This window comes from Ursus maritimus, unplaced genomic scaffold (assembly GCF_017311325.1).
Source record: "Ursus maritimus isolate PB19 unplaced genomic scaffold, ASM1731132v1 scaffold_2, whole genome shotgun sequence".
Lineage (NCBI taxonomy): Eukaryota > Metazoa > Chordata > Mammalia > Carnivora > Ursidae > Ursus > Ursus maritimus.
In genome coordinates, this window is record NW_024424452.1 from 9,312,951 (window position 1) to 9,383,285 (window position 70,335).

Consider the following 70,335-nt stretch of genomic DNA (forward strand, 5'->3'; position numbering starts at 1 on the left):
CTGATACCTCTGTTTCCATTCCAACATCCTTGGGTTCATTCTCTCCTTCCCCCTTTCCATATTTTCAATGCCCTTCCCCAGTAGCAAGAAACCTAGCTCCCATTGTCCTTATTTGCAGAGACCTAGAATGCAAGAAGCCTGTTCTTTTTAAACCGTTGTCAGTCACTTATCTGTGGTGTGAATGCTTTTTTATTGCCTTTCTATAAAATACTAGGTTCACATAACAAGGGACAGAGGGAGTAAGGAGGTGCTGGGGACTGAGGAGGATCCTCAGGAAAGAGAAAAAGAGAGAGTGAGGGGGACCTAAAACTTCCATTCTATGAAGACAGCCATGGAACCCATGGAAGAAAGACTTCTCTTCTGCCTGCTTGCCAGGAAGTGTGTGCAGGGTAGGAGAAGGACTGGGGGAAAACCCACTGTCCCCACTTGCCTCTGCCCTCTCGGGTTCAATTTGGTAAGTCAGACTGTTGGATTAAAGTCAGCCCACGGGAGGGAGGCAGGTGAGGTCTCTGAGAGTGAGTGCGGCCTCAGGAAAGCCATGAGGCCCCCGCCATTTGAGCAAAAATTTGGAAGTTTCCTCAGCTTCTGCTACCTACGTTTTTCTTTAGTTCTTTATTGAGATAAAAATCTATATAACATAAAATTCATTGTTTTAATGCCTTCAACAATTTATTTATTTGTTTATTTACTTACTTATTTATTTATTTATTTATTTATTTATTTATTTATTTATTTATTTATGTGAGAGAGCAGGCAAGCAGGATGAGGAGAAGAGGGGAAGGGAGAGGAAGAAGGATTGAGAGAATCTCAAGCAGACTCCTAGCTGAGGGCGGAGCCCGATGCGGAGCTCGATCTTGCGACCCTGAGATCACGATGAAATCAAGAGTCGCACGCTTAACCGACTGAGCCACCCAGGTGCCCCAATGCCTTTAAAGTGTACAGTTGAGGGGCGCCTGGGTGGCGCAGTCATTAAGCATCTGCCTTCGGCTCAGGGCGTGATCCCCACGTTCCAGGATCGAGTCCCACATCGGGCTCCTCCGCTGGGAGCCTGCCTATTCCTCTCCCACTCCCCCTGCTGTGTTCCCTCTCTCTCTGGCTGTCTGTCTGTCACATAAATAAATAAAATCTTTAAAAAAAAGAGTGTACAGTTGAATGGCACAATTGATACAACCCTCTCCACTATTTAATTCTAGAACATTTCTATCACCCCAAAAAAGAAATCTCATCTCTCTCAACTCCCTCTTCCTAGCCCCCCAGCACCCACTAATCTCCTTTACATCTCTATGGAATTCTCACTCTAAGCACTTCTTGTAAATGGAACCCTACACTCTATGACCTTTTGAGTCTGACTTCTGTCACTTACAAAGAATGTAACCGTACACTTCATTCCTTTTTACAGCTGAATAAAATTCCACTGTATAGCTAGGCTGTTTTTGTTTATACGTTCATCATCTGATGAACATCAGACTGTTAACATTTTTTTGGCTACTACAGAAATTGCTGCTGCGAACGTTCGTTGGCAAGTTTTGGCGTGAACATGTTTGCAGCTCTCCAGAGTCTGTACCTTGGAGTTGAATTGTTGCATCATTTTGTAACCCTATGTTTGACTTTTTGAGGAACTGTCACACTTTTCCACAGTGGTTACACAATCTTACATTCCCAGGAACAATGTATGAGAGTTCCTATTTCTCTACCAACACTTATTTTGCTTTTTTTTTTTTTTCCCATAGCCATCCGTGTGAAGTTCTATCTCACTGTGCTTGTGATTTGAATTTCCCTAAAGACTAATGTCGAGTTATCTTTTCATGTACTTATTGGTCATCCATATATTTTCTTTGGAGAAATATCTAGTCAAATTCTTTGCTTATTCTAAAATTGGATTATTTGTCTTTTCACAAGTGAAGTTCTAAGAATTTTCTGCAGCATCTGTCTGGATACTGGAATTATCAGATGACTTCCAAATATTTTCTCATGCTACGTGAGTTGACTTTTCACCTTCTTGATAGTATCCTTTGATTCACAAAGTTTTTTTTTTTGTTGAAGATTTTATTTATTTATTTGAGAGAGAGAGAGAAAGCAACAGTGAGAGAGGGCACAAGCAGGGGAAAGGGCAGTGGGGAGCGGGAGAAGCAGGCTGCCTGCTCAGCAGGGAACCCGATGATATGGGATGTGGGGGCTGGATCCCAGGAACCCGAGATCATGACCTGAGCTGAGGGTAGACGCTTAACTGACTGAGCCACCCAGGCACCCCAATTCACAACGTTTTTAGTTTTAGTAAAGTCCAACTGTTTTTTTGTGTGTGTTTGCTTGTGCTCTTGGTATCGTATCAAAGAAACTGTTACTTAATCCAAGGTCATGAAGATTTATACTTATGTTTCCTTCTAAAAGTTCTATAGTTTTAACTCTTACATTTATGTTAATTTTCATATATGATGTGAGGGAGGGGATTCAGCTTCATTCTTTTGCATGTGGATATCCAGTTGTCCCAGCACCATTTGTTGAAAAGATTATCCTTTCCCATCGAATGCTGTCTTAACATCCTTATCAAAAATCAATTCACTGTAAAGGTGAGGGTTTATTTCTGGGCTCTAAACTCCATTGATCTGTATGTCTATCCTTATGCCCATACCCAAACCATCTTGATTTCTTTAGTTTGTAATAACCTGTGAAAGTGGGAAGTGTTAGCCCTATAACTTTATTCTTCTTTTTCAAAATTATTCTGACCATTCTGGGTTCCTCAAATTTCCGTATGAATTTTAGGATCAGCTTGCCCATCTTCCTTCTCTTTCTTAGCCTTTCACTCCCTCACTACTCTCATATTTTTTTAAAAGATTTTATTTATTTATTTGACAGAGATAGAGACAGCCAGCGAGAGAGGGAACACAAGCAGGGGGAGTGGGAGAGGAAGAAGCAGGCTCATAGCAGAAGAGCCTGATGTGGGGCTCGATCCCATAACGCTGGGATCACGCCCTGAGCCGAAGGCAGACGCTTAACCACTGTGCCACCCAGGCGCCCCACTACTCTCATATTTTTAACACCCTATATGGTAGCTCAGGTTTCACCTGAAAAGCAAAAGTGGAATCAATGGTTGTGTGACCATGAGCGAGTTCCTTCACCTCTCTGTACAATATTATAATACTTACAGTACAGGGTCATTAGTGTAAAGATTAGATTAAATGCAGTAATATATTAAAGCTCACGGAAGAGCCCGTGGATTATTTAGTCATCTCATTGGCTTGTGAACAAGTTGTTGTAATAAAAATAAGAATGGCCACCTTTTGGGGGGGGCACTTGATCTATGCTGGACTGGGAGCTAAGCACTTGACATGAATTATCATGTTCGGTCCTCATAAAAACCCATGAGATGAATATTGTTATTTCCCTTTTTATAGATAACGACATGAACAGTAAGGCACAGAGGAATTAAGTAACGTTCGCAATGCAGTTAAAGAGCTGAACAAAGATTTCCATCCTGGCAGGTGACACTCAAATCCAGAGGGTGGTCCTCCTGGGCCATGGCTACTGGGTTTAGGGAGAGGCTTAAAAGGGTGGGTTCTGGGCTAATGTCCAAGAAGTGGGTCTTAGGAAACCTGCAGGTGCTTGTCACCTACCACCTGGAATACAGCAGGGGCACCTCAGATTCTGCTACTTCCAGTAGATCAGGTGGAGTGGAGCCAAATTAACCTCTCCTGGCTCCTGCCCCAGTCCCTCATCATCCCTCCCTTGGACAGCTTCAATAACCCCCAGCCAGCCTCGCTGCCCCAGTCCCTTCCTACCACACCCACCAGTGGATCCAATCATGTCACTAGACCACAGATCTGACCTCTTTTAACTCTGCATGTCCCAAAGCATGGGTGGCCCTGCTGCCGCCAGGATCAAGGCTGAGCTCCCAAGTGAGACGCACTGCATGTTGAGTTCATGTTGAGTTCAGACAGATCACAGTTCAAAATGCCGGCCCTACCCTTATCTGACCACGAAGGCTCAGTTGCCTTGGGGATGAAGTGTGGATTTCCAAGAAGAGGGATCCGAAGCCCTTAGCAAGTTCATAGGCACACTGAGCTCTGCCCCTCCGCTGCCCTCCTGCCCGATCCAACCCACCCTACCCTCACAACTGTCTACTTTTGCACCATTTAGGGCCATTGAGGCCAACTGTCCCTTTCTGGGACATGTCTTCGAGTATTTGAAGTCATTTCTTGTCCAAGCTAACAGCCCACTTCTTCCAGTCGTTTCTCACTAGAATGTGTCTTGGAGTCCCCTCACCCCCTTGGCTACTGTCCATTGGCTGCTTTGGGTTTGGTGTGACATCATTGTTCTTGGGGCAACTCACCCAAGAGAGGCAACCAGGGCAGCCGCCCTTGCTGCCGTTCCGGGCAGGACCACTGCTCCCTGCTCACTCCCCTGTTCTACTCCTCCCAGCTGCCCACTTAGCCTCCAACCTCCTCCTCCCTCCTCAACTTATATCTTATATCACTCAATCTTATATCACTACCATAAATGTAAAACCCCTTATCATAGAGGGTCACCATAATAAGACATATTTAAATTAAAGTAAAATATGCCCGTTTCTGTATCACATGGTAATGTGGCTGCCACACTAGGGGAAACGCAGATCCGGCCACATCCCACTTCTCAGATGGAGAAACCATGGTGGGCAAGGGGCAGAGTCTGAGCTGGAGCCCGGGGTTCAGAGCACTTCACAGGGCCCCCCTTCTTTCTCCTTTTTCCTCTTCACCTCCTTCCCCCAAGTCTGCTCTGTCTGTCCTGCTGCTGTCTGGCCCTCCTCTTCCCGTCTCCCTCTCCCTCCCCCTTCTCCTCTCCTTTCTCCCTTCCTCTCCTCCCCCACCTCTTCTTTCTATTTGAATCCTCCCTTTCTATTCTGCTTCTCTTTTGCTTTCACCCAAGACTTGGCTTTTTTTTTTAAAGGGCTTTGGGGGGAAAAATGGGGCATCTGGGTAGCTCAGTCAGTTAAGTGTCCAACTCTTGATTTCAGCTGAGGTCATGATTTCAGGGTCATGGGATAGAGCCCTGCGTGGGCTCCAAGCTCAGCAGGAAGTTGGCTTGAGGTTCTCTCCTTCTCCCTCTGCGCCTCCACCACCCAGCATGCTCGTGCTCTCTGTGAAAGAAAGAAGAAAGAAAGAAAGAAAGAAAGAAAGAAAGAAAGAAAGAAGAAAAAAGAAAAGAAAAGAAAGAAGGGGCCTTGATCTCTAAAGGATGTTCCTAACCGGAGGGAAACACCCCACCCAAACCCTCCCACCCAATGACCTTCTGCCATGCCACTCACTTGGTTGCAACATGAGGACAGCACAGGCTTCCTCCCCTGTTCAGCCCTGTCCTTGTTCTTCTCCTGCATACTGCTTCTGCCTGATGTCTTCCTGCTCCTGCCGCACTCTGTCCCAGCACCCCCTGCGTCAAAAAGTCCCAACTGGATTGTTGAGAAGCACACCTTCAAACGGATGTCCTAAGATGGAATCACGGGAAGTCCCTGCGTGTAGAAAGGGCATCTCCTTTAATGTCCCCCATACTCTGCCAGGTGAGGGTGGTCACAGCTGGCTGCTGAGAGGAAGGTGCAAAGCTGGTGAAGAGTTGAGTGGGACACTTCAGTATTTTCCACTCCCTGAAGATGGGCAATGAAGAGAGCAGGTGCCGCTGGCCTCGCCCCCATCAGAGGACCTGCCTACTGCTCCCCTGTGTCCACGCCGATCCCAGTCATGCTGGGCAGAGATCACATGGGAGTCCTTGGTCCAGAGGAGAGCGACTCAGAGTTGGTCCATCATATATTCATTCTACAAATACTGGCCATGTGATAGGTGATCTGCTTGGGAACTGGTGGGCGTGGAAATGGGACATCGATCTGGGTGTTCACGGTCCCATGGGAGACACAGACACACAACTGGCTGTCATCTGGGTGACGTGTGACACTGTGCTCCTCCATGGGTGTGTTGCTGTGTGCCCTGGGTGGCCAGAGCAGGGAAGCCAGTGAAAGCCGAGGATTTATTTCCAAGAGAAGTGGAATGGAGAACATTGGAGGGAGGGGCTGGGAATGCAAGCAGCAATGACAAAGGTCCAAATATGGGGTCCCAGCCTGGGATCCTGGAATGGGGGGCAGAGTGAAGTGGGTGCCATATTCCTCTCTGTCTGTCAAGGTCACCTCAGTCCCTAAGAACAGCACTGCTCATTATGACCTACAAAGCCCTCCTGTGGCTACCAGTTTCCTGACTGTCCAAACCTCAGCACAGCCGTCAGCATCAAGTGCATCCCCCATTTTCCTGCCAGCAGAGCTGGCCAGTTCCTTCAATGTTCCCCCCTTCCCACCTACACCCCTTGTCTCGGGTTGGGAGCCTCAGAACTGACCCTGGAAGAAGGATTCACGGGCAAGTGCTTCATTAGGCAATGCTTCTAGGGGAAATCAACAGGGCAGAGAGGAAGCAGGATCCGAAGGGAAGGGGGTCAGTGGAGGGAAACTGGCTTGACCCGGTCGGGATCTCAGGAAGCAGTGTAGGTCATGCTGCATCTGGAGTCTGTGTCCCTCCAGCAGACCTATGCCAAGGGCTGCCCCGAGGATGTAGGTTTCTAGGTACTTCCCAACTTTCACAGAGCCTGCCGCGGCTAGGCGGCTCCGGCAGCTCGGGCCCTAGAAATGCAAGGCCACCAAAAGCCAGTGTGTGTGACCAAGGTGAAGGGGTGCAAGGGCATATGAACAAGGAGAGCATCTGTTCTGCTCCATGTCCACTCGGTCAGCACCTGTAATGGCTTATTACACACACTTGCTCGCCTATCTGTCTCCCCACCGGAAGCCTGGCACAGACCACAGAGCCTAATAAGAGCTGGTGAACGTCAACTCAGGGGAATGCACCTGGGGGGCTCGGTCCGCTGAGCATCCGGCTCTTGGTTTCGGCTCAGGTCATGATCTCAGCGTCTTGAGATCGAGCCCCGCATCGGGCTTCCCGCTGGGTGTGGAAGCTGCTTGAGATTCTCTCTTTCCCTCTCTCTCTGCCCACCCCCGAAAGACCTGGTGAATGAATGAATGAATGAATGAATGGAAGAACATAGGGTGACTTTACCCATTTTCAGCTGAAGAAACTAGAGCTCAGGTAAGGGAGTGACTTATCCAGGATCAAACAGGGAACGAACCGCACGCCAAGAATCCTCATCAGCCTTCTGACTGCATCCAAAGCTTCTGCACTTCAGTTGGGTGGGGCAGCCCTCTCCTCCCCCAGCCTTTGTTAGAATACACCACATAACCCCTGACTCAGCTAGGCAACAACTTCCCCTTGGCAGAATTCATAGGCCTCGAGGAGCTCAAGGCAGGCTGGAGGGGGTGGGGGGAGGCCCTATCAGAGCGTGTCTCCTCCCAACTGCCCTTATAAGAGGCAGAGGGAGGTTGGGGTGGTCTGAAAGGAACCTGGCCCTCTCCTCCTGCAACCCCAGCTCTAGGTCCTGAACTCCATCTCCAGGATATGGCAGGCCTTGCGACCCTTGGGGCTAGCCTCCTGCTCCTGACCCTGTGTGCCCACCACCTTGACCCTGCAGGTAAGACCTCCAACCTCAGCCCAGCACTCTCAGGCGGGACAGTCATGCCAAGAGCACTGCGGGGACGGCACAGCGGAGCGGGGAGGACTAACCAGGCTGGGTCTGGAGGGGAATCCTGAGGAGCAGCTGTGCAGGGACTGGGCTGGACATGTTAGTGTAGGGGACGTGCTCCATCCCCAAAGCCCAGGGTCTCGGGCAGGCTGGGAAAGAACACGGTTCTCCTCTCTCCCGTCTTTTAGGCTCTGTGTCCATCCCCTCTTCCTGCTGCATGTCCTTCATTTCCAAGACAGTTCCCGAGAAGCGAGTGGCTAGCTACCAGCTGTCCAGTGCGAGCGTCTGCCCTATGGCAGGAGTGATGTGAGTATCTCCCTCTCCCTGGACGCCTGGCAGGAAGGGGCAAGGACAGATGAGCCTCCAGGCTCATTACATATGCTAGGCACTGTTTGGGGACGTATAACATGATCTTAACTAACCCCCCAGACCATTGTGTGAGCGATAGGATTATTCCCATTTGACAGAGAACAACTGAGGCTCAAGGTCACTGGGACTCCAAATAACTTCATAGCTTCCTCTCCCACAAGGCAGCAAATGGGAGCTCACTCTGTAAGAGCGGCCTGCTGTAGAAATGTGACCTTGGTATCATGAGCTATTTTGCCTCCTGGCACTAGAGTCGGCTCCCTAGCCTGGCACCCCCTAGCTCAGAGCTGGCTTGGCAGAGGGCAGCCCACCGCCCCCTCCCTGCTGCGGCATCTATGTCACCTTTCCCTGCATGGCATGTCAACTGGAGGCATCTGCCTTTTTTCCTGGGGGGTTTCAGTGCATTTTCTCCTCTCCTCCCTGTGGGTAGAGATTGGGTCTCTCTGTTCAGATCCAGCATTACTAGAAGACAGGGCCGCCCCCCTCCCCCCAATCAGACAGGGAGGTTGCCGAGTATGCGCAGAGATGCAGACATGCGGGTGGAAGACCATGTGTCAGGACCTTGCTAGGAGGCCCCCAGGCAGCAGCTTGCAGGCCTCCACACCCACCTCCTCCTCTGGGGAAGTGGTCTGAGGTCCCTGCCACCTCTCAAGTGTGCCCTTGTCACCCTTCCCACAGCTTCACCACCAGGAAGGGCCAGAAGTTCTGTGGCGACCCCAAGCAGCCCTGGGTCCAGAAGATCACGAAGCTGGTGGATGCCAGGCAGAAGAAGGCATCCCCTACTGTCAGGGCAATGAGCACCAAAGCCCCTGTGCAGGGGAGCCCTGCCAACACCACCTCCATCTAACCACCGCCCAGCCCTCCACCTGGGGCCCGTGAACCAGCAGTGAGAGGGGGAGAGCGAATGTTCCCTGTTTCCTAACATCAGTCTATAAAACAAAACCCAAGGCAGGGGAGGCCTGCTCTGGGGGGCTGAGCAACTGCTCCAAGCGTCCTGGGTCCCTTACCTTCCCTGAGCTGGAGAAGAAGATTCTGGAAGGAAAGGGGTGGCAGCCATTTGTCCTCCTCCTGAACTGGCACTGGCCCTTCTCTGCTTCCCAGGCTCCATCAGAACCCAGGTGCATGAGGCCCAACCTCCAGACACACTCAGGTGGCACCGAAAAGCTTAGCCTATGGCTGGCTTCTGTGGGTCCTCTGGGCTTGCGGTGGGACCCTATGTGCTGTCTGCCTGTCTGTCTGGGTCTGGGCACCTGGCAACAGCTGCAGCTCGTCATCACATTGCCGATGCCCCCAGCTTGTCCCACTTCCAGAATCCCGGATGAATAAAAATCCGAGAAAATTCAGGGCTCCGTTGCCGCATGCTGCCAGATCCCGCCCTTCCTTGCCCGAATCTCATGGGCTCTGCTTAATGAAGTTTTTAGGGACTCATTGTTTTTGGTAATGAAATGGAGCTGGAGGATCAGGATGAGGGGCCAGCCTGGATAGTTTCATTCCTTTGGGAAGATAGGGTTTGGAGGAGGCGGTCCGCTTTGTGGCCGGGCCTGCTCCGGGCTGCTTTGGGGACGAAGACCTGTGCCTTTAAGACTGGTCTTTCCCTACATTTGGGAGATGGGAAGACAGAGTGGGGGCTGGGGGGAGGAAGAGGGATTCCAGGGTTTGTTTGTTTTTTCCCTATGTATGAGATACCAGTGATGTAGATGTCATGAGCGTGGAAACACTCTCTTCTCAAATAACAGTCCAAGTAAAATGTGATGTCCTTTTGAAGGTGATTGTGTCTTGCCTGTTCTCTTCCTGGAGAGACAGGGTTGGGGTGTGAGCAATGGAGTGTGTGGCCCAGAGAGCATCCCGAGTTACCCATCGAAGCGAATAAAGACAGCCTGAGCCCGGGGCAGCCTAGGAGAAGTCTTGGCCTGCTCTTGGGAGTCCTGTTGTGAACTTTGTAAAACATTCATGCACAGCTGGATTCAATCAAATTTTTAAAAAAATTTTCAACCAAGCGCATTATTGCACAAGGCCATGAAATGAAAAAGACGGCCTCTGGCTTCGAGAATTAGGGAGAAAAATAACACACACACACACACACACACACACACACACACACACACACACAAATCAAGAGCAGTTTAGTACCAATCCTAGCTTGTCAGCTGCATGACCTTGACATGTGTCACTTAAGTTCTCTGAGCCTCAGTTTCCCTCATCTGTAAAATGGGGACAATAAGCCCTTTCCACTTGGGGTTTTCCCTGGAAGCAGACCCCGAAACAAAGATTCGAGTGCCCAGATTATGTGCGGGAGGTACAGGGAGTAACCTCAAGAGAATGGGGAGGTGACGCAAGGCAAAGGAAGGTAGCCAGCAAGGGAGCATCATCAGTCAGAGAGCAATTAGAGCTGAACCCTCCGAAAGGTGATGTGAGACCCAGCTCTGTGGGTCACTGCCAGCTGTGGGGAGGGGGAGCAGAGCAGCTCTCCATGGCTCCAAACAAGCCTTCGGACTGCATGCAGAGCCCACCGAAGGCGTAGCCAGAGGCATTCACTGTATAGCTGCTCTCGAGGTTCTTATAACTCCACTTAGAAGCGGACCGGAGCAGCGCTCGCAGTTCAAAGGAGGGGACGTTCTGGTGTGTGTCGAGGGGCGCCTGCAGAAATCCTTAGCACAGAGTTGGCATCTGGAAGGTGACCAAGATTTCACTCTGGCGGGAAGAGCGTATCTGTAGGGATGGAAGAGAGCTGGAGCATTCAGGGACGAGAGACCGAAATGCAGATAGACAATGGCCAGACCGTGGATGACAACAGAACTCTGACCCACGGTCCTGGCAGCAAGCAGCCCAGAACCATCAAGACTTGGTTGGAGATGCCAGCTTCCTATTCCCCCCCCCTTTTCCAACTCAGGACCAACCAGAGAGCCAACTATATTCCCAAATCAAACACACAAGATGTTTGTTTCTCCGTGCCAACCATCTCCAACTGAAACATGCCTGTGCTTCCCCTTTCGTCCACTCTGGGGCTCCCCCAATCCCTGGCCTGTCTGTGAGTCTCTGCCAAACACAAGCGAGAGTGGCTGCCTCTCCTGCTGTAGCAAGCTCTGAAAGAAAAACGTGTCTGTCTTCCTCTCGGTGGTCTTTGTTTATTTCCACAAGGAACTTGTATAGTCTGGCCTCACTTTGCACATCTGTAAAATGGACACAAGAGAAGGGTTTTTCTCATGGTTGACTGTGAGGACTCAGTAAGGCATGGATACATGGGAACCACTTAGCTCAATGCCCGGCACATAGTAGAGGCTCAATAAATAAAGCCCAGCTGGGGGGCAGAGAGGATGACACTGGTCTTGCTGGGGTCAGGGCATCAGGCTGACACTTTTTATTTTTAATTGAAGTTTAAGTGACATTTAATACTCTGTTAGTTTCAGGTGTACATCAGAGTGATCTGATATGTTTATATATTATGGTATGGTCCCCACAGTAAGTCTAGTTACTGTCACCATACAAAGTCATTACAAGATTCCCACGCTGTACGTTACATCCTCAGGACTCATTTACTCGATGGCTGGAAGTTTGTACCTCTTAGTCCCCTTCACCTCTGGCTGACACTTCCATGGCCATTCCAGCAGGCCCTATGGCCCTGCTTCCCCCTGTCTCATTTGTCTGGTGGCCTTCTTTTTTTTTTTTTAAAGATTTTATTTATTTATTTGTCAGAGAGAGAGAGAGAGCACAGGGGAGTGGCAGACAGAGGGAGAAGCAGGCTCCCCACCAAGCAGGGAGCCCGATGTAGGACTCAATCCCAGGATCCTGGGATCATGACCTAAGCTGAAGGCAGATGCTTAACCAACTGAGCCACCCAGGTGTTCTTTGCTGTTGGCCTTTAAATGTGTCTGGAGAAAGAAGGCACTGGTCAAGATGATGGCCACTGGGCCACTTGAACTGCCCACCAGAAGTCTTGCCCTGCCTTTGTCTGGCCTTTCTCCAGAATGTGAACCATGAACATGGATGGCCAGTTTTTGTTTTTGTTTCTGTTTTTTTACGATTTATTTATTTATTTGAGAGGGGGAGTGGCAGAAGAACAGAATCTTCAAGCAGACTCCCTGCTGAGCTCAGAGCCCCACAAGGGGCTTGATCCCACGACCATGAGATCATGACCTGAGCCAAAATCAAGACAGGGTCACTCAACCAGCTGAGCCCCCCATGTGCTCTATTGATGGCCAGTCTTACGTGATGACATGATACCCTCCTGCCCTGCTTCTGCACAGGCCACCAGCACAATGACACCGAGTCACCCACACTCTTTCTCAAGCTCTCTTGGGAAGGAGACATTCCAGAGCTGGAGAGTGTGCTAGGAGCTGGTCAGGGAGGACCTGGGTTCAGTTTGTGGCCATGTTAGGGCAAAGTTGACCTGCGTTTGGGAGAGCACCCCACCTCCAGCAAAACCTGTCGTATGATTCATTAAAAGTGAGTGCAGGGGCACCTGGGTGGCTCAGTTGTTAAGCGTCTGCCTTCGGCTCAGGGCGTGATCCTAGGGTCCCGGGATCGAGCCCCACATTGGGCTTCCTGCTCTGCTGGGAGCCTGCTTCTTCCTCCCCCACTCCCCCTGCTTGTGTTCCCTCTCTCTCTGGCTGTCTCTCTCTCTGTCAAATAAATAAATAAAATCTTAAAAAAAAATAGTGAGTGCTAAGCTCTTTCCTCAGCACACAGCTGGTATGTCAAAAGGTTCTATCGTAACCCAAGAGCAGAACAGGAAGGGAGCACTTGAGTCCTTGAGGCCAAGGGGTGGGAGAGAGAACGAGATACCTAACAGCCGTTCTCCATCCTGACTGGGCTTCGAATCAGCTGCGAACCTTTAAATACAGATTCCTGGGCCCCACCCCACACCCAGTGACTCAGACTCTTGCTGGAATGCGGCCGGGAAATCTGCAGTCTTTTAAAAAGTTGCCCACATCGGTGCACCCACTGTGGAACACAGTATGGCAGCCCCTCAGAGAATTAAAAATAGAACTTCCATATGGTCCAGCAATTTCACCTCTGGGTACTCGTCCAAAGGAAAGGAAAACACTAACTTGAAAAGATATGCACGTCCCCATGTCCACTGCAGCCCTAATCACAAGGGCCAAGATATGGACGCCACTTAAGTGTCCACGGATGGATGGGTGGATAAAGAAAAGGTGATTCTATATATGCAATGGAACATACTACAGCCATAAAAAATCCCGCCGTTTGTGAAAATGTGAACGGACCTTGAGGGCCCTAGGCAAGGTGGAGCAAGTTAGGCAGGAAGAGACAAATACTGTATGATCTCCTTGATACGTGGAATCTTTTTATGTTCAATTAGGCAACACATAGTACATCATTAGATTTTGACGTAGTGTTCAACGACTCATTAGTTGTGTATAACACGCAGCGCCCATCACCACACAGGCACATGAAAAAATGTTCAGCATCACCAGCCATCAGGGAAATACAGATCAGAACCACAACGAGATACCACCTCACGCCAGTCAGAATGGCCAAAATTGACAAGACAGGAAACAAGTGTTGGTGAGGATGCGGAGAAAGGGGAGCCCTCCTACACTGCTGGTGGGAATGCAAGCTGGTGCAGCCGCTCTGCAAAACAGTCTGGAGGCTTCTCAAGACCTTAAAAATAGAGCTACCCTATGACCCAGCAATTGCGCTACCAGGTATTTACCCCAAAGATACAGACGTAGTGAAAAGAAGGGGCACCTGCACCCCAACGTTCACAGCAGCCATGTCCACAAGAGCCAAACTGTGGAATCTTTTGGGGGAAAAAATGAACTCACAGATACAAAGAATGGATGGGTGGCCACCAGAGGCAGGTGGGGCAGGCGCGGGAAATGAGTGTGGGTGATCAAAAGGTACAGACTTTCGGTTATAAGCCGAGTAAGTCCTGCGGATCCCATATACACCACGGGAACTGGAGTTAATGAGACCATATGGCATATTTGGAAGTCACTAAGGGAGTATAAAGTTCTTAGCACAAGGAAAGAATTGTAACTATGTGTCGGGACCGAGATTAACTTATTAGCGTGATCATTTCACAATATATACATAAATGTATATACACCTAAGACTAATATGACTTTATATGGTTTCAGTTGCTTCTGCTTTTCAGGTGTCGGCTGCAGTGGAAAAATAAAGGTGGGGATGTCATTATGTCTTATATTTGTTCAAAGCCTTTGAACTTTCTGAGCTTCACCCCTGCCCTCCATCCCCTCCCCTCCTACCACTCTTTCCTCTCTACCCCGCTGAGTTTTCTTCTCTCCCAACCAGCCAGCCTTCCTACTGGGCTCAGCAAGTCTCCATGCATCTGCTGAGAGGACAGTGCTTCTCGACGGTGATGACGGCAGTCCCTGCCCGGCTGTCCCTGCCTCCAGCAGATTGGTTCCTCCGAAAAGGCAGCTTCTCCGTCTTCTGTCTTCTTCCCTAACCCCACTTCCTTCTTAGAAAGAGGAGACTGGTTTGGCAGAGGGAGATGTTTTGCCGTCGGAAGTGCTGGAATCTGCTATTCGATCTTGCGAAGCTATTTGTTCCACAGAATTCTACGGCTTTGTTTCTCTGGGTTGAACCTCTCTATTGAGAGTTATCTAACGTCCCAGAATGACAGGTCTGTCTGTTTCCAGGAAACACCTTTGTTCTGACTCCAAGATTTCCTTCTCCTGTGGGGTGGGTTCACGGGCTCAGCACACACAGGACAGCGAGAGGACCCCCTGAATGCTCAGCCTTGCGCCCCCCCCCCCCCCGCCCTCCAGCTCCCCCTCCTCCTTAGCTCCCACCCAGTCCCATCTGCAGCTTTGCCGCTGCTGCTTTGCCATGGTCAGATCATGTCTTTTTGGCCTCTGTGTTTTCTGGTTCCAAGAAAAGATATCCTGTTACTGTTTTTCTCTAGAAATCACATCATTTTCCTGGCTTTCCAACTGCTGAGCAGTGAAAGCCCTACAGAATACACACGTCTGGGCAGACGCTGTGGTTATGGCCTGGTCACAAGAGCGCCCAGGAGAGGGTCACCAGGAGAAACTTCTCGTGGGCCTCAGAATGAGGAAGAGCTGCCTTCCCCAAGTAAAGCCACGTTTGCTTTGATGTTTTTAAGACACTGTGACTCATGGGACTGATTGCATTTCCCTTTTCATATCAGCTCTTTGAGAGCCGGCCGGCTCTGGCAGCCTGGACAGGTGTTGCACCTTACCTACCCAGCCATTATTTGCCCTTGGCTTTGATAGTTTCCCTTAATTGCAGGGTGGTTTTGGCTCCAGGACAGAGTCTGGAGCAAGCTAACCTTGAGTCCCTTTCTCGGGGGGGGGGGCAGGGGCCAGGACCCTAAGACGCTCCAAGGCAGAGGAGGGAACAGGCGTGAGACAGACCTGCCTTTGAAACGTGGCTCTCCCCCTTGCTAGGTGTGTGACCTTGAACAAATTACCTGCCCTCTTGGAATCTCAAGTCCCCTGGATGAAGAGCGTTGGCATAATAAAACCTCCCTCACGGGACTGCTCTGGGGTTAAATGGAGTAACTGATAAGACACCAACGGAAACAGGTTTGTCTTTTCCGATTCCGGGGACCGTGTTTGTCTTTGCTTGACTTCACTCTGCGTCTATCAAACCCAAACTAGGATGGTGCCTACAGCTGCCCAGCTCTGGGAAACCCCTCCACTCACCCTGGGCCCCCTTCTGGCCTCTCTCTGATGTCCAGGACCATCAACAGAGGGTGCATTTCCGTTTCACTCAACTTTGGTCTCGTTTGTCCACCATGTATCTGCGGAGCTGCGGGCAGTACCTGGGTGCCTGGTGTAAACCCAGCAAACGCTTGTTACATAAATGGATTACAGACTCTGTGCCAAAAGCTTGTGAAGACAAGCAAGAATCCTTCCGGGCTCCTTGATGATGAGTTGCAGGGGTGAGGTAGGGGTGCAAATGGAGAGTAACCCGCACGTTGTCCTTCAAGGCTAAGTGCAAAGGTCACTTTCTTTAAAGGAAGACCCTTCTGACCCCTTGGCTGCATTCAGATTCCCTCAATGTACACTCCTGAAGCTCCGAGCTATGCTTCTCCTTCGAAGTACACGCCCCAGGTATAAATCATAATTTATTGGGTAATTGTTTTCTGCTTGAGGTCTACTCCCTCCACTAAAACATACACAGCAGGGACCACATCTGTCTCGTCTGCCTCTGGATCTCAGCATCTAGGACAGTGCGGAGAACAAAAAAAATCGCCTGTCGGGACGCCTGGGTGGCTCAGTTGGTGAACCGCCTGCCTCCAGCTCAGGTCATGATCCCAGGGGCCTGGGATCGAGTCCCCGTCGGGCTCCCTGCTCAGCAGGGAACCTGCCTCTCCCTCTGCCCCTCCCCCCTGCTGTGCGCTTTCTCTCTCTCTCTCACACACACACACTCTCTCTCTCTCTCGCTCATAAAAAAATAAAATCTTTTAAAAAAAATCTGTTGAATGAATGAGTCAGTGAAGAAATGAATGGAGAGAACGCACCATCCAAGAAGGGAGGCAGCCAGGTAAGCTGATGGGTGTGGGAAGTGCCATCTGCTATTCAACTCTGCGCAATGTGGAGCCAGAGGAAGGAAGGGTGGAGGAAGGCTTCCCCGAATAGGTGACACGGATCAGAGACGCGGAGGGTGAAGTCTATGCAGACACAGCATGGGGCGTTCCGCCCCCAGCAAAAGAATATTCCGTTGCAACCCTAAGTCCACATGTAGTGGGTACTGGCAGTGCCCAGCCCACATCCCCTCGGCACCCACCCTTCTGTTCCCCCATCCCCTCCGTCCTCCATCCACATGTGCCTGGGTCCTGCACCTGAGGTCCAAGTACCCAAGGTCAGTGCCCCTGGGCCGTGGAGGGTGCATGTGCCAGCTCCCAAGCTCGGCCGCGGTGACTCGGCTCGCATCTACACGTCTCCAGCGGGATCGAGCCCTGATGCCGGCAGCGGGAACCCGCTCTATAAGGCGCCCTTTCTTCACTGGCTGCTTTCCCTTCTCTGCCTGAGTCCTCTGCACCTCTGCTGGCATTTCTTGTGATCTCCAAAATACCATGTTTGCGCTCAAATCCTTGCTCAGGATCTGCTTCTGGGAGAACCCAGTCAGCTCAGGCTGCCATAACGGAATACCACAGATAGGCGTTTTTAAACAACAGACATCTATTTCTTACAGTTCTGGAGGCTGCAAGGGCCAAGATCAAGGTATCAGCGGGGCTGGTTTCTCCCAAGGCTTCTTTTCTTGGTGTGCAGGTGGCCACCTCTTCGCTGTGCCTCCAAATGGCCTTTTTCTCTGTGTGCACACATCCCTGGCATCTCTCCCTCTTCTTATAAGGACCCCGATCCTATTGACTCAGGGCCCTACCCTTGACCTTAATTACCCCTTGAAAGGTCTTATCTCCAAATACAGTTACGTTGGGGATCAGGGGACACAATTCAGTCTATAATGAAGGGAACCAGGGAGAGCAACTCAGCTAAGGAAGATGGGCCTAGAGACACAAGCCAGAAGAGTGACAACAAAACAGCAGGCCTGATTCTGGAAGCGTGTCCAGAGTAGTTGGGAATGCAGATTACAGTCTACACCCTGGGAACCATGCGGAATTGACGGTTCTGAGAGAGCCATACACACATGGCCAGAGCCCAGCCACCAGGCTGGAGGGTAGGGGGCACGGACTTCAGCCATAGGGAAGAGGCTGGGGGGAACAGAGCAGGAACCAGGATTCACTAATTTATCCACCGTATCATTTCCTTCTCCTTCACTAATGTATTGAAATATCATATGCATAATCCAGAAAAGCACATAAATCCGTAGAGAACAGCTCAATGAACTGTCACGAGATGAAAAGGTACACCAGTGCCCTGACCAAGGAGCAGAGTGTATCAGCCCCCCACAGAGCTCCCCTTGGGCCTCTCTTCCCCTTGCTATTTCCCAAAGGTAACCACCATTCTGACTGCCATCATTACGGGTTTGCTCTGATGGTTGGGAACTTTATGCACATGGGATCCTGCAGTATTTTTCTTTCCTATCTGGCTTCTTCTTCTTCTTCTTCTTCTTTTTTTTTAAAGATTTTATTTATTTATTTGACAGAGATAGAGACGGCCAGAGAGAGAGGGAACACAAGCAGGGGGAGTGGGAGAGGAAGAAGCAGGCTCATAGCGGAGGAGCCTGATGTGGGGCTCGATCCCAGAACGCCGGGATCACGCCCTGAGCCGAAGGCAGACGCTTAACCTCTGTGCCACCCAGGCGCCCCTTCCTATCTGGCTTCTTTTCCTCAACATCATACATGTAATTATAGCCCATTCTCATTGTTATACGGTGGATGATGTTAATATGCCACAATTCATTTCCATTCTACCGTTGACAGATATTTGCGTAACTTCCAGTTTGGGGTTATTATGAACAATGTCTTTTGGCAAACACACGTACACATTTCTGATCAGTATATTTATATTCCTAGGAGTGGAAGTGCCTGATCACAGAGAATATGTACATTCGACGTTAGTAAATACCACCCATTGCTTGCCATTCCCACCGTGGTATGTTTCCGGGGGCCATGTCCTCACTGGCTCTTGGTATTTTCCATCTTCTTCACGTTAGCCATTCTGGTGGGTACGTGAGGACTACCATATTGTGGTTTAAATTTGCATTTCTCTAAGGTCTAATAGAATCAGGCCTCTCTCATTCATCATTTGGGTTTCCTCCTTCATAGAGTGTTCAAGTTTCAGGCTTTTTTTTGGAGGGGGGGGATGTATAGTTTCTTTTTATATTCTGAATTCTAGCCCCGGATACATGTTTTATTAGTTTCTTAGATCCTCCGTAACAAATTACCCCAAACTGGGTGGCTTAAAACAACGATGTTTGTCCTCTCGTGGTGCTAGAGGCTGGATGTCTGGAATCGAGGTGTCGGCAGGGCCGTGCTCCCTCCAAAGGCTCTAGGGAAGAATCCTTCCTCCCCTCTTCCTAGCGTGTGGTGGCTCCCGGCACTCCTTGGCGCTCCTGGCTAGTGTTTGTATCACACCAGTCTCTGCCTCTGTCCTTGCATGGCCTTCTCCCTCCCTGAGTGTCTCTGTGTCTCTTCACATGGCCTTCTTATAAGGACATCAGTCACTGGATTAAGAGCTGGAAGGGAAACAACTCTTCTGTTTTATGTCTACTCACTACAACACTCCACTCTCAAGGCTTCGCTTCCGACGCCCCATGTGGGTTTTCCTCACCCCCAGCAATTCTCGGACACCAGCTGGGCATCCTGCAATGTAACTCAATCCTGACGCTATCTACCGGGGGATTGCATCAGATCCCACAGGTGAGGGGCTCAGCCCTACCAGGCCGCCCCTCCCTGCTTCAGTGGCCAGTTCCAAGTCCAGGTCGGTCACCTGTGCTTCTGACCTGCCAGTGGTCGATTGGAGGTTCCCGTGATCCCCTCCTTAGGGTTGGTAATTTGCTGGAGCAGCTCACAGAACTCAGGAAAACTGGATTTATTCACTAGATTACCAATTTATCCTAAAGGATCAAACCCAGGAACAGCTTGATGGGAGAGATGCAGAGGGTAAGGTATGGGGAAGGGAGCTGAGCTTCCAAGCCCTCTGGGTGGGAGTGGGTGCCCCACTCTCCCAGCACCTCCCTGTGTTCACCAACCCAGAAGCCCTCTAAGCCCTGTCCTTTGGGGATTTTGGGGGGAGGCTTCATTATGTAGGCATAATTAATTAAGTCATTGGCCACTGGGGATTAATTCAACCTCCAGCCCCTCTCTCCTCCCCAGAGATTGGGGGGTGGGGCTGAAAGTTTCACTCCTCCAATCACCTGGCTGCTTCCCCTGGTAACGAGCTCCCTCCCTGTGGTTTTATCCTGGGGCTGTTCAAAAATGACCACGTTAACATCAACACAAGTGTGGTTGGAAGGGGCTGGTTATGTGTAAAAAGATGCTCCTTTCGTCTTTATTGCTCTGGAGCTATTTCAAGAACTGAGGACAAACGACCAAATATTAGAAACAAAAGATGCTCCCATTGCTCTCCCAGCTTAGAAAATTACACGGGTTTGGGGCACCTGGTGGCTCAATCGGCTGAGCAGCTGACTCTTGGTTTCAGCTTAGGTGGTGATCTCAGGGTGGTGGGATTGAATCCTGTGTCGGTCTCTGCACTCAGAGAGGAGTCTGCTTAAGACTCTCTCTCTCCCTCTGCCCCTCACTCTCTCTCTCTAAAATAATTTTTTAAAAAAGAAAGAAAATTACAAAGGTTTTAGGAGCTGTGTGCCAAGGGTTATAGACCAAATATGTATTTATTATAAACCACAATATCACAAGAGCCCATCCCTATCCAATATGACCTCCTCTTAACTAATTACACCTGCAAAGACCCTGTTTTCCAAAAAAGATCACATTCCAAAGTTCTGGGTTGACATGAATTTTGGGGACACACTCTTGAACCTAGTATAGACATATTGCAAAAATCTACCCAACCCCCCCACCTTTTCACTCTCTTATTGGTGCCTTGTAATGAATAAAAGTTCCAAATTCTAACTACAGTCCAATTGATCAACCCTTTATCTGCCCCTTGTGGTTAGTGTTTATTGTGTCCCATTTATGAAACCTTTGTGTCCCCCCAGCACACTGCAGCTGCGGAAGCAGGAACTGATGTGTGAAGATGGTCAGTAGGATGGTGTGGGGCAAATTGAAGGCATGGGTGAGGAGGCTTATCCTGAAAGAGAGAAGGTTCAAGGACAAACATAATAATGGTAGCAGGTGCCATTGGGGCTCCACTCATATCCCCTTATCACTCACTTCTGTGAGTTAAAGGCTGTAATTGAGGACACCTGCCCTGCCTGAAGGCTATACCCTGATAGCAGAGCGCTCTCAACCTGCTCCTAGAACAAGACAGAGATGTGGGATGCAGCCCTCAGCCAACGACATGAAGGGAGGCGGAGGGTTAATACCCCCACTTCCTCACCCCACAGTTGGGCCAACTCAGGTTAGTTCTGCACGGGTCCCCCGCGTCCCTCAGAGCTACCAAGCTTCAGCTGCCTGGGGCAGTAACCTGCTTGATCACCCACCCCCGTGTTGGTGCCCTCCCTTCCCCACCTCCTGCCCGCTCTCCCCAACTGGTGTCTTCTGGAATTAGCCCCTTCACAAATTGCTTATGCTGTGGTCCTTGTCTCAGCACCTGTTTTAGGGAAACCCAAACTAAAACAATGGTTTTCAAATCTGCCAAAACCTCCATTTGCTCACCTTCCAAAAGAAGAGAAGAGAAATCAGGCATTTTTGAACAGACTAGAAGCAATGGAAATATAGATTTCAGCTAAATTTTAAAAAGAACCTAGAAGAATTTTGTCAAAGTCAGAGCTGTCTTAGGTTGAGACAAGGTCAACAGTGAGTTCAGAACCATAGTCAGAATAGTCTGGATGACTGAGGCGTTGGGAGAGGGGGTCGGTAATGTTTTAAAGGGTCCCAGTTAGGGGCACCTGGGTGGCACAGCGGTTAAGCGTCTGCCTTCGGCTCAGGGCGTGATCCTGGCGTTCTGGGATCGAGCCCCACATCAGACTCCTCCGCTAGGAGCCTGCTTCTTCCTCTCCTGCTCCCCCTGCTTGTGTTCCCTCTCTCGCTGGCTGTCTCTGTCAAATAAATAAATAAAATCTTTAAAAAAAATAAAATTAAAGATAAAGGGTCCCAGTTAGCTCTGAAAAATGCTATGGTTCTAGATGGCTAGTGGAATTTTTATTTTTGCCTTAAACTCAAATTTTTAAAGCCCTGGGGGCATTATCAGGGGTTAAATACAGATCTGAAAGTCCCTCTCTACCCTTCCCTAAGACTCGGCGAAATTCACTGCCCCCCTCTAGACTACGCTTTCCCCATTTTAGTCATATCTGGCTAAAATACAGATTCCTGGGTGTCTATCCCAAAAAGCCTCACCCAGGAGGTACAAAGCTGGAACAGGAAATATCCTTGTGGTTTCTTTTCTTTTCTTTTTTTTTTTTTTCAGTCTCTAGGCAATTGTGATGTTCTGCCAGGTTTGGGACCCTCTAAACTAAGTGAGATAGCTCTAAGTGTCCCCAAACTGCTCTGGCACCAAGGGTCAAGTGATGTGTGGCACTGAGAAGATAGGATGGGTACATGCCACAGCATTGTTCTCGAACATTCATTGTCGAGACCAGGCTGCCCTATGCTCCTGTCCTGAAACTGCCCATGCCTCATCAAGAGATAAGCAGTGTTGGGGCACCTGGGTGGCTCGGTTGGTTGAGCATCTGACTTCAGCTCAGGTCACGATCCCAGAGTCCCAGGATTGAGCCCCAGGACTGAGCCCCTACTCACAGGGAGTCTGCTTCTCCCTCAAACCTCCCCCCCACCCTACCCCCTCTCGTGCTCTCTCTCTCACTCTCTCTCTCTCAAATAAATAAATAAAATCTTTAAAAGAGAGATAAGCAGTGTTTAAGAAGCAAAGAAAGCTTTGGTCAAGAGCCAGAAATAAATTGAGGACATCCATTGTGTTCTAAGGTATTTTAAGTCAGTTCTGGAGAACCATTATTCATTTCCTCTGCTATTGCTTTTCAAACAACAAAGCATTGGTTCGGACAAAAACACCCAGGCAGAAACTCCCAATGGTGTGCTGGCTCCTCCCCTTTCCTCAGATGACATTTCCTTTCTTTCCAATCTTCTTCCAAAGGTATCAGGTTGCGCCCCCACTATAGGGTCTAAAGAGCTGCCCTTGTTCTCAATCACAAATTTCTCTGGAATTCCCTCCAGGGACAACTTAGCCCTATTAAAGGGGGTCAGGTGGAGTCAGGAGGAATTTGGGAGAAAGCTGTGAAGGGCCCAGCTTGCAGCACCATGAAGAGCTTTCCTGTCGGCTTTCTTGTTCTCCTGATCTTCATCCTGAGTGTCCATCGTGGAATTGCCACACGTATGGAGGTGTCCCACTACCTTCCCCGGGGCGGGCTGGGAGTAGAAGCCAAGGGTCACCTCCCAGCTCCTTAATCTCCCTGTTTTTTAGGTGGCAGTGATGTGGCCAAGTTCTGCTGCTTCCAGTATAGCCGCAAGATCCTTCCCTGGAAGTGGGTGCGTTCCTATAAATTCACCAGGAACAGCTGCTCCCAGCAGGCCGTGATGTAAGTATTTCTTGTTTGGACTTTCAGGGTCCCCACCAGACATGTAAGTGCCTGGGCGCTGGCTAGACCCCCACAGCGCCAGGATGAGGCTCAGGATGGGACTCTGGTAATTTGGGTTGTCACCCTGCGTCTGCCACTAAGGAGTGTGACCCTGGAGCCTTCGTTTCCTAACTTTCATATACCATGTGCCAAACAATGTGCTAAGTGTTGGGTATAAAAGAGAGAACAGACAGCCCTTCTAGATCTTCTATCTTAGCATAAGAAAAGGCTGTTAAAGGCGTTTGCACAAAATCGATAATCACAACTGTAATGAAGAGAGAGAGGAGGAGGGAATCTGTCGTTGTGGGGGGGGGCAGAACTTTATCTCTGCCCTCTTAGGGGCTCCAGCTGAGCCTGAGAAGGAAATGGACATAAGACAGATTAACAGGGAAAAACAAAACAAAACAAAACAAGAAAAGGCACACAAATTTTTACACGTACATGGGAGCTCCCAGAGGAAAACGAAGACCAAAGAAGTGGCAAAACCCAAATGCTCTTATGCTAGCTTGAACAGAGAGGGTCGATTGTGGAAATGGGACTAAAATCTATGGGATAGGCTGTATGGGATAGTAAGACTCCCCTTAACAAGGTCTGTTGATAAAGAATTCTCTTGGCCTTGACTTCCTATCTCTGGCGACAGGAATATTTCTTTCCTCCTGGTACAGGAAGGATATCTTTCGCATGGGAAGTCTATCTCCTGCTTTCAGGAGAAAAAGAGGAGGTCAGAACCTTCTTGCACCCGCTGGTTTGTTTGTTTGTTTGTTTTAAGTGCTTTAGCTCAAAATAATCCTTTTGCCAAAGTGACATTTTGGGGTGGCATATTCTGCCTCCCTTCATCATAGTCACACAATGACCTAACTGGATGGGGGAGGGTCTCCCAGAGGACGAGACATGTACACTGAGACCCCCAAAGGATAAGTGGAATTGGCCTTGTTCCAAAGTGGTGAGCAGCAGGTGTGTGGGAGGAACATGTCGCTGACAAACAGACAGGTAGACAGGAGCCAAGTCATGCCGGGCTCTTCGGTAGTGAGAGAGAGAACACAGGGCTCCTGGCAGGACTAAATGAGAGGATCACATGCGAAGTCTTTGGCAATGTGTCTGCACACCGTGCAAGTTTGGCAAATGCAAATCTTTAATCTTTAAATGCAAATACACAGGGAAGGGCTGGTTGCTGCTCCCAAGGACACAGGGTTCCTGAACATCGGAGAATGGTGCAGAAGCGGGGAGAAGGGACTCCAGCGGCAGACCTGGATGTCATTGTTTTGAGACAGTTAGGAACAGGAAAGGGACACACAGGTGCCTAATTGTGGATGGGGCATACCCTGGGTCTTCTCCTTTGTGTCTTGATTTAAAGCTTTCTGGGGCTTCTAAGATGTCAACCTGTAGCACCTGGCAAAGAGCCCTGCGCTTGGCTCAAAGCGGAGGCTCTGTCACTTACAAGCTATGTGACCTTGGGCAAGTCAAGTTTCCTTATTTGTAAAGGGGAGGGGAGGGGCCAAATCAGTTATCAATCACTGCATGACAGACCACCCCAGAACTTAGTGGCTTAATACAACAACGATCACTTTCTGATCTCTGTGGGACGGGACTTTCAGCAGCGCTGGGCGGGGTGGTTCCGGCTTGGCGCCTCTCTTCGGGGCCTCTCTGTGTGGTGTCTCTGTTGGGCCAGTTTGGGCTTTTGCGCAGCGTGGTTACCTGGAGTGGTGGTCTCCCGTACAAGCTGATTCAAAGCTCCCGGATAAGTGGCCCGTGAACCAGGCCAAAGCTGCATAACCTCCTATGATCTAGCCTATGAGGTCACAGTGTCACCTCTGCCGCGATCTACTGGTCGACCAGTCCTTAAGGCTGGCCTTCATTCAAAGGGTGGGGACAGAAATCCCCATCTTTCAACGGGAGTGCTGTCAAAGAAATTTCAAAGGTTCACAGAACCCTGCCTCTCCCCCATTTTCCCATCCTTTTGGCTCTTCTCTCCAGCACGGGGCCAGCCTGAGAGCCCCGTGAATACTCTGTAGCCCTCCAGGCTAGAGCACCCCCCACCTAGGCTCTCATCACATCTGAGGCTGGAGGACACTCAGGATGTCAAACACGACCCCCCACTCCTCAGGAGTGCATAGTGTCATAAGGAATGCAAGAATCCTATATAACCAGCCGTGGCAAACAACCCATGATAATGTGGTTAAGAATCGAGCAGCGTGGGGCACCTGGGTGGTGCAGTCGTTAAGCGTCTGCCTTCGGCTCAGGGCATGAGTCCGGTGTTCTGGGATCAAGCCCCACATCGGGCTCCTCCTCTGGGAGCCTGCTTCTTCCTCTCCTGCTCCCCCTGCTTGTGTTCCCTCTCTCGCTGGCTGTCTGTCACATAAATAAAATAAAATCTTTAAAAAAAAAAAAAAGAATCGAGCAGCATGACGGACTGCGATCTCGCGTTTTTGCTTGAAGACCTGATGTGCTATGATTCCATGAATTAAAAATACTGAAGACTTCTGGGAGTCAGGCTAATGTTCTAAAATGGATGGTGGTGGTGTTTTCATTATGCGCGGATCTACTAAAAGCCATTAAATTATAATGATATACTTTAAAAGAGTGAATTGCATGGTATGTGAATTGTATGTCCACAAAGCTTCTATGTTAAAACAAAAGAATTAAGAGGCATGGTACAGGTTACATGCTTTGGACTAAAGGTGTTGGAAGTTATTTCCTGGGGGAGATGGGCCTGGCAGCATGGGCTCCAGTGGAAAACAGGGCAGAGGGGAAAGCAAGGACCAGAAGAGGGAGCAGAAACTGTAACAGGTGCAATAAGGCAAGAGAGAGTGAGTCAAGGGGCTGACTCCCCGCCCCCCTTTCTATCTCTACAGGAGGCAAAAGTTCTCAGTATTGACTGTCAGCTCCTCTTTTCCACAGATTCACTACCAAAAAAGGCCATAAAGTCTGTGCACATCCAAAGGAAAAATGGGTGCAAAGATACATTTCTTTACTCACAGAACAGCAGTAATCGTTAACTGTTGAATTCTAAGCCCAAGGACACCTGGACCCTGCTCTTGACCCTGCTGTCCTTGGTGGAACCTGGAGACTTTCTTCAGCAGAAGGCTCAGTGGGACTGAAGAGGAAGAGAGCTTTTAAGAAAGACGTCTCCATTAAGATTTGATTTGCTCCTAAACATTCTTATTCAGTAAAACCTGAGTCTTCTTCAAAGCAAAGAAGTGGAGTCAATATTTTTGGCTGGTTCCCTGCACTAACACTGGTGTGGAATTCTTCCTTATGTTCTTGTGCCAAAAAAAAAAAAAAAAAAGCAAGGGAGAGTTTAATATATTTTGGCAAAATGTCCATCAAATGTTTTCACATTATTTAGAGAGGTAAGTTTGTGACTTGGAAAATTAAATTCTGTGCAACCCCTCATGGCCTGTTGGTGTTGGGTGAATAAAATGCCTCTGTATCTGGAGGTGCGGTGTCTCTGTTTTCTCATAAGGTGTCAATCAATAAACATAAATACTGGGGCACCTGGGCGGCTCAGTCGGTTGAGCGTCTGACTCTTGATTTTGGCTCAGGTCATGGTCTCAGGGTCGTGAGATTGAGCCCCCCCTCCCCCGGGGCCAGGTTCCACGCTCAGTGGGGAGTCTGCTTGAGATTTTCTCTTTCCCTCTCCCTCTGCCCCGCCCCCCCAAAGATAAGATAAATAAAATCTTTGAAAAGTATATTATTTATCTACTGTCAAACTAAAAAATTAAACAACAAAGCTTAGGGAATAGCAATTGAAGTTATTTTGGAATAGCAGAGAAACTGCAAACTAGAGGGAACCATGGGCAGGTCGGGAGAACAAAGGAGAACATCCTTCTGCAGAACAAAGGAGGAAGTTGGGAAGGGTTGTTTGGAACAACCGTTCATTGGAGGAAAATGAGAGCTGGAAGTGGCTGTGGCTTCTCATTGGCTGTGATTGCCGGCGGAGAGGACATCGCCCTTCTTCCCGCTGGTCTATGTGAGTGGTGGTGCATGAGCCCCCTCCCCTCATGGCTTCCCCACTCCATTATTTTAAATTTAAGTAGGCTCTCTGCCCAATGTGGGGCTTGAACTCACAACCCTGAGATTAAGACTCACTGAGCCAGCCCCGTGTCCCAGTCCCTGCTCCATATTTGATGAATGAGGTTTCCTTTATTCATTTTCACATTCCCCCCTTTTGATCAAGGTCTTTTCTTGAAATCATCGCTGTTCAAGAGTCAGACTTTCTGTATTTAGTGGGTTTGTCCCTCAGGGCCAGGAAGGACCTTTCCCAATCGTCAAGTTGCATGTCAAAGGGAAAGTGCATAGCGAAGGGAAGCCATTTAAGACCACGTTGAGCAAGACCAGGTAAGAGAAAGAACTCTCTGGTATTTCCCATTTAAAGTCTCTTATCTTATCAAGGTTGTAAGTGCTAGAGGTCATCTTGAACCTTGAGCCAGCATCAGCCTTTGGGGTCGTCATTTCTACAAAGATTTGGTGGGCAGTGGGTACAAGGCTTAAAAATGATTGTACAAAAAAACAAAAAAAACAAGGAGCAGAAAAATAAACCCAGGGACAGCTGGGTGGCTCAGTCAGTTAAGCATCTGCCTTCTGCTCAGGTCATGATCTTGGGGTCCCGTGATTGAGCCCGGAGCTGGGCTCCCTGCTCAGCAGGGAGTCTGCTTCTTCCTCTCCCTCTGCGCCTCCCTCTGCTTGCACTCACTCACTCTCTCTCTCTCTCTCTCCCTCCCCCAAAAAGAAATAAAACCTTTAAAAAATAATAATAAACCCAGTTTATATAATGGTCCTAAATCAGGACCCGCAAACCTGCAGGTAACCAGCTAAATAGATCAAAAGACCATCGGTTAGTTAGGCCAGGTTTTCTCCTAGCCCGAAATAAAACACTGTTCGAAATTCCAGAGATTGGGGCACCTGGGTAGCTCAGTCGGTTAAGCATCTCTTGATTTCAGCTCAGGTCATGATCTCAGGATCTGAGATCAAGCCCCCTGTCTGCTGGGTGTGGTGCATAGAGCCAGCTTGGAGGATATGTTCTCTCTCTCTCTCTCTCCCTCCCCGCCCCCGAGTTATCCCCCTTAGCAATGGCCTGGGAGATACAGATGATGGTGTTATCTTTCCAGACCAATGCCAGAGTCAAAGAAAGAAAGGGAAGAAGAAAGGATTTCATGTTCAAAGTATCTTGGGCCGAAGTGTCCTACATCAATGTCAGCTGCTTCTCTTCCTAATCATTTGGTTCCAGCATTCATTCATGTAAGACCAGCTGTCAGGTGAGTTTTCTTTAGCTGTGAGATCTGTACCCAGGCTTCCGGTCCCTGCAGTGAGGAGGACCTCACATAGTCTTTTTCAAGGAAGTTTAAGGGCGGTCTTCGTTCCTAGGGATTCCAACTCAGAAGGGTGGAGTAAAATTGGAAATGTCATTTTGGACAGTCATGGCCAGATAGTTAAGGAAACTAGAAGAATTCAGGGTCCAGTCCAATTTACAGGCCTATCACAAAACCTCAGAGACCATTAACAGGATTCGAATCTAATATTGACAGAGGTACAAACATAATTTTTCTCTCTGCAATTATCCTCATGATTTTTCCCAGATAATCACAGTGAAATGGATTTGTTTGCACTCAGCTTGACCTGGTTATTTACATAAGTGTAGCAGGAATAACAATTGACCATATAAACGCTTACAAGACTGCTTTGCTGAAACTTTTAAAAAAAAGATTTTATTTATTTATGAGAGAGACAGAGAGACAACATGATCAGGGGGAGGGGTAGAGGGACAAGCAGACTCCCTGCTGAGCAGGAAGCCTGCTGCAAGGCTCAATCCCAGGACCCCGAGATCATGACCTGAGCCGAAGTCTGATGCTTAACCAACTGAGCCACCCAGGACCCCCTGCTGAAACTTTTTTTTTTTAAAGATTTTATTTATTTATTTGACAGAGAGAGACAGCCAGCAAGAGAGGGAACACAAGCAGGAGGAGTGGGAGAGGAAGAAGCAGGCTCCCAGTGGAGAAGCCTGATGTGGGGCTCGATCCCAGAACACCAGGATCACGCCCTGAGCCGAAGGCAGATGCCTAACGACTGCGCCACCCAGGCGCCCCTGAAACTTTTTTTTTTTTTAAAGATTTTATTTATTTATTTGACAGAGATAGAGACAGCCAGCAAGAGAGGGAACACAAGCAGGGGGAGTGGGAGAAGAAGAAGCAGGCTCATAGCAGAGGAGCCTGATGTGGGGCTTGATCCCATAACGCCAGGATCACGCCCTGAGCCGAAGGCAGACGCTTAACCGCTATGCCACCCAGGCACCCCCTGAAACTTTTTTATAAGGAATCTCAGATTGAACTTAAAAGCCTCAGAGGCCAGGAATTTATTGGCTCTATAGAAGTCCATTTTAATCCCTTAAAGCTGTCTGGTCATATTGGAATCTATGCACATCTCTCTTAAAAAAGACAATCCAGTTAAAGTCTTGGTAATAAAGCCAGTATTTTAAATTGTATTCTGTTTCAAGGAGAACAGATTATCATTGAACTTATGCAAATAACTAATTATATTGCCATGAGAAAACAAACTCAAGAGTTTCCAAATTCTGGGGGGATCAGGTAGGGAGAGAAAGACAAATGTTTCATCTCTGTTTACAAAGGCATATTTTAGGGGCGCCTGGGTGGCACAGCGGTTAAGCGTCTGCCTTCGGCTCAGGGCGTGATCCCGGCGTTATAGGATCGAGCCCCACATCAGGCTCTTCTGCTATGAGCCTGCTTCTTCCTCTCCCACTCCCCCTGCTTGTGTTCCCTCTCTCGCTGGCTGTCTCTCTCTCTGTCAAATAAATAAATAAAATCTTAAAAAAAAAAAACAAAGGCATATTTTACTAAATTGATATAAAACATAGCTAGCTTAAGAGGAAAGGTGTCCTTATATGTAGAAAACAAAGGTTAAAGAACCAGCAACATTTTAAAACAAAAAGACATAGAAATTCTAATCATTCTTGTCAGTTCATTTGGCCCCATGTTATTAATTTTTGCTGTTTGAATCCAGGTTTTCCATTAATTCTGGAAATTCTTACCCAATTTTATGACCTCAGTTATCAGAAATCTGTACTTTTGTTAGAGCTTTTTCCGAGAATCTCTTTGACAATGAATCACATTCGTGGGTATACTTATGCAAAAAGCATCAGAGTAAAAACTGGAAATGACCAAAGACTTAGAAATGTCCATTATTTTTTATAATCTCTTTAAGTTTTATTTAAGTAATCTCCACACCCAACATGGGGCTCAAACTCACAACTCTGAGATCAAGAGTCTGATGCTCTTTTGACTGAGCCGGCCAGGTGCCCCTAGAAATGTCCATTATTAAAGATCTGATGAGAGTTCATTACAAGGGAATTGACAAGGAAACGTGGTTATTTCTATAACATACAACTTTTTAAGATAATAACTGGAATTACGACTGGTAACATAATACCAAGACATACCAGATTTCCTGGAATTTCATGTAATTTCTAGAATATTTATATTAATAACATTCACCTATACAATTTAACCTGAGAAGGTTTATCATGACCTATTTGACAATGCTGCCCATGTAATTTAACATTATCAAGTAAGCCTGATTAGTTTAATATCTCCATTTTTAGGAGGAGTAAAACAAATCCTTTGAGATGTTCTGGAGGCACTCTAGAACATCTCAAAGTTAACTCAAGGTCGAAAAGACTATATTTAGGATTTGCTTTGGGACATTTGTCAAAAATCTCAAAAGGTTTTAAGACACTAGGTCAAATAGTATCATAGGTCACTATAAAACAATACTTAGTTATCCATTTAACCACAGTGGCAATAGATGTTAAGGGCAAATACAGAAAGTCACACAGTTCAGGGTTCCTGGGTGGCTCAGTTGGTTAAGTGTCAGACTCTTGATTTCAGCTCAGGTCATGATATCAGGGTCTTGAGAACAAGCCCCGCATTGGGCTCTGCACTGGGCATTGAGCCTGCTTAAGATTCTCTCCCTCTGCCCCTCCCCCTGCTTATGCGTGTTCTTTTTCTCTCTCTCTCCCCCCTCTCTCAAATAAATCAATAAAATAAATCTCTCTTTTTAAAAGATTTTATTTATTTGTTTGAGAGAGAGAGCGAGCGAGCAAGCAGGGGGAGCAGCAGGCAGAGGGCGAAGCAGAAGCAGGCTCCCTGCTGAGCAAGGAGCCTGATGTGGGACTTGATCAGATCACGACCTGAGCGGAAGGCAGATGATTAACCAAATGATCCACCCACACATCCTAAAGAAAATAAATCTTAAAAAAAAAAAAAGTCACGCAGTTCAGAGCAAAAACTTATCTTTGAATATCTAGAACACTCAGTTTACTTAAGTAATAAGAACCTGATAAAGACAGCAAACACAGGAAAATATTTTGATGAAACACAGTCTTTTTTTTTAAAGGCAGATTACTTCAAAAGGTAAAGAAAAGCTTTTTATAATATCTTATCAAAAGCAGACCAATAATCTGAGAAAAATTTGTCCTTTCTGATGATGAAAGAAAATTAAGGTTTACTTTTACATAAGTCCACTATTGATACTAAAACTTATTTTAGAAACCATTCTTATAAATGTATTTAATCTTATCTAGCTTGATCATACATCAAAGTCTTTTCCCAAGATTCCTTTTCCACAAACCTTCTACAACTTGCTATGTTTACTTTAGTTTGTCCCTTTTCTCCTTCCCTTAGAATAACCAGCTCTACTCTAAGACAGAATCACTTTTATTTCCCTCAACAAAAATGTATCTCCATACCTCATACCTCTTCTTTCTTGTTTTTAAAGATTTTATTTCTTTATATGAGAAAGAGAGAGAGAGCAGGAGTGGGGGGAGGAACAGAAGGAGCAGGACAAGCAGACTCCCTGCTGAGTAAGGAGCATGACTCAGGGCCCGATCCCAGGACCGGAGATCATGACCTGAGCCGAAACCAAGAGTTGGACACTTAACTGACTGAGCTACCCAGGCACCCCATACATTGTACCTTTTAAAGCAATAACAATAAAAATCCTGCTTTCCTGGCATACAGAGTCGTTTCCCTTATTATGTCTAGCAGTTTCATTACGTATGTTAATTAGTAACATAGTAGTTAATTCTTAACTCTTTGAAACCGAAATTTTTAGTGAAAACTAAATAAGTAATTGTGAACTATCCATTACACCGGTACTTTTTAGGTTGGCAATTTTATGAATACATTTCATAATATCTAGAGACATACATTTCTCATAGTACAAGTTTTTAATGTGGCATGAAACATATTTACCAATAGATCCAAGTATCTTTAGTTTCTCTGTAATAAGCAAGAAATGGGTAAAGCTGTGTACAATTATTTGTGTTTTTCATCATTTCATCTTATTTGGAAATTATCTGGATATTCAATGAATTTAACTTAACTCATCATTTCACTTAACTTACCAAAACTTTAAGGTTTCAAGTTACCAAAAAGATTTGGGAAAAATATTTTAAAAGTTTACCTAAAAACATTTTATCCTGTGTACATCTTTTTAAAAAATGATTTAAGTATAATGGACTTACACTGTTATATTAATTTCAGGCATACAACATAATGATTCAATAATTGTATACATGAGTCAGTGCTCACCACAACAAGAGAAGCTACCATCTGTCACCATACATTATGACAATATTATTGACTATATTCCGTATGCTGTAATTTTTTTTTAAGATTTAATTTATTTATTTGACAGAGAGAGAGACAGCCAGCGAGAGAGAGACCACAAGCAGGGAGAGTGGGAGAGGAAGAAGCTGGCTCGCAGCGGAGCAGGGAGCCCAATGCGGGGCTTGACCCCAGGACCCTGGGATCACGCCCTGAGCCAAAGGCAGATGCTTAACGACTGAGCCACCCAGGCGCCCCTATGCTGTAATTTTCATCCCCATGACTTATTTATTTTATAACTGGAAGTTTGTACCTCTTACTCCCCTTTACCTGTTTTGCCCATCTCCCCTCCCGCTGTTTTGTTCTCTGTGTTTATGAGTCTGTTTCTGGTTTTGTTGGCTGGTTGGTTGGTTTTATTTTTTAGATTCTACGTATAAGTAAAGTCATATAGTATTTGTCTTTCTCTTTATCTGACTTATTTCACTTAGCATTATACCCTCCAGGTCCATTCGTGTTGTGCAAATGGCGAGATTTCATTCTTTTTTATGGCTCGGTATCGTTCCATCATGTATATACACCACATCATTATCCATTCATCTATCAATGAACACTGACATTGCTTCCATATCTTAGCTATTGTAGATAATGCTGCAATAACCATAGGGATGCATATATCTTTTCCAATTAGTGTTTTTGTTTTCCTTGGGTAAGTACCCAGAAGTGGAATTACTGAAGCATATGGTACTTCTATTTTTAGTTTTTGGAGGAAACTCCATACTGACTTTTATAGAAGCAGCAAGAATTCACATTCCACCAAGAGTGCACAAGAGTTTTCTTTCCTCCATATCCTTGCCAACATTTATTATTTCTTGTCTTTTTGATACTGGCCATTCCGATTGGCGTGAGATGATATCTCACTGTGGTTTTGATTTGTATTTCCCTGATTAGTGATGTTGAGCATCTTTTCACGTGTCTGTTGGCCATCTGTATGTCTTGTTTGGAAGAATGTTTATTCAGGTCCTCTGCCCGTTTTTAAATCAGATCATTTGTTTTTTTGTGTTGAGTTGAGTTGCAGAAGTTCTTCTTTTTTTTTTAAGGTAGGCTCCACATCCAGCGTGGGGCTCAGACTCATGACCCTGATATCAAGAGTTGTATGCTCCACTGACTGAGCCAGCCAGGTGCCCCAAGTTGTATAAATTCTCTATACATTTTGATATTAACCCCTTATAGGATATATCATTTGCAAATATCTTCTTCCACTCAGTAGATAGCCTTCTCTTTTGTTTTTTATAATTTTTTTATTTTTTTAAGGATTTTTATTTATTTATTCGACAGAGATAGAGACAGCCAGCGAGAGAGGGAACACAAGCAGGGGGAGTGGGAGAGGAAGAAGCAGGCTCATAGCAGAGGAACCTGATGTGGGGCTCGATCCCAGAACGCCGGGATCATGCCCTGAGCCGAAGGCAGACGCTTAACCGCTGTGCCACCCAGGCGCCCCAGCCTTCTCTTTTGTTGATGGTTTCTTTTGTTAATGCAAAAGCTTTTAGTTGGATGTAGCCCTGATTGTTTATTTTTGCCTTTGTTGCCTTTACTTTGATGTCAAATCCAGACACTCATCACCAAGACTGATGTCAAGGAGCTTATTGCCTATGTTTTCTTCTAGGAGTGTTATAGTTTCAGGTCTTATGTTCAAGTCTTTAATTCATCGAGTTTATTTTTGTGTCTGGTGGGAGACAGTGATCCAGATTCATCCTTTTCCATGTGTCTGTCCAGTGTTCCCAACACCATTATTTATGGAAGAGATTGTCCTTTCTCCATTGTACAGTCTTTGCTCCTTTGTCATAAATTAATTGCCCATATAAGTGTGGCTTTATTTCTTGGCCCTCTGTTCTGTTTCATTGATCTAGGTGTATGTTTTTATGCCATTATCATACTGTTTTGATTACTATAACTTTGTAATATGGTTTGAAATCAGGAAGCGTGATGCCTCCAGCTTTGTTCTTCTTTCTTAAGACTCTTTTGACTAGGGGTGCCCCGGGGCACTCAGTCGTTAAGTATCTGCCTTCAGCTCAGGTCATGGTCCCAGGGTCCTGGGATCAAACTCCACGTTGGGCTCCCTGCTCAGTGGGGAGCCTGTTTCTCCCTCTCCCTCTGCCTGCTGCCTTCCCCCTGCTTGTGCTCTCTCTCTCTGTGTCAAATAAATAAACAAAGTATTAAAAAAAAAAAAGACTGCTTTGGCTGTTCAGGTCTTTTGCAATCCTATAGAAATTTTAGGATTGTTTGTTCTATTTCTGTGAAAAATGCCATTGAAATTTTGATAGGGATTGCATTGAACTATAGATTGCTTTGGGGAGTGTGGACATTTTAATGATATTAGTTCCTCCAGTTCATGAGCATAAGGTATCTTTCTATTTATTTATTTATTTATTTATTTATTTATTTATTTATTTATATCTTCTTTAGTTTCTTTTGATAATGCCTTATAGTTTTCAGGATAAAGGTCTTTCACCTCCTTGGTAAATTTATTTCCAGGTATTTTATTCTTTTAGATGCAATGGTAAATGGGATTGTTTTCTTAATTTCTCTTTCTGATCATTCATTTTTAGTGTATAGAGATGCAACTCATGTTTTTATATTGATTTTGAATCCTGTACCTTTAGAATTCATGTACTAGTTCCAACAGTTCTTTGGTGGAGACTTTAGGGTTTTCCACATATAATATCACATCATTTGCAAATTATGACAGTTTTATGTCTTCCTTTTCAGTTTGGATGTATTTATTTCTTTTTCTTGCCTAATTGCTCTGGCTGGGACTTCCACTACTACGTTGAATAAAAGTGGCAAAAGCGGGTATCCTTATCTTGTTCCCAATCTTAGAGGAAAAGCTGAGTATGATGTTAGTTATGGGCTTGTCATATATGGCTTTTATTATGTTGAGGACATTCTCTTTATATTCACTTTGTTGAGATTTTTTTTTCTGCTTTTTTTTGTGGTAAGAGCTTAGATTATTGATTTGCAACTTTTCGTTTTTTTCTAATGTAAGCATTTAATGCTGTAAATTTCCCTCTTGGCACTGCGATCTCTGTCTTGCACATTTTAAAACATTGTAATTTCATTTTCACTCAGCTGAGTGAGTTTCTTTTATTTCCCTTGAGATTTCCTCTTTGACCCATGGATTGTTTTAATTCTATTATTTAGTTACCAAGTGTTTGTCCCAAGTGTCTTTATCTTTCTGTTATTGATGTGTAGCTTTATTCCAGTGTGGTCAGAGAATGCAGTCTGGATGATTTCGCTTCTTTCAATTTTAGGTTTGTTTTATGGCCCCAAAATATAGTGTACCTTGGCATATGCTCCTTGTGCACTTGAAAAGAATGTGTACTTGGCTATTGTTGGGTGAAATGTTCTATAAACATGAATTAGATCCTATTGGTTGATAATGTTGTTGGGTTCTGCTATATCTTTGCTGATATTCCTTTTTTTTAAGATTTTATTTTTAAGTAATCTCTACACCCAATGTGGGGCTCGAACCTATAACCCTGAAATCAAGAGTCACACTCTACCAGCTGAGCCAGGCAGGGTTGTAGCAGTTGTTCTATCAGTTGTTGAAAGAGGGGTTTTGAGGTCTCTGAGTATAATTGTAGATTTGTCTATTTCTCCTTTCATTTCTTTCCATTTTTGCTTCACATATTTTGCAGCTCTGTTGCTTGGTACATGCATATTTAGGATTGCTATGTCTTCTTGGTGGATTGATTCCTTCATCATTATGTAATGTCTCTTTGTGTCCCTGGTAATTTTCTTTGCTCTGAAGTCTATTAGATATTAATATAGCCACTTATGCTTTCTTTTATTTTTAAGATTTTATTTATTTATTTGAGAGAGAAAGAGAACACAGGTAGGGAGGAGGGGCAGAGGGAGAGAAAGAAGCAGATCTCCCACTGAGCAGAGAGCCCAATGCTGGGCTCGATCCCAGGACCTTGATCACAACCCAAGCCCAAGGCAACACTTAATCAGCTGAGCCACCCAGGCATCCCTTTGCTTTCTTTTGATTAATATTTGCATGCTATATCTTTCTTCATCCTTCTACTTTTAACCTACTTATATTGTTATATTTGAAGTAAGCTTCCTTGGTCAACTAAATTTTGACAAAGCAGGAAAGAATATCCAATGGAAAAAAGACAGTCTCTTTACCAGATGCTGTTGGTTAAATTGGACAGCAACAGGCAGAAGAATGAAACTGGACCACTTTCTTATACCATACCCAAAAACAAATTCGAAGTGGATGAAAGACCTAAATATGAGACAGGAAACCATCAAAATTCTGGAGGAGAACACGGGCAACAACTTCTTTGACCTTGGCTGTAGCAACTATTTATTGGACATGTCCCCAGAAGCAACAGAAACAAAAGCAAAACTGAACAATTGGAACTTCATCAAGATAAAAACTTTCTGCACAGCAAAGGAAACAATCAACAAAACTAAAAGGCAGCCTGTGGAATGGGAGAAGATATTTACAAGTGATATATATGATAGAGGGTTAGTATCTAAAATCTGTAAAGAACTTATCAAATTCAACAGCCAAAAAACAAGTAATCCAGTTAAGAAATGGGCAGAAGACATGAACAGACATTTTTCCAAAGAAGACATCCAGATGGCCAACAGACACATGAAAAGATGATCAACATCACTCAGCATCAGGGAAATACAAATCAAAACCATAATGAGATACCACCTCACCTCTGTCAGAATAGCTAAAATGTGTTGTTACACAAGAAACAGTAGGTGTTGGGGAAGATGTGGAGAAAGGAGAACCCTCTTGCACTGTTGGTGGGAATGCAAACTGGTGCAGCCACTCTGGACAACGGTATGGAGACTCCTCAAGAAGTTAAAAATAGAACGACCCTATGGTCCAGCAATTGTACTACTAGGTATATACCCGAAGGATACAAAAATACAGATTCTAAGGAGTATATGCACCCCGATATTTATAGCAGCATTATCAACAATAGCCAAACTATGGAAGCAGCCCAAGTGTCCATCAACTGATGAATAAAGAAGATGTGGGGGGGTGTATATGTGTGTGTGTGAATATATATATATATATATATATATATATATATATAATATTACTCAGCCATCAAAAAGAATGAAATTTTGCCATTTGCAATGGCATGCTTAGAGCCAGAGTATACTATGCTAAGTGAAATTAGTCAGTCAGAGAAAAACAAATAGCATATGATTTCACTCATATGTGGTATTTAAAAAACAAAACAGGAGATGAACATAGGGGAAGGGGGAAAAACACAGAAACAAACCATAAGAGACTGAACAATAGAGAACAAATTGAGGGTTGATGGGGGGAGGTGGGGGGGATAGTTTAGATGGGTGAAGAGTTTTAAGGAAGGCACTGGTTATGATGAGCCCTGGGTGTCACATGTACGTGATGAATCACCGAATTCTCCTGGAACCAATACTGCACTATATGTTAACTAACTAGAATTTAAAATTTTGAAGAAAAAAAAACGAAGTGAGCTTTTTATAGATAGCATATGGTTGGATCATTTTTAAAACTCTGTTCTGCCAATCTTTGTCTGGTATATTTAATCCATTTAATTAATAGTGGAGAGATGCCTTATTACTTCTGGGTAGGGGTGAAAGTCTTGGCTTCCTACATTAAAAGGATGGCTAAAGGAAGTCCTTGAAACATAAAGGAAATTATAAAAGAAGGAAGCTTGGAAATTTGTGACCCACAGTAGAAGCAAAAAATAACAGGATTGCACTAGGATGGGGTAGATCTTCAAGCGAGGGCAGAGATTGGGATATGCGCATTCTTGGGTTACTGCACTGCAATATGTCCCCAGAGATTAAGACCTTCTGGGAGTTCCCTTCCAGCCGCAAAAGAGCACATGGGGAGGGTGGAAGTTTATAAGACACTATCCGTGCATAATGCCTATTATGATTTGGCCTTAAGGAAGCCCTTATTGCTTGAAGTCCAATCTTCTTAACTTCCATGATGTTTTAGATTGAGTTTCCCTAGAAACAGGACTTGAGATAAAAATGTTAGTTCATGTAATATATTTTGGTGGGGATGCCAGGAGACACCAGTAGGAAATAGGGAAGTGAGACAGGAAAGGGAAGGTGGCCAATAGGAGTGTGTTATCAGGCAAGTTGCCACTGTGGGCAACTGAGCTTCATCCTATCGGGGACCTCTGGGAAATGATGGTCAAACCCATGTCTCAGAGCTAACCTGACTCAAGGAGCAAGGGAGCAGGGGTATTGACACACCACCTCCAGTCAGTCATTGGCTGACGGTCCGGGGGAGTGATGCAGTGTCTACCGGCCGTGATTGAGGGCAGAGCAGCCACCAGAGAGAGCCTGCAAAGAGACCAGATGCTGGCAGGCTGGGATACGATGGTAAGGCCCAAGAGCATGAGTGGGGCACCAACAGCATCTGTTTCCCTGGTCGAGGCCCCAGCCTGCTTTTCCAGCTCATCACCCACCACTCACACAACCAAACACACTGGGCCACTCTGCTTTCCTGAATTGTATGAGACAACCCCTCACTCACTTCAGGCCCTCAAGTGGCCACTTCTTTCTATCTCCTAAATGTTCTTTCCTGCCCCGGAACATCCCCTCTCTATTCCCAGTCTCTCCCTGACAAAATTCTACTTGCCAAACGAGACCGCAAATGGCAAAATGCCTCTCCCATTTGATGAGAATGTTAAGGTCATATTTTTCGTGGGGTCTCGGTAATTTCCTCCATGCTCTCAACAGCAGCAGCCCTCTCCTGCCTCTGAAGGACTCCCACTGTGTTCCCGCGCGATGGTAGAGCTTGCATACAGTTATGATATAGTTGACAGTCTTGGCTCTACCAGATTGCAGGCTCCCAGAGGTCAGGGGTTAAGTCTAAATATCTTTGCACAAAGGAAGGACTCCGCAAATATGTGTGGGCTGTGTCGCCAAAGACAAAAGTTACTGGACACCCTTTGCGCAGGCTCACCTCTGAGTCAGAGTGGTGTAGGTAGAAGAAGAGCATGCAAGCCCCCAAGACCAAACCCAAGTTGATGGGTCGACCAGCAAGACAGACCTTGATCTGTAGTTCCACGGGCTTACCAGCAGATGGCAACTGTCTCCCACCGTCTTTTAAAGACTACCTCTCCCTGAGCCCTGGCGGATTTATAGAGAAGTTCCTTCTACCTGGGAGTCTCTCTACTGAGGATGTGTCTGAGTCCAGGGTCATGTGCAAATACTCCAGGAGGAGGGCAGGGGAAAGATATGAGAAAAGGAAGACTTAGCTCAATCTTCAGAGGGTACAGTTTAAGGGCTGGGGGTGCTAGAAGGGAGGAGGGGAGCAGTGAAATCCACACAAAGCCATTAAGATCCCCTGCAAGATAAGAGACCTGCCTGAGTTTGACAGGACCCCCCCCCCATGCTGGGGCCTCAGTTTCTTCGTTCATAAAACAAGGAAGTTGGAATAGACGTTCAAGTTTCCTTAAAACTCCCAAGTTCCGTCAAGGCACGAAAGCATGCTCAGAAGCAATCTGAAAGAGAGACCAGAGTACACAGATGAGGCTTCATGAGGGAGGCCAGGGGTGAGTCCAGAAAGATGGGCCGGGTTTGGGAAGGGATTACGGTGAGGTCTGTACAGTGCAACGGGACAACAGTTGTCAAAATGCCATTTATATATTGCCATCTCATTTGTCAAACACATCTAGAATATTCCTCAATCCTATGAGGTGAGTAAGACAGAATGATTCCCATTTTCAAGGAAACAGAAGTGGAGACATGAAGCAGTGGGTCGAAGGTCACGCTTCTGTGATTGGTGGACCGCGGGCTCTACCGGTCTTTCCCGCCCCACATCCTGTGGTTTTGCCCACTTCCTTGTGCCCACTTGTACAGCAGCATGACCCCACTGGACAGCTATGAAATGGCAAATCTTGGACCTCAGACCAAAACATCGGAAAAAATGCTTTACTAATTAGGAAACAAACAGATCTCTTGGTCCCTTGAGGACAATCCTGAGCTACTTGGGAAGCATATGCTCCCAAAGTGACTTCCGGGGGCTGGTGTCCCTGCTCTGTCCCTTGGTTACTGGCTCCCAAGGGTCTCTCAGACTGGTCCCGGATGATGAGAGTCTCATGAGACACTTGCCCCTCCCCACTGACTCACTGACATCAGCAGTGAATCATCATTCTGTGGTTCCATTTGCGTAAAAAAGGAGCATACACACGTAGGTCCCTGGAGATGCATGTGGTTGATTGCCCCCAAGGAAACTTCTGGAAGGGCCTCTCGGGGCCCCTTCAGCTCTGGACCTTCCAGTACCAAAATTTCAAGCTTTAGTCCTGGTTTGAGTTGAGGTGCTCCAACTTTGGGGGCCTTGGTTTCTTTCATTCCTAATAATCCCTCTCATTTTTACATACCCTTCAGTGACGAAGTGCTCCCACATCCCTTTGCTTTTTTTTCATTCCTTACAAATCCATTAGGAATTTTTTGTCTCCAGGTTAGAGATTAAACAAATCTATGGCTCCAAAAATGTAAAACTTGCTCAAGTCACAGAGCTCGATTTCAATAAATACGTGACTTGTTTATTCAGTAAGCATTTGTTATGAACCATTGGGTGGCGAGATGCGATTTGAGGTCTCAAGCCTTGTGGCACTCATGTTCTAGCAAGAAATATAGACCCAAGAATATATTATTTTTTTAAAGATTTATTTGTTTATTTGAGAGCGAGAGAGAGAGTATGTGTGCACGAGCAGGGGGAGATGCAGAAAGAGAGGGAAGATCTCAAGCAGACTCCGCACTGAGTGGGGAGCCTGAGAAGAGGCTGAAATCAAGACCTGAGCTGAAATCAGGAGTCTGACACTTAACCGACTGAGCCACCCAGACGCCCCCCCAGGAATACATTCTTATGATGCAAGGTAGTAAGTATTCCAGTGGAATGCTGGGAAAGGTAAAAACAGTGGTGGGGTGATATCTAAACATCAGACCCTGCATAATGAGCTTTTTGTCACAACTTCCTTTGCCATAAGTCAGGATAAGTTAAGTTATGCTGAGGGACAAACAAGCCCGAATCTCAGTTTATGTCCCACTCATTCTACACATCCAGCCTGGGTGGGGAGGAAGCTTTGCTCACGGGGTCACTCAGGGGTCCAGGCCAACAGAGATCCCATCCCAACCGTGCCCTCGGGATTGCAGCCCCAGGGAAAACAGAGCCCTGAACCAGCAGCAACATGCTTTGGGCCCCATAGTGACACCTGTCAATCCCACTCACAACTCATCGTACCACAAAGGGGACTGGAAGTTCAGTCTTTCTGAGGTGCAGAAAGAAAAGAAGAAATATATTGGTGGGGACTAAAGTCAAGCAGGGAAAGAGATGCATTATCTAATAGGCTAACATTCTGCTTCATCAGACTCTGATTCTGTGGGAACTATTTTGCAAAGCTGTAAGGTGTAGGTAACCGGTAGACATACGGTTTCTGTTCCATTCAGTAAAGGTTCAATTGAACGCACGCCCTTTCCTTGTGGAAAACCCAATTTGCCTCAATTTGCATATCATTTAAATATTTCTGATCTGTAAAGGTGTCTGCTTTCAGATTCTCTTTTGAACCAGTCAAACATCTGCCTGGTTCCTTCATTCTGAGTAGAATAAAATCTTTTTTTAAAGATTAACATTCTTTTTTTTAAAGATTTTATTTATTTATTAGAGAGAGAGAGAGCAAGCACAAGCAGGGGGAGTGGCAGGCAGAGGGAGAAGCAGGCTCCCCAAAAATCTTTAATGTATTCATTTTTACACCTGTATGAGAGCCATGATTTTGCCTTTTTCTGAAAACGTCTTTCAATGACATACTTCAGAGACGAGGAAAGAGATTCAGAGAGGTTAAGAAGATTGCCCAAAGTCACCCAGCTCCTGAGTGGTGGAGGTGGGAATTCTGATTCCTTCTGTGTGACCTCAGAGCCCATGCTCCTTTCACCACCAAGTTTGCAAATCCTGGGACGTGGCAGAGGGTAGGGTTCGTTCACTTTCGGGGTCCAAGCAGGCTGGGTGTTTAAGCCGGGTCTCGGAAAATAAGCCCAGCGTCTGTGTGCAGAGAAGAGCACAGAAGGGGGCCAGGAAGGGCAGGGCTGTGCCTGGGGAACACACAGCACAACAGGGGCAAAGTCGGAAGGGAGGGAAGGTGGGCAGGAAGCATGAAGACGCAAATGCCTGCACCAGGGCGTCAGGACGCCACCGTCTGAGCAACGGGGGCCCTTTGTGGATGGTAAGCAAGAAAGTAGGGGCACCTGGCTGGCTCAGTCAGTTAAGCGTCTGCCTTCAGCTCAGGTCATGATCCCGGGGTCCTGGGATGGAGCCCTGCAGTGGGCTCCCTGCTTGGCGGGGAGTCTGCTTCTCCCTCTCCTTCTGTGCTCTCTCCCTCTCTCTAATAAATAAAAATCTTAAAAAAAAAAAAAAGTCTAGTGAAAAATTTAAAAGGCAAGGAGACTGCTGCACCGTCCACGGGAGAAATGCCGAGAACCTCAAGCCGGAAGGACAGGAGAGATGGGGAGCCATGAACCCAGGGCTCAAATCCAGAGACTGCTGTGCCCACTGGGGTCCTCTCCGGGGCTCGTGTGCTTGGATTCTATTCTCAAATCCTCTGCTTCTATTATGCCCCCCCCAATGAATAATCTAATATGCCTTTGATACAGCCCATGTCTGATGCATGGTGAATTCTTAACACCAATATACTGGATAAAGGAAGGAAAGGATAAAGCCAGAACTCACAGCAGCGGCTCTCAGCGGACATGGAGAGGGGGTCACATCTGAGAATGCCTCCTCCCCTTTTCCTAAATAAACTTGCTCCTGCCCTTTGCCGAATCCTCGCCAACCCCCATGCCCAAATTCCAATATGCTCTGAGGTGGGATGGAAGCCGGGGGGCGGGCTGTCAGAGAACCCAGGTGAGGTTGTTTCCCAGCAGGCAAGGAACCCAGGCATATAGATGGATTTGGGGCTCAGCAGACACAGGACCCTGGAACAGAGAAGACGCTGTGGTTGAGGAGACAGGAGCAAAGGATTGGCCAGAACGGGGATGGAGCCTTAGAAACCAATCCTGATTTTTCTGTTCTCTAGCTCCCTGCTCTGCTTGTTAATGACCTTGTCTCCTCCATTATTAATCCACTGTTTCAGCTGAAGCTGAGACTCTGTGGGTCCATTAAGGCTCTCCCGGGGGAGCCAGGCTTCTACCGATGCATTAGAGCCAAGTGCATTAGAGCACAAGCAGAGAGGCACGGGGAGCTGGCTGGGCTCACTGGGGAGGAGCTAGGTTGCCGCCTTGTCCCAATCCCCCTCCTTCCTCCCAACCACCAACCCCAGCAAGATTCAAGGGGCTTGACTGAGGGCACCTCTGTGCCAAGCCGTCTCCTGGGCCTCAGTGGCCCACGCAGGCATTCCTCCCATGTGCGAAGCAGTTTTCTCCTGCGGACACCTTCTGCACACAGGATCCGCACACCCAGGCAGTGGCTGAGAGCAGGGACTCGGGCTGCCAGGGGCTTGGATCCTACAGGCACCACTCATCAATTTGGAGATCTGAGATAAGTTCCTGAACACAAACCCTCCGTTAACCCATTCCCTTTCTAGTAAAATGGACATTGTAGCACTACTGAGCTCACGACGTCGCTCTGAGGATGAAATTAGATCACACATAGAAAGCTGAGGGCCTGACCTACCATAAGCGAGTAACAAAGTAAGCTGCTGCTGCTGTTTCTCTTGTTTTGATTACCTGGGGGAGTGAGGAGGGGCAGAGGGAGAGGGAGAGAGAGAATCCCAAGCAGGCTGCATGCCCAGCGTAGAGCCCAGTGCAGGGCTCAGTCTCACAACCTGAGCTGAAGTCGAGGGGGATGCTTAACCCACTGAACCCAGTGCCCCTCGGGTTTTTATTATTGCAACAAGAAAGTTGGACAAGGTGCCTATATGTTGTTCATTCATTCAATAAATATTGAGCACTTATTATAGGCAAAGCGCTCTTCCAGATGCCAAGAATCCAGAGGTGAGTAAGAAAAATCCCTGTCCTCAGAGATCGAGTTTGAGCAGGAGAGATAGACGATAAGCAACAAACATAATAAATAACTAGATAGTGTGTTAGAAGGTAAGGACTCTGAAAGAAATAGAACAAGGTAAGGGGGCCAGGGGGTGGTTAGAGGTGATCAGGAGAAGCCTCATTGAGCAGGTGACATTCCAGCAAAGATTTGAAGGTGGTAAGGGGATGGGCCCTGCAGGTATCTGAGGGAAGAATGTTCCAGGCAACAGCAATAGCCAGTGCAAAGGGCCTGGGGTAGAAGTGTGGTTTTTGTTAGAGGAGACAGTGTAATGAAGGAAGGATGAGTGAGGTAAAGAGGGGTGGCGGGTGGCATCAGAGTTAATGAACTACAAAGCCTGGAGGACCTTGTGGCTTAGTGTCAGGACTTTGGCTCTGAGAGAGGAATGGGGGGGGGGCTGTGTGGGGTGGGGGGGGCAACGAAAAGGTGGTAGACTCAAAAGATTGCAGGCCCCAGTGAGCCAGAGGCAGGGTTCCAGAGGAGGAAGACAGAAAGACAGGAAGTGGTGGCCAGTGAGAGGCCAGCACAAAACTGGGTGATTGGTACCTATGAGGTCAAGGGTATGAGTTTGGGAATGGGTGGCTGGGATTAAGTGGAGAAGAGGGAACTGAGCCTGGGGTGTCGGGGGATCATTGATATGCCTATGGAAATCATCAGGAATCAAGACAGGAGTAGTGTTGGCCACACTGGCAGTGAGCCAGGAAGCTAACGCCGTCAGTGTTGGGAAATGTAAATTTTACTATTATTTAGGTAGAGAACAGCCAACGGGTCAGGGAAGGACGACTACTGAAAAGTTGGTTATATTCACAGATCCCACGAGAATCTGGGCCACATGGGGAAGCACTGGGGCTAGTCAGGCGGTAGAGGGAGAGGAGGAAACATGGGCTGGAACCTTTACTCTGGTTTCTGTGTAGAGGAACAGGTGAGGCAGGGCAGGCAGGCTTAGTTAGAACAATTTCAGTGGGTTCTGGGTCCTGCGGCTGCCCTTGGCCCTGGGATGATTAGGGCAGGTGGGTGGTGGTCCCAAGTGTGAGAGCCCCACAGAGGAGGTGGTTGGTTTGTATGTGGGAAAGATACAATTGTAGGTGAGTTGTTTGCTATCCCCAGGAATTAGCTAACCCGGGAAGGGGTAATCTCGCAGGGTCAGTGAGTTCCCAAGATGGAAAAACATCGGAGTGTAACAGGTGTGATTAATCTAGTCCGGAAGTAAAGGACGAGTGACAGTTACAGAGGGGGGAGGAGTGGTGAGGAGCAGTGAGGAGTGCTGGACAGTATAGCCAAAGCTTTGAAGGAAGGGGGCAGGAAGATAGTGGGGAAGCAACCCCAAGCAGCTGGGAGGACACCAGCTACAGAAGAGTTTCTAGAGCTGGGGAGAGGTAGGGCATGGGGACAAGATGGGCATGGGCGGAACTGGGTAGTGATTAGAGCTTTGGCAGGGATAAGTGTGAGCCGGGAGTCTGGACTTCTTCTCGGGGCTACTGACATAACAGAGGTAAGAGGCCCAGTGACATCAGTCCTGGTGTAGTCAAGGCAGATGGTGGAGCAAGGCCAGGGTCTTACCCAGAGCATAAGGGGACCTCTACTGACCCCTGGATGGTGGGTAAGAGCCCTGGAGGGGTGTGGGCTTGGTTCCTCTGAGTGAGTCTTACTCTTAACCTCTGCCAAGGGAGAGCGGATTTACTCCTCGTGGGCTCTTTTTGGGCCCCTCTTGATGAAAGCGGATCAGGGGAGTAGGGTTTACCCCTAGAGGGCAGGGCTCCCTCCTGGCTTCTGAGGGCACTGGGGAGGCCCCCCAGGAAAGCCAAGATGGACTCCAAGACCATGGGCTCCCTCTTGACCCCAGCTGATGGAGAGTAAGAAGCCTGGAGATGGAGGTCTCGCATTCCAGGATTGATTGAAGTTTGATTCAAACTGCAACAGGCGGGCTCCCAGGTGTGCTGGATCGGAGGTCCCCCAGGTGAGGGGCATTTGTGCCCTGTTTTTCAGGAGAGTTATCGAGCTGCTCTGAGGGATGCTGCTCCCTGCTCTCTGAAGGTCAGGGATGTTCCCCTTCGCATTGAAAAGCATGTGAAGCATTTTCAAAACCATTGTCTCGGTGGTTTTCAAATCTTTTTTTTTTTTTTTTAGACACTTGAATGACCTTTAATGTGCTTTAAACAAATCACTTTACAAACAGCATTAACACTATTTTTAGAACATAATTTTGGACACAGTATACAAATTAAAACAACTACTATAAAAAAACCACTATGGCATGGTCTAATCTTCCAAAAATGGACATTAGGAATGTCTGAGCAATTTATTAAGATTCTAAATATTCCTAAAAGATGCCTAGTTACATTTCCACAGCTTTGAAATTTGCACTGAGAATAGCCACTCAAAGCTGAGTTCCCTCCGTCAGTCTCCCGAGTTTTCCAATTTTCAGTCACCCAAGAACCCATCTGCATATGCAGCCTCACTCCTTAAGCGTGTGCCAAGAAATAAACCAGCAGTAAGTACTGGGCCGAGACTTTTATTTCCAGGACATGTGTGGAGAAGTCATATTTTTTAAACATTCTATTTGAAGGAGAAAAAGAAGGAAGGAAGGAAGGAAGGAAGGAAGGAAGGAAGGAAGGAAGGAAGGAAGGAAGGAAGGAAGGAAAGGAGGAAGGGAGGAAGGGAGGAAGGAAAGAAGAGGTACCAATACACATTATTCAGAGTAGAAATTTCTAGAAAAAGCAAAATTTGCACAGCAGCTGTTATGACCTTTAATGGTATTTCCTTGCATTGGAAGATATGTCCTGCCATATATCTTTGCAGGGAAAACGTCATTCAAGAGGGGCCATGCTTCATCTATCCCATGTAGCTCAAAATGGCCAAATCTGAAACTCACCAAGTCTTTCTAGAAGTGTGGAAACAGGTCCACAGAAGCTAGGTGACCTCACTTATGGCGATCAGGAGTCAGCACTTTTCCTATCTAATTCCGGGGCTGAAATACTTTCCCCTATACTTCTCTACACTTTACCGCAGGAAAACCCCACGACATCAGATGTTCCCTTGTTTTAACCAAAAAGTTTCCTTGAGGCTAGGTTACACCCAGCCCGGATTTTAGCATAAGGACCTTTTCCAGTCTTGAAGTGGTGTATTAAGTCAATCAACCCTAAGCCAAGTTCTTTAACATTTTCTCTGTTGGGATTATTTCCCAGAGCTGGCTACTCTGCCCTGGACAGACACCTGTTCTGCCTGTCCTTCCGGCTGGGAAGCCCTGAGTGTAGTTAACTGTCCTCACAGAGGTGGGTTCACAGGCTGACCTGAGCTATTGCCCTCCCCCCCCCACCCCGCCCGGAAGGTGATGTGATATTGAACAGGTCTGAAAACCAGCACAGGTATAGCAGTGCTACTTGAATCGTTTGAAGTTACAAGATTCAAGTTCAGAGTAACATCGACGGAAGAGGAAACGAGGGCGTAGTGCACCTGAGCGAGTCAATCCCATTTGGTAACTGGGTGAACCAGAGACGAAGAAGCGAGGCGAAGACTGATAAGGTAAAAGAGCAATTGAGAAAAAAAAAAAAAAAGTCAGGCTTAACCCAAAGCTGGGAAGGACTGAAATGCCTCAATTTGTATTCCTGCAAAATAATTTACACAGTGACCTGTCCTGCTTGCTCTGCCGTGTGGCCTCTGGTGTCCTTATAAGAAGTAGTGAAGGGCCGACCAATTCAGCGTTTTCGGTGGTACTTTCAAGCTCTGAAGCTCCAGCGCGCGGACAGCAGCCCTGTGATTCCATTGTCTCGTCCTTCTTGTGAACTTTTTCCACTTTCCGCGGCTTTTAGGTGATTCTTTCTCCTTGTTTTCATCCGGCAGGGCTGGTGCGCGTCGCCGCCGCCTGCCCCCCGTGAAATCAATTTTCAAACTGAAAATCTTACACGGAACCAACCACCGTATAAAAAAAAACAAGTAAAACTGAGATTTATGTATTATCATTTTAAATGTGTCGGTGAATTTAGTATAAAATCAATGATCTCCTGTATGTCAAAATTCGGTAGATAGCACATTTTGGTCTTTGATTTTTAAAGGATTAAAAATATATCACTGAAATGAAATTCAAAGAAGATGTAAGTTCCTGGGGCTTTCAAGGGACCCTGAATTGAAAGGGGCTGTCTTTGGGAGAGGGGAGTCAGGGAAGGGAGTGAGGGAGCCAGGGAGGAGAGTGAGGGAGTCAGGGAAGAGAGGGAGGGAAGAGTCAGGAAGGGGAGGGAATGGGGGAATCAAGGAGGGGAGGAGGAGAGTTAGGGAGGGGAGGGAGGGGGAGAATCAGGGAAGGGAGGGAAGGGGAGAGTCAGGGAGGGGAGTGGGGGAGCCAGTGGAGAAGGACAGAGTTGGGTTTTTTGGTAATTAGCCTTAGAGAGCTATTTGATAGTTTAAAACTCTACATATTGCAACTTTGATAAAAATTAAAATATATAGGGAAAAAAGAAAACAAGAATTACAGTGTTGTTTCCTTGAATCCGACAGTTTACTGAGGTAGGTATTAGTTAACAGTGGAGGAAGTTGAGGGTCAAAGAGGTTAAGTGATTAGTACTCAGTGAGCAAGTGGGTCTGGCACTTGGCCGCCGGTCGGCTCCTTGCAAAGTCTGTGCTTTCCCCGGTTGTACAGCCTCTTTGTCCCAGGAAGAAATGGCCAGCTGCCTGGTGCACTGGGCTCTGGGAAGTTTCCAGACCCAACATCTCCTCCCTTGTTGGCTCCCGATGCCTGAACCGCCTTGAAGAGAGAGCAGAACCTTCCACTCCCCTGTCTGCCTAAAGCAAGTAGGTTCTCATTTGACGCTCACTGGTCACCTCTTTGAGTTCTGCTTTCGTGTGTTAAGAATCCGAGCTCCCCTGTGCAGAAGTAGCAAACACCTGTTGCACTGGGGCCCTTTTCTCTTCCCAAAAGACAGCACCCCCTCCCGATAGGAAGGCTTAATGTGGCTGCAGGACCTACTTCCCAGGTTACTCGGCACACACGTGGCTGTTGGCAGGAGTCCTTAGTTCTTTGCCTTGGGCACTGTCCCTAGGCTGTTTGAGTGTCCCCCTGACGTGGCAGCTAACTTTCCCCCAAGTGAGCTGCAGTGCCTTCTATGTGGTGGTCTCTGATGTCACAGATTGTCACTTCTGCTTTATTCTATTCCTTAGAAGCCACTGTCATTGTGTCCCACCCACATTCAAGGAGAGGGGAATTAGGCTCCACCCTTTGAAGGGAGGAGTAGTAAAGATTTTGTCAACACCTCTTAAAATCACTTCGGGTCTCCAGGATCTTAATACTGCACTGGGACTCACCTAGGAAAGGAGAATGGGGATTCCCTCTGCTCTAGATTCTCCAAAGCTCTCTGTGGCTTTATGTCAGGGTCCTCTCCATCCCCAGGACTCAGCCCAAGGAGCCAGGATTAAGGGCCCGCTTGCAGGAACCAGACACCAGACGGGTTGTCTGAGCACTCTGCTCTCCTCCTGGCTCTCCCCAAACCCCCAGTCAGAGAACTTTCTCTGATCTGGGGATGGGATAGCCTGACCCATCCTCTCTTCTTCCCAACCTATCATTTATGGCATAATTGTGCCCTCCCAGGCTTTCGAAACTCAAACCCTAGGCTTCTGTAACCCCAAGGCATATCTTCTGTGGCATATCTCCTCCCCTGAGGCAGTAAATGCCACCAAGTAAGAGGCAAAGGGGAAAGGGAATGGGTGGGGGTGGGTGACATCTGTCAAAATGCTATCCTGCCACACCCCTATTCACAGATGTCTCCCTTTTGGAGAACCTTGCTTTCGGCTTTTGTGCTGGGCAATCTCACATCCACTTTGGATGTCCCGTCAGCTCCTGCCCGGACCCCCAGTACCTGGCTTCCTCCTCTCCAGAAAGAGACACCCCCCCCACTTTAGAATCTCACCACCAGATGGGGAGTCTCACCCTTGAGGCAGAAGCCCTCCCCCAAACTCATCCTGGTCTGGAGGCAACCTAGGATTCTGCCACCCCTCTCTCTCCCTCATGGCCCCAACTCCACTGTGCTCACCCAGCCACCTGCCGCCCTGAAGCACCTCTATCTTCCTGTGTATCTGTTCCTCCCAGATCTCCACAAGCCCTTTACCTTCATTTTCCTCCCATGTGTGTTTTGGAGCAGTGCCATAGTGTCATAGTGACAACATCCTGGCTCATATTTGTCACCTCTGTACTCACCGCAACTGGCCATCTGTGTAGCAAAGATCTGGCACCCAGGTGGCTCAGCTGGTTAAGCGTCTGACCCTTGATTTCAGCTCAGGTCTTGATCTCAGGGTCATGAGTTCTGGCCTTTGCCTGCAGTTCCTGAGGTGTGATCTGGAAGCCCTTGCAATGTCATGCCTGGTAAGAGTGTCTTCTTTTTCCTGGGAGCCTTGGTCACACCCGACACTCTAATAATGTGACTGATCATGAGGGCTTTGGGCCACTCGGTGTTGGCTTGACACTGGGCGGGCTGGAGACTGAAGGTCAGCGACACGGGTGACCGCCATGTCTATGTGATGGAACCCCTATAAAACTCTGAACACAAGGCTTGGGGGAGCTCCTCTGGTTGGCAATATACTGAACGTGTTGTCACCCTATGTCATTCATTGCTGGGAGCAGTTCGAGCTGTGCACGACTTTACTGGGAAGGGACAGCTGAAGGCTCTGAGTGTGGAACCCTTCTGGACTCTTCCCTTGGCAGATTTTCATCTGTATCCTGTCGCCATGATAAACTGTAACCATGAGTATAATGGCTCTCAGAGAATTCCATGAGTTCTTCTAGTGAATTATCCAACTTTGGGGACCCCTGCACTTTGCAGCATCCACTCATTGACTCAAGCTCCTGTCTCAGGGGCACATGTTTCCACCTTCCAGCTTTCTTCCTAGCCTTCCTTCTCCGACCTCTCTGTTGCCTTTGATACTTTTTAAAATAGATCTTATTTTTAAGTAATCTCAAAACCCAAATGTAGGGCTTGAACTTCCAACCCCGAGATCAAGAGTCACATGCTCCATGGATTGACCCAGTCAGGTGCCCCAGCCTTTCTCCTGCCTGGGCTCTGATGACATTGCAATCTGCCGGCCTTCCTTCTGCATCTGTCTCCACTTCATGTCCTTGACCATTTCTTGTGGCTGCTTCTTGTCACCTGCCAGAGTGACAACTAAACACACTGGAGCTAAAGCTCAGACCCAGATCCCTGTCATTGCAAATCCCTATCCTCTTGCTCCTTAGGCATCCCAACCTGTGTGACTATCTTATAGCCAGGTAAACTTTAAAAATATGTACTTGGTGTGTTCTAAATATATATCCTTTGTTGGGTAAATGTTTTGCAAGTATGTTGTCCTACCATGTGGCTTGCTCCAGGTTTCTGTCTGCAGTCCCTCCTTCCCTCTCATCCAGGCACACAGTTTCCCTGTCAGCTCTAAGAGTGGGACCCCCACTTACATCTACAACTGTGACTACATCTGCAGACATAGTCCTCCTGATGTTCCAGTAGCCCAATGGACGTCTCTGTGGGGCATTTGAACCTCAGCGTGTCCACAAATGAACTCATTATCCTTCCTTAGTATTCCTCATCTTGGTCCATGGCATTATTTTATTCTGCTAGTGCAGGATGAGATGGGCTTGCCCTGCACACACTTGACCCTGATCCATCCCTGTGGTCCATCCAGTGCTGACTCCCCAGTCTGGTCTGCAGGCTGCCTGTCTGGCTTTGGCTTGGTTCCTGACTCCCTGGCTCCCTGGCTCCTGATTTGATGCAGCCCCTGGTTCCCGTGTCAGGTGCTGCCTCAGCTCCTGACTCAAACGGGATAGGTGCCCAATTCCGGCTTACCTGCCCTGATGAGGTGTGGGGCCCCCCAGACCACTCCGGGCAGGTTCCTGCTACCCCCTATTGGTTACCACCCTTCTCGCCAATGATCCCCTCCACACACGCGCGTGCGCGCGCGCGCACACACACACACACACACACACACTTAATGCTTTACATACCAGCGTGAACGTTCTGGCAAAACGTTTAGGTAAAAAGTGTAAGTGATCCCTCCATAACTAAAGGTAACTCCTGCACACCAGCTAGTAATAAGCCCAGAGTCTGTCTTAACCAGCACAAAAGCACTTCTTGGGGTGTGTTCTTGTTTCTGTGTTTATCAACTATTCTGTTTAAATTTTCTTCATTTTATTTTTTTAATTGAATGATATATAAAAGCAATCTCTCTTTACATAGAAGCCTATCTCTACCCATAACAAGTATGAGTTGTCTGGGTTATACCCTTTCATAGCCTTTTCTGTGCTCGCTTACAGACAAGAGCATATACACGGTTCTGTGAGAAATTTGCTTATTTTGGCTGAAGGAGAATCGTTCTGTACACCATACTTTGCAGACTGCTTCTTTTCCGACTGACAATTTATCACAGACATCCCCGTAATTCAGTAAACGTAGATATAACCCTGTCCTTTTTTTATGGATTCACACACACACACATACACACACACACACACACAATTTTGCACAATCAAGGGGCACCTGAGTGGCACAGTTGGTTGAGTGTCTGACCCTTGGTTTTGGCACAGGTCGGGTTATCAGGGTCGTGGGATCTAACCCCGGGGTGGGACACCCCGCTCAGCATGGAGTCTGCTTGGGATTCTCTCTCCCTCTCCCCCTGCCTCTCCCCCCACCCTCACACTCTGTCTCTGCACTTTCTCTCTGTCAAATAAATAAATAAAATCCTTTTAAAAATAATTTTGCATAAGCAGGATCCTATTCTTGTTTAATCCCCCAAATATCTGGAGAAACCCTCCTACCTCTTCTCTTCTAGTACTTGCCTCTTTGGGTAGAATATGCTTTTTTTTTTTAAACATGTAAATCCATGATCAAACAGTAAACCTTTAACCTTATTGGTACTGGGCCTCCTTCAGAGTAGGAACTCAACAAATATCTGCTGGGTGACTGAAAGCTCATTTTATTACTCTTCCTGCTTTATATTTGGGGACATTAAGTCACTTGGCCAAGAAGCCACGATTTGAACGCAGTGGAACAGGGCTCAGACTCTGAACCCTGTCACTAAATCCCCTAGTGGTCCCCTACACCGTGCTCTTGTGCCCGAGTCATCATGATCTGTGTGAACAACTTAGAACCCGAGTCACGTTAAACTTTAAAAACCTATACCTGGCAAATTCTAGGTACGGCCCCTTGTTGAGTGGATGTTTTGGAAATATCTTTTCCCCTCCTGTGACTTCCTTTTCATTTTTGTAGCGGTCTTTTGAAGGACATGAGTTTTAAATTGGGATGAAGTTCTATTTATTAATTTTTTTTCCTTTCATACTTCATGCTTTTAAGTAACCTTTGCCAAACCTAAGTTCCCTAAGATTTTTCTCTTATTTTCTTTTATAGGTTGTATAGTCTTCGTTTTTACACTTAGGTTGGTGACCCATCTTGAGTTGATGTGAAGAAAGGATTAAGGTTTCTTTTCATATTTACACATATATTTTTAAAGATAGATAGATAGATAGATTTATTTATTTATTTATTTATTTATTTATTTATTTATTTATTTATTTGTGGGGAGGGGCAGGGAAAGGGAGAATCTCAAGCAGACTCTGTGCTGAGTGGGGAGCCCGTCTCGGGGCTTGATCTTGCGACCCATGAGATCACGAGCTGAGCCAAAGTCAAGAGGCAGAAACCCAAATGACTAAGCCACCCAGGCACCACAGTTTCCTTTTTAAATATTATTTTATTAGTAGTATTTTTGCATATGGCTATCCCATTGTTTAAGCACCATTTATTAAAAAGATTCTCTTTCTTTCATTGAACTGCCTTGTGCCTCTGTGGAAAATCAAGTGACCATATACGTGTGGGCCTATTTCTGGACTCTTTAATCTGTTCTATTGATTGACACAGCTGCCTTTTCACCAATAGCACCCTGTTTTGATTACTGTAGCCTCATAATAGGTCTTGATCATATAATGTAAGTACTTGATGTGTGTGGTTTTTTTTTTTTTTTTTAGAGTTTTTTGGATGTTCTAGTTCCTTTACCTTTCTATACAAATGTTAGAATCATCATTTAACAGTTTTTACAAGAATCTTGCTGGAAACTTGATCAGAACCGTAGTGAGTCTACAAATTCAGTCCACAGAGGAACTAGCGTCTTAACAACAATGAGGTTCAGATCCGTGGACATGGTGTATCGCTCTGTTAGTTAAGTCTTTACTTTTCCTCAGCACTGTTTTATAGTTTTCAGTGTACATGTCCTTCGCATCTTTTGTCAAGGTTATCCTTAAGTATCTCCTATTTTTTTTTTTTTGCAAGATTTTATTTTCAAGTGGACTCTACACTCAAGGTGGGGCTCAAACTCACAACCCAGAGATCAAGAGTCGCTCCCTCCACTGATTGAATCTGCCAGGCACACTTATTTTTGCTGTTATTATATCCAGTATTGTTTTAAAATTTCAATTGCTTTTTTTAGGGGGGGAGGGGCAGAGGGAGAGAAAGAATCTTAAGCAGGCTCCGCACCCAGCCCAGAGCCCAACGTAGGGCTCGATCTCACAGCCCTGAAATCATGACCTGAATGGAAATCAGGAGTCGGACGCTTAACCGACTGAGCCACCCAGGCACCCCGCCCCTGATTCTTAGAGGCAGAAAGCAGATCAGTACTTGCTTAGACATAGGGTTTCAGGAGGAGGTTAAGGATGAATTACGGAGGGACCTAAGGAACACTTTGGGGGTGATAAGTATGTTCACTATCTTGATAGTGGTGATAGTTTCATGTGTCAAAACTCATCAAATTGTATACTTTAAATATATGCAGTTCAATGTATATTAATTATATCTTATTAAAACTATTAAAATGTGTACTTGGGCTCCAGGAACCTGTAGGAATAATGTGACCAGATAATAAGTATATCCTCATACCAGATAAATTTTCAGATCCAAACTAGGTATGGGGAGGGACCAGTTTCACCCGCTCTGGAGAGATAGGTAATAAGACACTTATCCCCCTATGGGTTTCCCAGAGATTAGGCTTCCATGTCCAGAAACCAGGCATCTCCAAAAGGTAGAAGACAGTAGTCCCCCCTTATCCACAGAGGATAGGTTCCTAGATCCCCAGTGGATGCCAGAAACCACTGGTAGTCCTGAACCCTACAAATACTATGTTTTTCCTCTACATACATACCTATGACAAAGTTTAGTTGATAAATAAGGCACAGTAAGAGAGTAACAAAAGTAAGACTACCACTAGAATTTTTTTTTCCTTCTTCAGTTTCATGGATACAAGACGTGTTCTTACCACTGACCTTAGAAATTTCAGCATATAATTTTTTTTTCTTTCCTTATTAAGTAGAGAGCTTTCATCTTTATAGCTACTCTTTGGCATATCCGAATTGCCAGCATCACCGTTCTTGTGCTCTGGGGCCATTATTAAGTAAAATAAGGGTTATTTGGACACAGGCACTGTGATACAATGACTAACAGGAGGGTAGCGTATACGGTGTGGGTCTGCCGGACAAAGTGGTGATTCACATCCTGGGCAAGACCAAGCAGTGGGACATGCGAGATTCCATCATACCATTCAGAACGGTGCGCAGTTTCAATTGTATGGGTTGTTTATTTCTGGAATTTTCCATGTAACATTTCAGATTGTGGGAACTGAAACCACAAAAAGTGAAACTGCGGATAAGGGGGAGACTATTGTACATGTGGTTCCTATATTGCTAGGAGAGACGGTAAGAGCTGAAGGGACTAGTAGAGTCCTGTAGTTTATATCCTGGGGGAGGGCTTCCCTCAACCCTTGGCAAAGGGTTTTCTGGCTGCAGCAAGTGGGAAGTCCTTATTTTTAACTCACTCTAAGTTTCATGAGGAAGGTTAACTCGCCTGAGTGTTTCTCCACAGGGTGCCTCCAAACCACAAATTCCTGATTCCTACTCTGGTTTATCCTAATAAGAAGTAGGCTGATCCTTTAATCCCTGTTTAAAGGGCCCTTGTTTATTGAAGCTGTAAACTCTGGGCAAAGGGTCATAAATCACTCTAGCTGGATCCAGAGTGCGAGGCGGGTGCAGTCTAAGGATGGGCACACAGAGGTAACGTCAACGTCAATCTTGTCTGTTTTCCTTGTAGGCATACTCCTGTGAGCCCCTGTGCTGGGCCAGATCCAGCCTCTACGCTTCTCTACTCTGCTCTGTGCCTGGAAGGAGAGGTGGAGGTAGTACTGATGTATCATCCTTGCCCCCTACCCCCACTCTTCCCTCTAGACTTGGCCAATGGAAGGTGCGAGTAGGAAATCAGAGGGCAGGAGGGCTAGAGACTGGTGTCTTCCAGTGACTGGTTTTCTACCTAGGACCACAGCTCTGGTCAGATGCCTCCTTTCCCAAGACTAGAGCACCCAGGTGGTTGGGTCACAGCTCCCTCCCCTTGTCCCTTCAAGTCTAGGGCTGATGACAGCTTCCCACTGTTCTCATTGCTGGGTTCTTCACCCTCCCGGGTTGATCCTCTGCTTCTAGGTCACACCACTGTATATGTTCCTTCTTCAATTCAATTAGTCCTTCGAGTGGACAATCCCTTCCCTGTTGCCGCTCTGACCCATACACCTTCATAGCCCCCAAACACAGCCCTCATCTACTGTCTCTATCTCCCAAAAGCCCCCAGTTTGCTGATACACCCACCTTGGCCTTGGCTCTCCTGCCGTTTCTCTAATTCTTCCACCCTGGGCTCCTGTTTCCACCCATCAGTTGCCCTTTGGCCAAGTCTGTGCTGACATCCCTCTGTCCAGAATGGAAGTCATCTCCTCCTCTGGAGCCAGCACTCCTACTCATTACTGTCATCACCACCTTCCCAGACACAAAGCCTCAAAAACTAGGTGACAGCTCACGTCTTCCCCAGAGACACCCAAGGGGAGTCACTCACAAAGCCTCCCATGTAAACACACTTTAAGAAAAGGGGAAACCAGAGAGCTAGCTATGCAAATGTAGCCTCAAGGCAATCATCCCTCCAATCACATTGCCACCCTTAAATCCTTCCTCTATAGAGTTTCTGACGCCACTGCTGCCTCCTTCCAAACCCCATTCCCTACATCCAAGCGTATTCCCATAACCTCCCGGAGGACAAGAACGTTTTCTTCATTCCTTTGTAGGCCCTCAGTGTCTCTCACCTACTGGGGGAGTCTCCCGATTGGTTCCCTCCCTTCCTCCTCGCCCCCATAATCTGGTCCACACAATGCACAATGCCAGCCCCCAAAAGCGCAGGTCTGAGCAAAAGCCTTCAGTGGTTCGCTAGTGCCTGCAAAGGCCCACCCCCTCATTCGCTTCTCTATCGAATGTGTGAATTTTTTTCAAAAGCTCTTAGTTAAAAAAAAAAAAATGCCTTCCTTGACTTCGAGTTTCAAAGCATTCATCTTCAAAACCCCAACACTGGCATTTAACGGGAAACTTCTAACTTTCTCCAGCGTCTCCGCTAAGGATCGCACTTCCTTCTGCCTGCCGGTACCTCGGCTGACATCGGAGCAGGGTGGAAGGGGTGGCCCAGAGTCGCGGATAAACAGAAACAAACGGGTTTCTACCAACCAATACGTCCTGGCTGGTTCCAGACCCGGAGAGGTTTGGATAGGTGTTGGGAGGCTCCCACTGACCCAGCCTGGCGCCCCCGGGTCGGCGATCAAAGGGGATGGGCAGGGCTGCAGGGCAGGGTCAGGACGCGGGAGGAAGCAGAGGGAGCTGGGTGCGGGACGCTGACCCTTCCGGCGGGAACCGGGCCTGGGGGCAGCGCTTCCCGGGGCTGCGGCCGCCGAGCCGGTCCATCCCGCGCTCCCCTGTCCCGGCGCTAGCCGCGTAAACAGGCTATTCCCAGGCGGCACGGATTCCCCGCGGGAGGCCCGGCGCTCCCGCCCGAGTGACCCCCACCCACCACGCCGGGAGCTAGCAGCGCCCGCCTCGGAGAAGCGCGCGGCTCGCGGGGAAGGGGCGGGGAGGGCGGCGCGACGGGCGTCGGGGGAGGGGCGGGCGAGGGCAGGTCAGGGCAGCCCCGGCCCCGCCCTTCGTCCCGCCCCCGCCGGAGGCGGTTGGACCCGGTGACTGGCAGGCGTCCGGGCCGGTCACGGCGCGCCTCGCGGTTCCGAGCGCCCAGCTAGGCGGGGCGCGCTGAGGGGCTCCGGAGGGGGCGGGGGCGGGCGGGGAAGCCTCTGGGTGGGGCGGGGCCTCGGGAGAGTAGCAGCGCCCCCAGCCAATGGGGGGCGGAAGCTGTCCCGTTAGCGCCGGATCCCAGCGGGTAGGGCGGGGCGGGCGGCGCTGAGGGGATCCCGGGGCGGCCGAGGGCCCCTGACTCGGCTCCGCGCGGCGACATGGACCGGATGGCCAGCTCCATGAAGCAGGTGCCCAACCCCCTGCCCAAGGTGCTGAGCCGGCGCGGGGTGGGCGCGGGAATCGAGGCGGCCGAGCGGGAGAGCTTCGAGCGGACTCAGGTGAGGACCGGGGGACCCCGGGGCATGCGTGGCTGGGGCATCCCGAGCGACGCAGAGTCCGGGAGGGGCTTTGAAGGGAGTAGAGGTCTTCAGGTCCAGGGGAGGACGGAGCAAGGGGGCCGCGAGAGGGAGCATCGGGCGCGCAGGTCGAGGCGATCCTGGGGAGGTCGGGGACCCGGGGGCATCCCAGCTGGCCTGGGGAGAAGGGCAGGGCGGCTCCGAGGAGCTGGCACGATCCGTGCGGCGGAGCAGGGCAGGGGTCACAGGGGCGGTGGGAGCGGAAGGAACGGAAGAGGGGCCGAATGGAAGGGGTGCCCATAGGCAGGGGAAGCGCATTGGGGGGGGCCACTCGGAGACGCAAGTGTGGCGGCGGACAGCGGAGCGCTGGACTGGGATGTGAAGCGCGGACCCCTTTCCTCCCCTCTCGATCCCTTCTGGGTTGCACTGACATTTCCTCCACCCCTAGCACCCCCTTCCTTGTGCCTCTTGCTTGGCTCACACCACCCCCAGCTGTCGGCCTCCGAGGGCCGGGCTGAAGGGGTCTGGGCGGCGAGAAGGAATGTAGGAAATGCGACGTGTGGCCGAGCTTGGAAAATGGGGGCTGGAGGAGGGGGCCGGCCAGGGTCAGGCCTTTGGCCCGACAGCCCGCTGCTGGTCAGGAGGGGCTGCCCAGTGGTGCCCAGAGCCCTGATTTGGGGTTTTGGTTTCATCCCCCAAGATGTGCCTGACAGCTAATAGGCAGACTGCCCTATTTGTCCAGCCTGACCAGGGCTGGGGGCCAAAATTCCCCAGTGGCATCAACAAAAAGCCACAATCCATTTTTACCTCAGAGTTTGAATGCCTGGTGTATTGATTTGACTGAATAAAGCTGACATGTTTCTGGTGTTCATCAGCTCGTTTGTATGCAAAATCCATTTCAAAGGGCACAGCACTTCTTTTAATCCCAGTGCCAAAGTTGTATGGGCAGATTTGTTCTTCGCTCTTGCGCTCAGGGTGGAACCTTTGAAGATCCAGCTGGGCCTCCACTGCCAGAGGCTGGTTCCCCTGCTGTGTTCTGCTTCCCCCCCGCCCCGCCCCTCCCCTGTTCCCCAAACCACAGTACAATGTGAAGGAATGGCTTTGGGGTTTTAGGTAGAAAAGATTGTGAGGACCTTACAGAATATTCTGTGTATGGAATCTTGCAAAGAATAAAGCTTTTCACCCTGGCAAGTTCATCCTCTTCTCTTTCCAGATGCCTCTGGCCCATTGCAGGTGTGTCTGGGTGATGGAAAGTAGGGAGTGTCCCCTCCCTGGGTCATGCTACCCCAGGGAGGGATGGGAGCGATAGGAAAGACAGCAGTTCACTTCTGCCTCCCAGGGACCAGCTGGGTTTGAGACTTCTTTTCTCTGGCTTTGTGGACTGGACCCCTGAAAAGAAAGCAGCTTTCCATCTGCTTGTCCACTGTGGATGTTAACTGCCTCAACTCACTGCCTGGTCCTGAGGCTTCTTGCTCCAGGAGGGAGTGTGAATAGCCTTCTTTTTTTTTTTAATGGAAAAGGATAACAAATAGATGTTATTTCATAAGCCAGTCCGTCTGGAGTCTCAAATAAGTAAAAACTGGAGCACTAGAGGAATACGCATAGAAACTTTGACCCATTAAAGCAATGGCAATTAGGTTTGTGTCCCCTTGCTATCCAGGGACAGCCCAACAAGGAGACCCTGGGGCACTGTTTGCTGGTGTAGGTGTATTTTACATGTGGAACACTTGGGATTGGCTGCATCTGACTGAGTGGCTTGTTGCGGGGTGGGGTGGGAGTGAGGAGGAGGCAGGCTGGAGCCGGAAAAGAGAGTTTTTCTATTATTCAAACTGTAAGGGGGGGTAGGAGAGTGAAGAAAAGAGAACAATCCTAAAACTTGGCATTGGTCAATCTGCAAAAGCTCATTTTGTTTGAGGACTTCAAATGTATCCAGTGTATTATGAGATATAAAAATGAGTTAGAAAAAAATTTTAATGAGTTGAGAGACCATGAGAATCAGCCAAGGTGTAGTGATAATTGTAGCTAATTATCACGTTTGGCACTCTTCTAAGTACTTTATTGTATTACCTTCTTTAATCTCTGCAAGGACCCATGAGGTGGGTATCAGCCCCATTTTCCATGAGGACTTTGAAGCACAGAGAGGTTAAGTCACCTGCCTAAGGTCACACAGCTGGAAGTGGACCCAACCTTTAACCACTGCCTTGTGTTGTCTTTGAATACTGGGCAGAGCCCTGGCATTGGAGCTGGAAGAGGTTTGAGTTTTATAGCCAGGCACTCGGATATGCTGTGTGACCTCGGGCAAACCTTTCTAAGGCTTCCTTATTGTAAAATAAAGATGATGCTTGCCTCGAAGTTTTAGTATGGGGATTAAATGAAATCATAGGCGTGAAGGTATTTTTGTAGACTTTGGAGGACAATTTCAGTGATTCTTGCTATAATCTGGGGAGACCTAAGGAAACACAAGATGAGTAATGGTGCAGGCTGTGATGAACTCTTCAGTAGGGGGACAGAAATGTTCCTAGGTAATGTGATAATGACCAGGACCACATGTGGAAGGTCCTGGCCGTGGGTGTGGGGAGGGTTTGGGAGCCCTCGCCAGGACCTAACCACCAATGGGCATGAGATGGCACTTGCAAGGTGGAGAGGAGGGGAGGGGTGATTCCAGAAATGGGGACGCGCAAAGGAGACATCTGGAGGTGAGTGCAGATGAGGCTCAGTGGCCCAGGTGGAGGCAGGAACAGAAATTGGCTGCTCCCACCTCTCAGCCCCCAGCACCTGCTACCTTTTACCAGTCAACCGGTCCCCTGTATTGCCCTCAATAAACTAGGAGCTTCATGGGGGCAAGATTGCTCTTGCTCTCTCACCCGTGTCCTCAGATTCCTGAGGCTTGTGTTAGTGGTGATCCTGCTGTAGATGGGGGTAGATGATGACTAGTTACTTCCGGCCGGAAGCCCTCGCCTGGGTGGGTAACTCAGCTCCCGGGTTTCTGTAATTACTTGATGCTTTTTCCGAATTGCCCCAAGTTCCCTCCTGGTCCAGCTTTGTCTCCTGCGTTCAGTTAGGATTCCTGCCCCATGCCCATCAGAGGACTCTGTTTTCTCAGCCTTCCTTCTGGTCAGGCCAGTGTCCCTGCTTGAGGGGGGACCCTGGACCCACCTGCTGCAGCCCCCATCTCCAATCTGACCCTTGCTGTGTCCCTCACCCAGCCCATCACAAGCAATCTTCAGGCTCCAGGGGAATGAAAAGTGGTTCTTGCCCTCAAAAAAGCTGCTGTAAGAAAGTTACCTTGCTGGGAGCACTTTGTAGTTTTTACAGCGTGTTTTAACTATTATTGGGGCTACACTGTGGTGTTGGGTATCACTACCCCCATTTTATGGATGAGAGCTTTGTAACTTGCCTGGGGCCACCCGTTGATGCTTGAAAAGCAGGATTCAGATCCAGGACTCCAGGTTCCAGGCCCCTTCCACCACACTGTCCTCATGTTGGCCAGGAGGGCAATTCTGGAATGAACCAGGAGGGCTGACGCTTGTAGACACACCAAATACCCTATCTATATTTATTTAGCCGGAAAATGGTTTTCTCTTTGGTTTATTTTTTTGTTACCATCCATTTAGTGAGCACATGGCGTGGAGGGGGCACAGAGATGAGTAAGATAAAGAGACCAGCCTGGAGGAGCTCATGAGTCAGCAGGGAGGTGGACCAGCCACTGCGGGGCTCTTCTACACAGAGGACAGAGGACTTACAGTGCTGACATCTCGGGAGCTGTTAGCAGTGCAGGACCTATTGAATGAGAGCTTTCATTTCAGCCAAAGCCCTGGGTAGTCCTGTGCATGTTGAAATTTGCTCTCTGGCTGGTGATTGCTAAGATCAGAGGAGAGGATGGGGCTCTGGAAATACAGAGCCTTTAGTCCCAATCTCTTTGGGTGGAGCCCGCCACAGAGAACAGGATCCTAACCAGCCCTGAGTTGGGAAGAGCCAGGAAACTTGGATTCTAGAGAAAAAGAGACAGCAACAAGTATTTATGGAGGGCCTGGTGGGCACTAGAAACATGCTGGGTGATTTATAGCCATTATCCTATTTAATAGCCGAGGTTCAGAGAGGCCAAGTGACTTGCCCAAGGTCACTCAGTGAGTAACTAGAGAAGCCAGGACTCCGAAAATCTGATGACCAAGCCCACATCCTCTTCTCTGTGCTGAAGTCAGGGGGTGTTTCTACCATTTCGCTCATGATCGTCAGCTCAGCATTTGATTCACCTGCTGAAAAAATTGTGGGGTTGGACCTGAGGATCAGTGTTTCTCAACCCTGGCTGCTCAGGAATGGCTTCTAACACGAAAGGCGCTGTCCTCCCACCTGACCCCTGCTGGCTCCCTTAGTTCGTATTGAAAAGGTAGAAAGGATGCTAAGAGCTTTCTTTGAGCTTGTGGTTTTGTAGCCTCTGGCTTCCTCCCATTGATAATGGTGGGAACAGTTGACATTCCCTGTGTTTACTCTGTGCACGTGGTAAAGGCCTTTAATGAGCCAGACCTCTCCGTTCTTGGAACGAATTTACAAATTACAGTCCCTGTTTTACAGATGAGGAAATAAAGACTTAGACGTGTTAATAGCCAGCTCGAGGTTCTGAAGGAAGCGTCCGAGCCGGGACCCAAACTCAGGAACACCGGCCCCAGAGCTTGGCTCTGTGTTCTTGCCATTCCTGCGTCACCACCTGGCCCCCTCAGCTTTCCTCCTCCTTCCTCTAGCTAACAGTTGGGTCCCCAAGGTGCTAACCTCACCCCACTTCTCTTTTACCTTCTGTCCACTTCCTCTGTGCTCCCCGCATCTGACAGTTTCTGTTCTTGTGTCCGTGACGCCACCTCCCCACGTCTATCTCCCGACTTCCTGGCCTGTGTGACCACTTCCCGTGGGTCATTTGCCCCCCCCCCCCAAAAACCCACACATGCCCCAGACTCTACTTCGGGCCTTCCCTGCCTCTGAGCGCCAGCGTCTGGTCTCCGTCGGTCCCCATCATCTCCTCGGCATCCGGTCAGAATCCTCCCTTTCCTCTGTCCTCGCAGCCACATTGTGCTCTGTGATGTTTCACTTGTCCGTTGCTCCTTTGCTCTGTGCCGTGCCTGCGCTTAACTGTGTCGGTTGAAATCCCATCCTCCCTGCCTCCCAAATAGCCGGGGGCCACATGGCCTGTCTCTAAAGCCTAACGCTGCTTCTGGAACTCCCTCTTTTCAAGAACCTTTTGCTGGCTCCCGAGAGACCCTGCATGACGTGGCACCCAAGGGTCCCTGGTCCATCTTTTCCAGACCTTAACTTACATTGCCTCCCTCCGCTAGACAGCACCTGCAGGCTGTTTCCAGCCCTATCAGGTATTCCAGCAAGCAGGGGCCTGTAGCCACTGTATGTCTGTCCCATTCATCCAGGTCGTACTGTGGCTTCTCTCCCAGACTGAAAGCTCTTGGGGCAGGGTCTGGCTCTCGGTGCCCAGTGAGCCCTCGCAGAAGGCAGGCACCGGGCCTGTTTGCCAAATGCGTGAATGTGAGACAGCCGGTGGATCTCCGGGGAGCCTGGGAGCTGCAGGCAGGCCTCTGCTTGCAGCGTCCTTTACTTTCCCTTTGCATATTTTGGAGATTCTCCCTCTGTCTCCTGTGATTTCACCAATGACTAATTCTTGCTGAGTGCTTGCCCTGGGTGCCGGGCCTGTGTGCCCAGGGTCCCCATTTAGAGGGAGCCTGCAGAGTCTCTACAGATAGAATCGGGGCTAGTGGTCGATGATTTTGAATTTCCGTGAAGTTCAGAACACTTTATTAACATTCCCGACACCTGCTTGGGGACTTCGCAGGGCTTCTCCTGCTTCTTTCTGCTTCAGGTGGGCCTTTGTGAGCTAGAAGGTATTACCAGGAGGGGGGAGAAAGTGGCCTGGCATCCCAGGCCCCTAGATATGACCTACGGCTGTGGCCCTGGGGGCTGCTGCTGGAGTTTGCTGCAGGGCAGGGCGTAGGGGATGCTGGGATGAGTGCAGAGTAACATGAGAGCGCTCCCTGGGGAGTGAGCAAATCTGGCTCGCTACTGGATTTCTCATTTCAAAATGGGGAGGCTGGACAAGATTTCCAGCTCTCAAACCCTCGAGCTCATAAAATTCCTGTAAGCGGGGTTTCACGCTGTGGAATAAGGACACGTGTTTCATCTCAACTGCTCTCTTAAAACACTTCCACGTGCCCCCCCCCTCATATGTAGACCTGGGTTCATGGGAATGGCTGGTGCCATAACTTCGGGTGGGGTGAGGAGCGTCCACGTGGCCCAGGAGAGCAGAATCCCAGCCCCACTTGGGCGCTGAAAGGGTTCCTTGGCTGACATGTCTGCAAGGCACCGAGGAGAACTGTTTTACACTCCTGGTCCACTGGTCCACTTAGTGCACACCTCGGGACAAAGCGTGGAGCAGCCCCGGGCGGGGTGCAGTGGGCCAGCGGCCAGTGCTCCTGCATCCAGAGGGTTGATGGCCTGGAGAGATGCCCACCTAGGAAAGGCAGCTTGTCAGCCCCACCTCCTGGCAGGGTGGGGGCTGCTTCCTGTTTTCCTGCCTGGGCAGGCAGGGAGGAGCCCTGTTCCTGGCTTGTGGGCAGGACAGTCCCACATTGTGCGGGGAGAGGGACAGGGGTTGAAGGTGTCCTCTGGCTCAGACAGTGGAAGGGAGGATGGGGGTTTTCTCAGATCTGAAAGGTTATGACCGCTGCCTCTATTTGCGCTGTGAGGCCTCTCAGGAAGCTGGGCTGGGCCATTCAGGAAGCCAGTGTGGCCGATTGCTTCTGATTTTAACAGATTTGCAGTTTATGAAGCACATTTGCACATAACCTCTTTTCAGCCACAGAACAACCGTGCGATAATAGCGGTCTGTTCTCAAGGATGGACACTGAGGCTCAGAGAGCGTAGGCGACTTGCCCAAGAGCACTCAGGAAGTGGCCGGGCAGAGCCTTGAACCTGGTTCCTATCTGCCTGGTTCCTATCTCAAATTGTATACTTTCCTTTTCATATCTCTCTTTAAAGCTGAAGCCTGGTCTGGGGCTGGTAACTTAGAAAAATTACAGAAGTTTTCTTTCTAAGTCTTTTCCAGTTGATTTATTTGGACTTTTGAAATTCCTCCTGGAAGTTTTTTGCAACACATAACTACCAAAGGGCCTATATCCAGAATATGTTAAAAAAACATAAACATATGCAAAGTGAAACTTCATTAGTAATCAAGAAAATGCAAATTAAAATTATAATGAGATACTACTCAATGCCCGTCAGCATGGCTGAAATAAAGATGAAAAAAAGTGCTCCTGGGTGGCTCAGCTGGTTAAACATCCGGCTCTTGGTTTCAGCTCAGGTCACGATCTCAGGGTCCTGCTCTGTGCTCAGTGAGGAAGTCTGCTTGTCCCTCTCCCTCTGCTCCTCCCTCCACTTGCACATTCTCTCTCTCTCTCTGTCTCTAAAATAAATAAATAAAATCTTAAAGAAAAAAAAAATTAAATGAAAAAAGAAGAAAAACCAACTGTGCCAAGCATCGGCAAGGATTTTAAGCGACGGAAATGCCCATGCATTGCTGATGGGGCTTTTCACTGGTGCAGCCGCATCAGACGACAGTCCTCAAATTAAAGATGTACAGACTCAGTAGGCCAGCAGTTCCCCTGTTAGCTCTATACCCAACAGCAATGCACAAAAGGTAGTTGGAGGGATATTCATCATCATCTTTTGTAATAACTCCAAACTGGAGGCAATCCAGAAGTCCCTCAGCAGTGGGTGGATAACTGCATTGTGACGTGGTCCCTCATCAGGATACTGCACAACAAGGAGAGTAAATAAACCGTAGTCACATTCGACAGCACGGATGAACCTTCCACACATATCGGTAGGCGAAAAAGAAGGCAGACACCAAAGGACACCTTCTGTGTGCTTCCATTTATTTATTTACTTAAGACTTTATTGATCTATTTGAGAGAGAGCACAAGGGTGGGGGGAGCAGCAGAGGGAGAGGGAGAAGCAGGCTCCCAGCTGAGCAGGGAGCCTGACGTGGGATTTGATCCCAGGACCCTGGGATCATGACCTGAGCCAAACGCTTAACTGACTGAGCCGCCCAGGTGCCCCTGTTTGCTGCTGTTTATATCAGGTTCACAAAACAGGCAAAGTGAAACGGGTATTAAGTGTGCTGCTTGAATGGCAGATCTGTAAAGAAGAAATAAGGGACGAGGGGCACCTGGGTGACTCAGTTGGTTGGGTGTCCGACTCTTGGTTTTGGTTCAGGTCATGATTTTGGGGTCGTGAGATCAAGCCCTGCGTTGGGCTTTATGCTGGGTGTGGAGTCCACTTGGGATTCTTTCTCCCTCTCCCTCTGCCTACCACACCCCCTTCATGCTCTCTCTCTGGAAAGGAAAGGAAAGGAAAGGAAAGGAAAGAAGAGAGAAGAAAAGAAAAGAAAAGAAAAGAAAAAAGAAGGGGATGCTTACCATAAAAGGCCATATATAAATATTGTCCTCGGATGCAGGGAGGTTAATTGGGAGGGTGTGCAAGGAGAGCTTCTGAGGTCCCGCTGTCAGTCTGTTTATTGGCCCGGGTAGTAGTTTATGATAATTTATTAAGCTGTACATTTTTGGTTTGTGTGGTTTTCTCTATTTATATTATATTTCAAAATACAAAAGGTTAAAAAAAAAAACAACTCCTCCCAGGGAGTAATAGTGTCTTGAGGAGGCTACGAACTTGCCACTTACATATCCACCCAGCTTCTGAGGTCTTTCCCAAATACAGCCGCCCTGGTGAAAACCCTTCTGATACTGCCCTTGAGAACTGGGAAGCCTTTGATTTATGAATCATGCCGGTCCAAGCAGCCTATTCTGAGCGCTGCCGTAACACGTACTTGTGAAGTTGGGACTTCTCGTTAGCCCACGCTAAACGTGTTGCCCTCGGCTTCCTTCGGTTTGTGTCCTGTGTCTGCCTCCCTCGGCGGCAGACGGGCCCTCAGATGCTTGCTCATCTTTTAGCAAGTTGTCCCCAGCGTCTAGCGGAGGGAATTACACCAGCTCAGGCTCAGGAGGTCTGTGAAACAGAAAATAAATTAGGTGGTGAAAAGTTCTCAAAGGAGAAAACGAGAGGAGAGTGTGTTCTAGGCTCAAAAGAAGCACGTTTGAATAAAATCGCAGATCAGCGTGGTAGGCTTCCAGAACACATGACCCCGAGCTTGGCTGGTGTTGCAAAGATCTAGATCAAGCCTCGCTCGATGAGCTACTGTGGGAACATAGGAGCTTGGGGAATGTCACCTGGGAACATGGCAGAAACGGTGACCTTCTCACAGTGGTTCTGTGAGGTCCCTGGGGCTGGCCTACAATGCAGGTTTTTAGCTTAGACAGTTGTTGTGTGTGTGTGTGTGTGTGAGAGAGAGAGAGAGTATGTCTTACTGCCCGTCATGTGACCCCGCTCCCATATTGGGCTGGAAGCAAATCCTTCTCTGGTTTTTCTTGGATATGTCTTAACCAATGCTATATTCTTGCCTCCTCTTTTCCATAATCCTTCAGCAAGAGATTGACAGGCATGGGCTGTGTGGTTTCTTCTCTGAGCAAGATCCAGGGAACCTTCCCTTCAAGTAACAGGTCAGCCCAGGGCTCTACCTCTCTGGGCTTGGCACACGGTAGGCATTCCAAAACTGTATGTCGAGTACCTTATTCATCTTTACAGCCTCAGGCTCCTGACTCTGCATCTGGCGCCAAGTGACTCTCGATAAGGGTTTGTAGAATGAAGGAATGATGAGTGTCAGCTATATTTGGGCCCAGCTATATTTGCTGAACTGTGAATCCTTATAAGTACACCCCGAGTCTGGGTTCATGTGAGCCTGACTGGAGCCAGCAGGAGACGGGCCCCCCGAAGAGACCAGGTCTCTGACGTAACTGTGGGTGGTTCCCGGGGACTTCCTATCGAATGTCAGCTCCCTGACTCATGCTTGGAAGTGACTTGAGATCTCCTGCTTCCCTTGAGATGCTTATTCCAGGAAGGGACCTCCCTGTACAGTCTAAGGCCATTACTGCTGATAAAAAACAAAAACAAACCCCCCAAACCCCTCAAAACCTAACACACCTAATCCTGAACCCTGTCTCCTGCCACAAACTCGCTCATTGTCCTTTGTTCTCAGTTTTCGACAATCCCAGTTTAGAAACCCTCCCCGGACCTTGAAGCTGAAATTCTCCCAGTCGTCTTTGGCATAACCTCTATCCTGCACCTGCAAGCAAGCACGGAATTCAGTTCTTCTGTCTCCTCGATTCCTTGATCGCTCTCCATATTGCTTCTACTTCTCCAGCCGTGGCTTCTGCCTTCCTTCAGGCCTTCGTCTTGAGCCTGAACTATTTACCACATGGTGCAGCTGGCCTTCCTGCTATCCGGTCCGCCCCTCATGAGATCCACCCTCCCCTTGGCTGTCTGGTTTATTTTTATTTTTATTTTTTATTTTTTATTTTTTTTAAGATTTTATTTATCTATTTGACAGAGAGAGACAGCCAGCAAGAGAGGGAACACAGGCAGGGGGAGTGGGAGAGGAAGAAGCAGGCTCCCAGTGGATGAGCCTGATGTGGGGCTTGATCCCAGGACTCTGGGATCACGCCCTGAGCCGAAGGCAGACGCTTAACGACTGAGCCACCCAGGCGCCCCTATTTTTATTTTTTAAAAAAGATTTTATTTATTCATTTGAGAGAGGGTTGGGGGAGACAAGCAGAGGGCTAGAGGGAGAGAGAGAAGCAGACTCCCCAGCTGAGCAGGAAGTCCGACTCGGGACTCGATCCCAGGACCGGGAGATCCTGACCGGAGCCAAAGGCTACACCCAGGCACCCAAGAGTTCTGTTTTAAAACGTGCGACTGCTGGGGTGCCTGGGCGGCACAGCGGTTGGGCGCCTGCCTTCGGCTCAGGGCATGATCTCGGCATTATGGGATCGAGCCCCACATCGGGCTCCTCCGCTGTGAGCCTGCTTCTTCCTCTCCCACTCCCCTGCTTGTGTTCCCTCTCTCGCTGGCTATCTCTGTCAAATAAATAAATAAAATCTTTAAAAAAAAAAAAATGTGTGACTGCTTGTATCACTCCAGGTGTTAAAAGCCTGTTTGTTATGCATTCCTCCACGCTGAAACTCAAGCCCCCCCCCCCCC

General features: G+C 48.0%; 3 protein-coding genes across 3 annotated transcripts in view; all 3 read left to right on the plus strand.

Moving 5' to 3' along the window:
* Positions 1-7,345: 7,345 nt before the first annotated feature.
* On the plus strand, positions 7,346-9,716 carry CCL24 (C-C motif chemokine ligand 24). Its single transcript, XM_008698539.2, has 3 exons — positions 7,346-7,530; positions 7,770-7,887; positions 8,626-9,716. Exons 1-3 carry the CDS (start codon positions 7,458-7,460, stop codon positions 8,792-8,794), a joined length of 360 nt encoding a protein of 119 aa, XP_008696761.1. The 5' UTR covers positions 7,346-7,457; the 3' UTR covers positions 8,795-9,716.
* A 12,895-nt stretch (positions 9,717-22,611) lies between these two features.
* On the plus strand, positions 22,612-26,604 carry CCL26 (C-C motif chemokine ligand 26). The gene is made up of 3 exons (XM_008698540.1): positions 22,612-22,811; positions 22,902-23,016; positions 25,954-26,604. The coding sequence occupies exons 1-3, from the start codon at positions 22,739-22,741 to the stop codon at positions 26,042-26,044; spliced, it is 279 nt and encodes a 92-aa protein (XP_008696762.1). The 5' UTR covers positions 22,612-22,738; the 3' UTR covers positions 26,045-26,604.
* A 32,384-nt stretch (positions 26,605-58,988) lies between these two features.
* HIP1 (huntingtin interacting protein 1) overlaps positions 58,989-70,335 on the plus strand; it is a 150,856-nt gene continuing 139,509 nt past the window's right edge. The window contains exon 1 of the mRNA XM_008698633.2: positions 58,989-59,172. Within this exon, the coding sequence (XP_008696855.2) occupies positions 59,053-59,172 (120 nt within the window). The 5' untranslated portion in view covers positions 58,989-59,052. The remainder of the gene's footprint in view (positions 59,173-70,335) is intronic.

Bases quoted from the DNA above. Each gene is read 5' to 3' on its own strand.
- CCL26 (XM_008698540.1), top strand. From the start codon at position 22,739: ATGAAGAGCTTTCCTGTCGGCTTTCTTGTTCTCCTGATCTTCATCCTG. The intron at 22,812-22,901 runs GTATGGAGGTGT...CCTGTTTTTTAG, and splicing joins CCATCGTGGAATTGCCACAC to GTGGCAGTGATGTGGCCAAG. The intron at 23,017-25,953 runs GTAAGTATTTCT...TCTTTTCCACAG, and splicing joins TGCTCCCAGCAGGCCGTGAT to ATTCACTACCAAAAAAGGCC.
- CCL24 (XM_008698539.2), top strand. From the start codon at position 7,458: ATGGCAGGCCTTGCGACCCTTGGGGCTAGCCTCCTGCTCCTGACCCTG. The intron at 7,531-7,769 runs GTAAGACCTCCA...CCCGTCTTTTAG, and splicing joins CCACCACCTTGACCCTGCAG to GCTCTGTGTCCATCCCCTCT. The intron at 7,888-8,625 runs GTGAGTATCTCC...CCCTTCCCACAG, and splicing joins TGCCCTATGGCAGGAGTGAT to CTTCACCACCAGGAAGGGCC.